At 38.2% G+C, this 72,089-nt stretch overlaps 2 protein-coding genes across 2 annotated transcripts; both read left to right on the top strand.

The window, feature by feature from the left end:
- The first annotated feature begins 29,312 nt into the window (after window positions 1-29,312).
- Window positions 29,313-30,329, top strand: LOC149221647 (disease resistance RPP13-like protein 4). Its single transcript, XM_089387438.1, has 2 exons — window positions 29,313-29,946; window positions 30,082-30,329. The coding sequence occupies exons 1-2, from the start codon at window positions 29,313-29,315 to the stop codon at window positions 30,327-30,329; spliced, it is 882 nt and encodes a 293-aa protein (XP_089243564.1).
- Window positions 30,330-31,965: 1,636 nt separating this feature from the next.
- Window positions 31,966-32,982, top strand: LOC149221648 (putative disease resistance protein At5g43730). Its single transcript, XM_089387439.1, has one exon. It carries the CDS (start codon window positions 31,966-31,968, stop codon window positions 32,980-32,982), a length of 1,017 nt encoding a protein of 338 aa, XP_089243565.1.
- Window positions 32,983-72,089: the final 39,107 nt, after the last annotated feature.

The following is a 72,089-nucleotide window of genomic DNA, read 5'->3' on the forward strand; positions in this document are numbered from 1 at the left end:
GTTATGGGTACTTTCCAAGATCGTCATTGGACTTCATGTTTGAGAAATATGTCGTCATTGATGGTCATAGTGACATCATAAGGCAAGGAAGTTCATAGAGAAAATTCAGTTGATACATCACACAGTACAGGAACAGCTTGAGAAAAGTCAAATCAGCTATAAATCAGCTTGAGAAAAGTTAAATCAGCTATAAATCAGCTTGAGAAAAGTTAAATCAGCTATAAATCAAGGCATCACAAACATTGTGTTGATCACAAATTTCAAGTTGGAGATGAAGTTTGGTTATATATAGCAAAGAGATACATCAAGGGGAAGGTAAAAATCTTAAGCCATGTTATAGACATTTTTGGGCACTGTAACCCCAATTATATATGTCCATAAACCAAGGGCTCCTAAGTCCCTAAAAGTGTTGTTCCAACCCCTAAAAGAACAAGGTCATCTGATTACATCATCTCCCAGAAGTTCTCCATGAAAAACTATTCAGAACTAGTCAAAATTGGACCATCTCACCTGCTCCATGGTCAAAGTGCGATGCATCCCACCTAAATGCACATGGGAGGTGTGATGAATATGGAAAAGCCCTTCTATTGGGTGCGATGGGTGAGAGTGGACAAATGGCAGAGTCAATTTGCGAGGTGGATGATCATGGAATCTTCTAGAAAATTCTCCTGTGACACTTGCCTCTCTGAATTCGCCCAGGGATGAGTAAGAGATCATCAATCTCCAAGTGGAATCAAGAAATATCAGAGTGAGGACACTAATCAAATCTCAAAAGCTAACTCACCTCCCTGCAATCATCTATATATGGATCCCTCATACCAGAGATCCAGAGGCTGGAATTTTGTATCTTGTAAGGAAGTGATGCTGGTTTCTTGGTGTAACATCATAGTGTTAGGTGATCTAAGCTTTTCATGAAGTGAAGAAGGGCTTTCTTGCGGAAAGGATGATGCTGGGTCAGAACAATTGTTTGTAATCCTCTTTTCTTTTCTTGATATTAATAAAGCTATTCAAGTTTTCCTCCACATTCTTGTATGATTGATGATATATGCATTTGTGTGGTTAATATATATCTGGTCCTATATTGTTTGTGATAATAGATATCTGTTCTTTGATAGTGTTATGCTGCTTTGATTCCACAGGTGCTCTTTGAAGCTGGGTAGACGAGGAAGCGAGTGGCAAAGATCTATTAGAAAGGAGAGGAATCAAGCAAGGAACCAAGTGCAAGACAGAGGTTGGTCTCCTTTGTTCCCCTCTTATGTACTTCTCATAAAGGAAAACGAAAGTAGTTTTAGTTTGTTTGTTTCTAAGATAGCTACCAGTATTAGTGAGACTAGCAGCTCTGCATAGACACTAGATTTCCCGATAACAAAATGGCGACTCCACTGGGGAGCGAATAGCTTGTTTGCTTTTCTATACTTGTTTGTTTTATAAACTTACAGATGGAGCCTGAAGTCAAGCCAACTAGCCTTCGAACTGCATTTGCTATGCAAGTGCAAAGTAGATCAATGCTGCTTCAGTCTATCTCCAGGTTTTGTTTATAAACTGAACAATTGATTTGTAAACATCCTAATTTCCCTTGTGGTGGCTCTAGTAACCTCCTTAGATCTACCCCTGTGATTTATTTACTAATTATCACTTTCTCGGCCTAAATCCCTGAACTGTGTTGCAAACTGTGATCAAGAACTGGATCAAAAGTCTCGCACTGTACCATTGCACCCTCTCTTCAAGGATATTAGTATGCATCGCACTTCTCGGGTGCTGTAGGTGGGATGCATACTGGAATCCCTGTGTAACAGGTGCGATGGTCAGAGAAGGCTAATTTTGCCTCCAGACTTTGGTTCTTCTTCACTCTTTTCAGCTCTATTCAGGAGTTTTGTTGTCTGTAATCAGTATACCTCTGTGGAAACCCCCTTCCTTGCCATTATTCCACCTCCATTGTGCAAAGAAATGTAAATTTTTTTTATGTATTGTGAGCCATTTTCAGTTCTCTTTTACAAAGAAGTAGTGTAATTGAACTGTCGTTTCTTGATTTGGAAGTGTCGCAAGTGTTGTTTTTAGTCATAGAAGAGAATCTAATTGTTCTTGATAGTCGATTACACTGTTACTCTTGTATTTGATTTGAATTAGTAGTTTTTCAAGTGTTGAAAACAAGTTTTCAATTCTAAATCGCAAAGTGTCGTCATTGTCTTCATTTTGTCTTGAAATGAAGCTTGTTAATAATGTCACTTTGAAGAGTAATTCAGATTTCAGCTTAGCTTTCTTTTTATCATTCACACATTAATAAGGCTGAAAACAAATACATACATGTGCATTTGCATTTAGACTGTTTGTTGGTTTGATTTAGGACAGTGCATATAGTGTGTGCTCTTTGCTCTATGTTGAAAGAATATCATCTCTCTTTCTTTAGTAGCTAGGATTTTCATTGCAAAAAGAAGATTAAACGATTGTTTATCATCTTAGATTGCATTTTAAGAATTGTATATCTACATCATGCGGTGAACCTGAAAGGCAAATTTCTTAAACAAGATCAACTGTAAAATAAATTTAATGAATCTAAAAACTCTTTGGAACCTAACGCACAACATTTAGAAGTCTAGGCTAGAGATGTATTCTGGCGTCGTAAAGCCTGGTAACTGTTTTTTTCATTGCTGGTTGGGTGATTCCTCCACTTTGAGGCGACAAGTGCCAGTACGGACTTGTGCTCCCACATACCGTCGAGTATATATTAGGAGACCACAATAGGCTATATCATTTATCCATAGGAAGCAGTGTCTGCCACCCTATCGATCGCAATGCACTGAACACAATATTTGGGAAGATTGACTGCCGTACCATAAAAAGTATTCTGCAGTTTTGCGATTGGTTTGGTAATCCCTCTGTCTAGATTTCCAAAGTAGTCTCTTTCATTCCTTTTCAGACTCCTTAAAGTAAAAGGTCCATCTGAGCACTTGTCACTTCAAGCTCATTAAAAATTGAAGGTGACTAAAGTCATCTTTTATTTTTTCTCGACTCTTAAAAATTGAAAAAACAAGTTGTGTCAAAGCGTCTAAAATTTACTTTAATTGGAATAAACATCACCTTTCTTACATTGGTATTAGGTTGAGAAAAATGGATTCCACCAACCAAGGATTTCCCCTTGGAGGAAATCCTAGTCCTTTCTCCTCTTGGGGAGATGTTGGTGCACCCCATATGGCCACATTGTCACTTCTAGGATTGACAATCGGCCTGCCCGTATGGCTCTTCTCGACCTCTGTCGTTCATAACACTGTGATTCCTGAGCAATCAAGTAAGCAACTAGATGATACCAAAGCTACCGCCCAACCTTCTACTTCGTCTGATTCTCCCTCTCCTCCTTCCTCTTCGCTTGATGGAGCTGGTAAAGCGAAAAATCAAGTAACTAAGAAGGAGAAGAAGGGGAAGGAGAAGAAATAGAAGAAGAAGAAGGAGCCAAAGGCAAAAAGGGGCAACCAGGCATCATCTAGTGAAAATCCACACACTGCACTATCAAAGCCTAAATCTCCATGTGTCATTTGCAAAGGAGATCACTATCATAGAGATTTTCCTTGCATCCCTCGGATCTTAAGGGACTGGTCTCCTCGTTTGCACAATCTAGTGTCAACAACCTCTGATGATCATGTTGAAAGTACACCGTCAACTAGTGAAAGTGAAGTGTCGGGATGGAAAAGGAAAAGTAAATCCCCTTGTAAACTGTGTGAAGGTGATCACGCCGTCCACCGTTGTCCCTTCCTAGATGAGGCTAAAAGAGTTTTGGACGACCGTCCGGTTTCACCGTTACGACTTCCTCTTGGATATAATAAACTCTTGCCAAGTCCATCACTAGTTGAAAATCCGACTGACACGCCATTATGGTCGGTCGAAGCATCTATCATTGAAGATAAACCATCTGAATCCACACCAGACGAAAGTCAAAAGGTCAAGGGGGCAGTTGACCCGGTCTTGCCTTCAGAGGGTCCATCTTCAGATGATACAGTCACCGAAGAGAACAAGAGCGACACCATTCAAATTCTCTTCGTAAACACAGACTCTGATGAACATGGGGGTAGTCTACCGATTCATTTACCACAGGAAGGAAGTTCGTTAGAGTCATATCCGGATGTCTATTCGGTCCCACCTCCAAGCAACCTAGTTGTTTCCTTCAATTGGAATCTACTAGGAAGACCCTGTTTACCGGCTAGTGTACCATTTCGAATCATTGCACAAATATATAGAATGGTCATGGCCAGTACCATCCTAGATGAAGGGGCTTTTGTGAGTATCCTTTCCTCAACTACTTGGAAAGCGCTTGGTTCACCACCGCTTGTGCCTGAGATGAGAAATCTAACAGGCTTTGACAAAGGAACCAGTCGACCGTTAGGGATCCTTCCCAATGTGCGGATAACATTGAGAAGGAAAACTGTTCACATGAACGTAATGGTAGTCCAAGGAACCCTAGATTATAATCTACTCCTTGGACGCGACTATATTTATTGCATGGGAGCCATTGTCTCCTCGCTCTTTAGAGTAATGTGTTTTTCGCATGAAGGAAGAGTGATCAAGCTCATAGACTAGCTTTCATTCCCCGGCTCACACATAGAAAATAGTCAAATACCATCCCTGAATGGTCTTTTCACGCAAGGAATGTCTCATCGATCTCCAGTCCGTCCACCTGATGAGCGCGAGTGATCTGGGAGGACACGACTGAAACTCAGGGGTCATGCACTCTGGTCTGCTTCGGCAGGGAAACTTTGGGTATAGGGTAGGTTTCTGCGGAGGATATATGACTGGTCCGACACCCATCCATTTAGGAAAATGGGTTTAGACCGGAATAAGATACCTCTGTTAGAAGGTAGGCCTTTCCCAATAGAACAAATGTTTTGTCTGCAAATTGAGGGGTAACCTGGAAAAGGTAGGCCTTTTCCGATAAAACAAATGTTTTGTCTGCAAATTGATGGGTAACCTGGAAACTCTACTTCACTATACCTGGGGACATGCAAACCTTTTGGAATGCAAGCGAAGAGAGACCATTTATTTTTTAAATTTGTAGGTCCTCTAACCCTTTAAACTCGTAGGATTGGTCGTTTCCTAACTTGCATAAAAAAAGGATGCGGGGCAAAGCTTTATAAGGTTCAAGCTCCATAAAAAATGGCATCTTAGATGAGACATACTTATTATACGACTGGATCGAGCAGTTTTTATGTGGAGTTCAAGCTCGTTAAAAATTAAACACGAGAAATGAGCAAATGTTTCCCCCATATTTTAAGCTCATTCATTAAAAAATGAACCAATTCCCGGTAAATAACCATCGTGAATGCATTATCATCAGCCTTTGAAGCCTTGGTCGTGTTCTCATCATCACCTCCACTCTGTATTGGCTGATTATTCACCTCCACTTGATTGTTTACCCATTTTGAGGAACAACTGTGAAGAGTGATCCTGTTAGCCATCCTTGTGACACTGCTGTGATTGGAAAATTCCAAACCTTACCTTGAATTAGCTGCTACCAAATTTATCACTCGTTCCTCAAAAAACGAGTCTCCTTTAAGCTCTCTTCATCTGACTCATAAAATATGAAAAGATTTCCGAGTAATTGGCCTCTCCAGCTCGTTAAAGTGACCGGAAGTGCTATCCCTCCTTTAGATTTTAATCTTTTTGGACCTGATGGATTATTACACAAAAAGATCGAGTGCTTGTTTTGTTCGGCTCGTTAAAATTACCGAAAACTCATCCCTTTTGTATTATTTTATACTTTTTCAGACTTAAGGGATTATATGATGAAAAAGGATTGTTGGAGTTTTCTTTACGTCCCTTTCAGACTCTCTAAAATTGAAAAGGACTGAGTTATCTTTGTCGTTAAACTCATTAAAACCGAATAGCGACAAACTTGTCCATACAGACAAGAACGAGTTTCACTATCGGTAGGCTCGTTAAAACATAGCGATGGGTTTGCCCGAAGGGAAAATTTTAGAACAAGCATATGTTATCCTCCTCAAGCTTGATAAAAATAAAGAGGTACTGGTCAGCAATGACTGGGGAAAAATTGGGAAGAAAACTTGAAGAAACTTTATTGGGAGCAAGTCGCTCTTGAACATGACACTTTCACTCCGCATCCGAGTCAGGTTGGGTTGTTCCGTTCACTGGTCATATCACCATTGGTCCATCACACCATCCACATTTTGGGTTAACGCTACCAATCCATCATGTTAGTGTCGCTGATATGTTCAAGAGAAGTCGCTCAGTGAATTCACCTGTGTCTCATCCACTGCAATACATTTATGCTCCATTCTTTCATGACTGGCACCCTGAACCTTATATCATCAGATCGTTTTCACCTCCATTAAAATCATTTGCTCCGTTCCATGTCATAGATGTGGGATTCATTAAGGCCCTCCTATGACAGATCGCTTCTTGTCAACATCAGCTCATTATCCAAGAAGTTGACTTAGGGACAACCCTTTCAGTACTTTGAAGCTTGCATGCCTCAATGGCAAGTTTCTCACTTTCGGCGACAGGTTTACATCAATGGCCTTTGACCGAAAGATTTTGCATGGTGTTTGACGCCAAGTCCCTTATTCACACCATGTGAATTGTACTGTGGTACCTTGAGGGTCATCATCATTATCGGTGATTCCTCTCGCACTTGTTAACAGCTTACATCATTGGCTGGTAATCAGGCAATGTCTTTCCATGTTCGACTCCAAAACATCTCTCACATGGATCGAATTTTACTTTGAGTGAATATTGAATGAGATTGAAGACCACGGATCTAGTTTCATCCATCCGGGTTGTGATATATATTTAGGAAAATAAAGACATCAAATGTACATCATTGCTACACAGATAATCATCCAACCTAAGGGATGATGGCTCTACCAGAATCATTAGTCTGCACACAGACGATTGTCTGTCTTATGTACATGAAAATGAATTTATAAAGCTGACATGGGAATGCCCGCCTCAGCTAGATCATGAAAATATTATGAAGATAATGTATTGTATTGTATCTTATTACAGGTCACCTTCCAGCTCGAAAAAAATTCGGATCCTCATGATAAAGCATTTCACCCGACATCAAAAGATTAACGACCTCATGCTTTAGGGGGCAACTGTTATAGACATTTTTGGGCACTGCAACCCCAATCATATATGTCCATACACCAAGGGCTCCTAAGTCCCTAAAAGTGTTGTTCTAGCCCCTAAAAGAACAAGGTCAGCTGATTACATCATCTCCCAGAAGTTCTCCATGAAAAACTACTCAGAACTGGTCAAAATTGGACCATCTCACCTGCTCCATGGTCAAAGTGCGATGCATCCCACCTAAATGCACACGGGAGGTGCGATGCATACTCAAAATCCCTTCTATGGGGTGCGATGGGCGAGAGTGGACAAATGGCAGAGTCATTTTGTGAGGTGGATGATCATGGAATCTTCCAAAAACTTCTCCTGTGACTCTTGACTCTCTAAATTCGCCCAGGGATGAGTAAGAGATCATCAATCTCCAAGTGGAATCAAGAACTATCAGAGAGAGGACACTAATCAAATCTTAGAAGTTGACTCACCTCCCTAAAATCATCTATATATGGATCCCTCATCCCGGAGATCCAGAGGCTTGAATTTTGTATATTGTAAGGAAGTGCTGCTGGTTTCTTGGTGTAACATCATAGTGTTGGGTGATCTAAGCTTTTCATAAGGTGAAGAAGGGCTTTCTTGCTGAGAGGATGACACTAGGTCAGAACAATTGGTTGTAATCCTCTTTGCTTTTCTTGATATTAATAAAGTTATTCAAGTTTTCCTTCACATTCTTGTATGATTGATGATATATGCATTTATGTGGTCAATATATATCTGATCCTATATTGTTTGTGATAATAGATCTTCGTTCTTGGATAGTGTTATGCTGCTTTGATTCCACAGGTGCTCTTTTAAGTTGGGTAGACGAGGAAGCGAGTGGCAAAGATCTATCAGAAAGGAGAGGAATCAAGCAAGGAACCAAGCGCAAGACAGAGGTTGGTATCCTTTGTTCCCCTCCTATCTACTTCTCATAAAGGAAAACGAAAGTAGTTTTAGTTTGTTTGTTTCTAAGATAGCTACCAGTCTTAGTGGGACTAGCAGCTTTGCATAGACACTAGATTTCCAAATAACAAGCCAGACCATTATGGTCCTTTTAAAATTCTGGAAAAGATTGGTAACAATGCATTTAAGTTTGATTTGCCTCCTTATATGCAAATATACTCTGTTGTTAATGTTAAGAATTTGATATTGTTTGAGCCTCCTTTGATTGATGATCAAGGAGAGCATGTTCAGCCACCACCAATAGATGATTTCTCGCCAGAATACCTTGATGAACTTCAGCAACATCTCATACTTGATAGAAGGACTAGGATTTCAAAGAGAGGGAATGGTGAATACCTTAGAGTGGGACTCAAGGGACAAAAGCCTTCTAAAGCCAAATGGTTGCAGATCGAGAAGGTGAGGAAGATGTATCGTCACTTGCTGAACAATTGATTATATCTTTTGGGGTCCAAAAGGCTTCTAGTGGGGAGTAATGACCACGTTCTTATTATTTAGCTCAAAAATCAAAATTCTTAGAATAGCTCGAAACCTGAATGACCATGTTCGTCTCAGAAAAACAATCCTATCACAACTCGTTTCATTGAAAATTGAGTTTGTATGAGGAATTATTAAGTTCTGTCCTCTTCGCTAAACATGCAAAATTTTGCCAAAAAATGGCCAGTCACTGCACAGTCAACAGCTCGTACATTTGAAGTGGCAAGTGACTATGCTGGGTCAATGGATGGTCAACATCTAGTAAGGTTGCAAAAACTGTCGCGTTGTGGTTGGTTATTAGGTTTGCTATGTGGTGTTTTTTCATAGGTTGAAGGTGGTCTAATGAGGAGGGCACAAGTGGAAAGCCTGGAGGCTGCCACGTGTCCCTCCCCAAATGACTAGGCTTAGCATAATGGAACAAAATTTTATGGAGGCACCGGGGTTCGACCCCGTGACCTCCTCTCCAAAAACTCCATGCCATACCACTACACCATCGCATGTCACTTATATAGCACACCACAAATATTTAAAGTTTAATGGTGTGAAGGTTGGCGGTTAGGAGGGCCAGCCCTCCCCATGTGAATGCGTGAACATTATAACAAACAGTTAACAAGCGGTGGCTCCAACAAAAATTAACCCCTGCGGTTATGTAACATGTGAACACATCAAATGGTGCTTACGGTTAGGTGGTGGTTAGTGAACTGGCAGACAGCATGGTAAAATAAAACCATTAACATTTATTATATGGCGTGTGGCCGCTCCGAAAACTACGGATAAACAATTAGTTAATTGTGTGGATTTTTCATTAAAACTGCATTGGTATTAATTAATCTTTAGTTATCCTTAATTAACCCTAGTTTAATTTAGCGGATCTTTTGGCAGTACCACCAAATTTAGAGGTTTCTCCAGCTTTAGTGGGATTAACTGGAGTTCCTCCAATTTTAGAGGAGATTTTCTAGGGAAAGATGGTTTGAGTCATAACTAGAGCATTTTTCAACAAAATTGAGCTGAGGCAAAGGTGTGTCCGACTAATTTTGACATTCTAAACACATTGGAATAGGTTTTGAGAACAATAGAGCTTTGTAAACAACATTTTTTGCCACATTGAGCTAATACAGAGGCCTAAGCCATGGAAGCTGGACCAAGGAGATGTAGCCCAGGAGGGGTGAAATCTGTCGGTTGGATAAATCGTTCTTGCGGACAAGACTGATCTCCCTAGTATCAATAGATATCTAGCGACAAGTAGAACAAGAAAATCTACCTTTCTCTAAATATTGCGATTTATAAATAAAAACTAAGAGGTGTTTTAGACCCTACCTTAAGTCCAACGCTAGTTTGTGGCAGCCACGCTATGATCGTCCAAAAGAGTTTGCATTCAAAAACCTGCTAACACAAACAAGCACACATCAAATAACACCTGCATAGCTAATATAGTAAATCATATTCATCATGGTGATCAAGGAATCCATGAAATAAACCATAAAGATAGCTTATTAAGAAAAATAAACTTGATTGTATTAACTTTGAAAATAAGAAGAACTTTACAAACTTTGGTGGCTTGATGTTGTACAAGCTCCTCGCAGGGTCTAAGCAAGAATCTCCTCTACTTTGACAAGCCTCACACTCTTCACAATGAGATCAAAAAGGTATGTAATCTCTCCTCTCAAGCTCAATTAGGAAGACTAAATTCCAACAACATTTCCCCTCAAAAATAATTAGCTTTCAACCTCCTCAGTAACCAGCCCAATGCCTCTTTTTATAGTGCAAAGGAAGGAGGTTACAGGTCCAACTATGAAGGGATAGAGTCCTCCTTCAAAGGGATAAGCTCCTCACATCAAGGGGTTAGCTCCTTAAGGTATGGGATGCATGAACCTTAAAGGAGCGAATTTGCCACCTTAAGATTCCTTTTAGAAGCTTCTAGAAATGACTCAAAGTGAGTTTTTAAGAATGTACTTGCACCTTTTTGACTTTTATAGGGGTCCACACCCATTACATAGAGACAAAGTGGTCAGGTACGCAGGGGACATGACCAGTAGGTAAGGGACCACAGGTGATGCTAAGAGAAAGTGCGGAACCAGAGTTTTAGAGACTTTTAAGGGATTTCTCTTACTTTTCAAGGGTTGACATGAAGAACTTAGGTTTAAGAGTTGCAAAGGAGGAAAGGATGAGTGGTGATAGACTCACACTGATTGCAGAATGTCATGGTGACAATATTTTGTGCAACAGATTGCCCCCTAAAGTGTGAAGTCTGTAATAGATGAGGATAGCATTTGTCATCTAAGAAGAGTGAAGTACTTTATCATTTCAAGGATCATTCTGTGGACACCTTGGTTAGAACCTGTAAAAACATCCAATAAAAAATATATATATGAGAACATATCATCGCTGAGGTAGGCATTCCCATACTTAGATCAAAACTGACTAGAAAACTAATTAAACTGCTCTGATACAGGAATGATTTTGTAATACATCACAAGTATAGACATATGTAGACATAGTATGGGTGCAGCCATCTGTTTATGAATAGTCCACTGTATAATGAATAACAAAATTCCTTGCAGCCTAGATGGTGGAAACTAGATCTAGGGTCTTGATTTTTGCTTCCCAAACTAGTATGATTCTATCCATGTGAATGAATGTGTCGAAGTCAAAAATGGTAGAAACCACTTGATTACCAGTCAATGATGTGAAGTGTTAACAAAGTGTGAGAGAAACCACCAGTAATGTCAATGGCTCTCAAAGTACTCAGTACAATCCATGAAATGTGAATAGATGAGCTGATTTCGAACATGTCATGGAATCCTTTGATCAAAGGTCAATGATGCAACCTGTTGTCGAAGGCGAGAAACTTGCCATTGAGGCATGCAGATTCCAAGGTACTGACGATTTCTAGATCATCTTTCTAGATAATGAGTTGAAGTCGATAGAAATTGATCCGTCGTAGGGAAGCCCACAACACGAAATCATAGATCAAGTTTGAAGAAATATATTTGGCAAGGACTAACTCAGGGATAGTCAAGATGGATGACAGATATTTTGCAGATGAATGGTTTATTTGAACTAACCTCTTGAACACATAACGACATTGTAGATGGTTTGGTGACAATTGACCCAAAGCTAATACCCAGAAACTAGTTGAAGACTTTAACTGTTAGGCAAAGGATTTCCCAACCCAGGTGAACAAAAAGTGTCATGTTCAAGAGTGGTTGACTGCTTTTCTAAAACACAAAGTGTAACAAACAGGTTCATTTTTCTCTCTTTTTCCCCACCATTTCTGGAAAGTACCTCTTTATTTTTGACAAGCTTGACGAGGATAACATTTGCTTGGTTATAAGCTCATCCTTCGGATGAGTCCAACTTAGTTTAAAATTCGAACCCTAAGAAGGAGTGGTTCGTTCTTGTTTAAAAATTGAACAGGTCCTTTACTGTTGAATTTTAACGAGTCCAGTATAGGAGAAACTCGGTGTTTTTCAATTTTAGGGAGTCAAAAGAAAAACTTAAGAAAACTCCATGGATGTCCTTTTTCGTAAATTTGTGTCTCCCAAGCCCGAAAAAGTATAAAATAATACTTGAGAGAACCGCTTTACCATTACGATCAAGGAGTAATTTTCATAATTAGTGTCTTTGATCCGAAAAAGTAAAAATGCGATCAAAGACATGTCGTTTTATAACCAATATCGAACTTGAAATGACAAAAATCTAGCATTATTTTCATGTTTATGCTATCAAAAAAGAGCTGTAAGTGAACTGTCCTTTTAATTCTGTTTTAACGAGTTTAAAAAGAAAAAACTCGGCAATCTTTTCATATTTTACGAGTTAGAAAAGAGCTTAAAGAGGACTCGTCCTAGAGGAATGAGTGGTATAAGGGTAGTGACTGGTTCCAGCAATGGAGGAACTGCTCAAAACATGTAATGGTTAAGAGTCTGGCTAATAAAACCACTCATAGATGCGGTCCCTCAGGAAGGGTAAACAACCAAGTGAAAGCATATGATCAGCCCAAAGAGATGGCAGCGATGGAATGAAAACAACCAAGGCTCATCTGACAGAATTTGGCAGATAAAGGCGGCAATCACGAGATGTAAAATGGGTATGGGTTCATTTTTACACAAGCTTGAACCATAGAGAACTCTGCTTAGATTCGGTTTCATGTTTACACAAGCTTGAAACAAAAAACTGTGCTTGTTATAAGTTTGCATGCCCCCAGCATAAGGATGCAAATCGAGGTACATGCCCCCCAAGCTTCATTGCATTCAACCAGGTGGATGAAATGAAGGTTTACTTTCAAGATCTTGAAAAGACTTGACTTGAAAAGGGAGTTGTTTCATTTTTTAATGAGGTTGACACAAGAAAAGAACTATCTTCAAAACCCTTGTTTCATTTTTCTAACGAGCTTGACACAAGATAAGGAACTATGCTCTAAAATCCTTGATTCATTTTTTAACGAGCTTGACACAAGACAAAGAAATATGCTCAAGACTCCTTGTTTCATCTTTTAACGAGCTTGACACAAGACAAGGATCTATGCTCAAGACACCCTGTTTCATTTTTTATCGAGGTTGACACAGGAACAAAACTATCCTCGCATCCTAGTTTCATTTTTTAACAAGGTTGAGACAGGAACAAAACTATCCTCACATCTACTCTCTACAATCTACCTATATAACCTACTGATTCATTTTCTTTTTTAATGAGGTTGACACAGGAAAAGAACTGTCCTCATACCTGATTCATTTTTTAATGAGGTTTACTCAGTAACAGGAACTATTCTCTGACCAATTGATTCATTTTTTAACGAGGTTGACACAGGAAAAGAACTATCCTCATAGCTGATTCATTTTTTAACGAGGTTGACTCAGTAACAGGAACTTTCCTCGAACCAACTGATTCATTTTTTAACGAGGTTGAAATAGGAAAAGAACTATCCTCATACCTGGTTCATTTTTTAACGAGGTTGACTCAGTAACAGGAACTTTCCTCGAACTCACTGATTATGGCTTCCAACTGGAAGAAAGACATGTCAATGGACACACCTTGATCATGGCTTCCAAGAGGTCTTTATCAGAAGGAAGAATAGTTCTCTGGAAGGAACACATGTAAAGGGACTCAAAAGGGATAAGGACATCACATTCAAGTAATCCCATAGAGTTTTCCATGTCAATTACCAGATCTAAATCAAAGGAAGATGAGCAAACAGTGAGAAGCTCACTTACATCGGTAACTGAAAACATGGGACCAGTTGCCACATAATTAACCCATGGCAGGGTAGATACCACTTTAGAATCAGGAACATTTAGGGGTGTCATATTATTGGTAGTTGAAACAAGACTATGGAATGAAAGCTGGTCTATAGTCACAATATTTCCATTGTGAGGGAAAGACATCACGCGAAAGAGTGTCAATACGACAGCTTTCATTGCATAAACATAGTCTCGCCTAAGGAGTAAATTAAAATCCAAGGGACCTCGAACTACCATAAGATCAATACAGACAGTTTTACCTTCCAAGGTAATAGAAAACTTAGGAAGGATACCTAAAGGTTCACTAATGGTTCTGTTAAAAGCTTTCATATTTTGCGTAATAAGCACAAGCTGAGGGGAACCCAAAGCTTTCCAAGCAGTTGAGGATAAAATATTAACAGAAGCACCTTCATCTACCTATGTGCGGTATATGTCCCTACCACCAGCCTTGACAATGATTTGGAAATGGATGGAGGAAGGAAGACGAGGTTCTATCAGTCTATTCCAATCAAATGAAAATACCTCAGTACTTGGAGGGGGTTCTATAGAAATAGGTGAAATACCCCCCGACGTACAATAATTTGACGTAACAAGAAGAACCTGAGCGGTATGAAGTTCACTCTCTAAAGGGAGAGTGGGATCAACCGAATGTGAAATGGAATCGACCACTTGATCAACTAATAGATCATCAACCTGAGTGATATGAGTTTCACTCTCCAGTGGAAGAGTGGGATCGACTATACTTGAAATTAGATCAATCACTTCGTTAGTTGACGGTAGGTTGGGAGAAAGTTTACGGTAACTAGTTGGAAATTCTTGCTATGGAATAGTAAGGTTTTCCAACAATTTTGAGGCTTCATCCATGTGAGGGAAAATGTGAGTTTGATGACTCCCATTTCATAACTTACAAAGAAACCTAACTTTATCCTTTTTCCCAGGAACCTGACTATCACTAGTTGATGGATCAATGGAAAGTTGATGAGATTTTTCTGATCATACTTCCAAGACCTTTGGAATACTAGGACAATTGATAAGGAAGTGGTCACCCTTACAAAGCCTGCAAGGGTATTTGGGTTTACGATGCATGTCGGAGGTTTCCTCAACACAACTAACACTTACAGCTATGGTTGGTTGGTTGACTTCTTTCTTATCTTGCTTCTTCTTCTTCTTCTTCGTCCCTTTCTTCTTCTTCTTAGTCACATGGTTACTAGCGTCAAGGCTTTTGCCAAGCGAAGAGGAAGAAATGGAGGAAGAAATATTAGACGAAGAAGGTAAAGGGTCAACAGAAGGTTGGTGATGTTGAGATGGTGAACTCTGTTGAGGTGGAATAATTGGAGTATTTGGGGCCAACAAATTTGAAAATAACCATATCGGTAAACCTATTGTAAATCCAGGTAATGAAAAAGTAGCCATATAAGGAGGACCAACATTTCCAAAGCAAGGAAAAGTGCTAAGATTCTCATTAAGCAGGGTTCCTTGGTTGGTAAATTCTGAAATAGTTGCCATTATATTCAACTTCAGTGAATTTTATTAGCAATTTAAATCTAAAATTAACAATTCACAATTCACACCTATGGTCTCTAAAAGTAAAAACAAACAAATCAACACCTGCTATCAAATATAGGAGTCAAACCACACACAAATAGTAACTTCCCATACTAAAAACACTAGTTGGTGATGAAATCCAACTTAGTTGAAATTTAATACAGAAAGGGAGGTTGGAATAGTTACCCCGACAACCTGCTTAATGAAACAGATTGGCACAAGTTTCTTCACAAAACCATCTCGAGTGAAGAGAACCCCCTAGAGAGTCCAAGTGAGTCTAGTCGATGTTTCTCTAGGTACAGTGGGATCTTCCCTCCACCGTCACCTTAGGAAAGAATCCTATAGATTATGGCCATTAAGGTTACCAACAGAAAAAAATATACCTGGGGGAACAGTCTACGATCTAATACACACGAAAGGGCAGAGTAACAAAGCTCAATCCCCTTGAAGGCTCCTTGACATAATCCAAGATTTACCAACAAGTGACCCCAGGCTCCTCGACAATGGTCAATCCAAGGTTTACCGTTTTTAATACATGTATATCTGCTATTGTTCCGAATGAGGAAGGATTGATTACCTCACTGGTTCAGATATGATCTCATGCTTGACTCCTTTAGGAGGAGCTTCCCAAAGCATACATGCAACAGTTGGAATTTTTCCTACCACAAGATCAACTACTTGTTTGTTTTACTGTCTTGGAGAGTTAACTAAAACCTATTCCAAGACACTAGCCTAAGCTAGATTGGTGGAAAGAGCCCTAAAAATGTAAAAATTACTAGATGAATTTTAATTAAGCTCTGTGTTATTTAGGTTGTTATTACTCAAAAGGGTAAATGGATATGAAACCAATGGTGTTATGACCCGACTGAAAACTGAATGCAATTGAATATGATATTGTAATCTTTTCAATTCGATGAATCCCAACTAAAGTAAGGAGAGAGTTTCCATTCACTTCCAACAATGCAAAAAATTGATCACTAAGAGAAAATATAACAAATTCTCTAATGCACTAATTTCATCCAGAAAAACTAATGCAAATCGATTCCAAAATAGTTTTTATGTTTATTTTTGTGTGTTAAAAACAAGCATAAAAATATGTAAATTCAAATCAAAGAAAGCTGATCTAAATCTACAATTGATTTTTCAGAATGTAAACTATGCACAATTCACTTGAAAAGTATGCAAATGTAATCTATGCACATTTTTCATTCATATTCTGAAAATGAGAATTCTAATTATGCAAATGTGATCTATGCAAGAGAATTCTCAAACACAAGATGATTCTAATGTAATCTAAGAACCAATCAAGTGCAAGTCAAGAAAATTGGGTGAGAGTTCCAAAGATCAAAAAATAAAAACACTCAAAGGCAATTAACACTCATACACAATTTAGCCCTCCCCCCCCGTCGAGTGAGGGGCAAATTTTTTTGCAAAAACAAAAGAAAAAAGATGCAAAATTGTGAAAAGACTGAGACAAACCTCCAAGTAATGACCAAAGGAAATCAAATTAATAATTTCTCAAAAAAGAGACTCATAACACCCAATTAACTTAATGGAGATTGATGAGATGAAGAATTTGCTGAAAGAAACTCATAAACAAGGCTTTTTGATAGAAAAATACAGATCTAGGTAGACTAAAAGCTGTAAATAAAACCTAAACCTAACTGGATGAAAACATTTTAGGTTTCTCAAAAATTTTGACAGGGTCCACAAGCTTCCAGTAGAACCAGATGCGGTATCGCTCTATGTGCTAAAGGAACCATGCGGGGATGTCCGCACTGTCTTGTAAAAATAAAGTGCAGTCCTCTTCAAAATTCTGGAAAAAACAAAAAATACTCCAGATCCTAAAAACTACCCAATTCCAAAAACATCAAGCAAAAACCAGAAAGAAGAAAAAGTTTCTCAAGTCAAAGAAAAAGGAAAGGAAAAAACCAAATTCCATTCCCCAGTGGAGTCACCAATTTGTCGGCCGGATAAATCATTCTTGCGGACAAGACCGATCTCCCTAGTATCAACATATATATAACGACAAGCAGAACAAGAAAATCTACCTTTCTATAAATATTGTGATTTATAAATAAAAACTAAGAGGTGTTTTAGACCCTACCTTAAGTCCAACACTAGTTTGTGGCAGCCACGCTCCGATCGTCCAAAAGAGTTTCCTTTCAAAAACCTGCAAACACAAACAAGCACACATCAAATAACACCTGCATAGCTAATATAATAAATCATATTCATCATGGTGATCAAGGAATCCATGAAATAAACCATAAAAGACAGCTTATTGAGAAAAATAAACTTGATTGTATTAACTTTGAAACTAAGAAGAACTTTACAACCTTTGGTGCCTTGATGTTGTACAAGCTCCTCGCAGGGTCCAAGAAAGAATCTCCTCTACTTTGACAAGCCTCACACTCTTCCCAATGAGATCAAAAAGGTATGTAATCTCTCCTCTCAAGCTCAATTAGGAAGACTAAATTCCAACAACATTTCCCCTAAAAAATAATCAGCTTTCAACCTCCTCAGTAACCAACCCAATGCCTCATTTTATAGTGCAAAGGAAGGAGGTTACAGGTCCAACTATGAAGGGATAGAGTCCTCCTTCAAAGGGATAAGCTCCTCACATCAAGGGGTTAGCTCCTTAAGGTATGGGATGCATGAACCTTAAAGGAGCGAACTTGCCACCTCAAGATTCCTTCTAGAAGCTTCCAGAAATGACTCAAAGTGAGTTTTTAAGAATGTACGTGCGCCTTTTTGACTTTTACAGGGGTCTGCACCCATTACACAGAGACAGAGTGGTCAGGTATGTAAGGGACATGACCAGTAGGTGCGGGATTGCAGGTAAGGCTAAGAGAAAGTGCAGAACCAGAGTTTTAGAGACTTTTAAGGGCTTTCTCTTATTTTTCAAGGGTTGACATGAAGACCTTAGGTTTAAGACTTGCAAAGGAGGAAAGTATGAGTGGTGATAGACTCACACCGATTGCAGAATGTCATGGTGACAATATTTTGTGAAACAAACTCCTTCATCAAAACATTGTGTTAAGTGCTCTTGTTGATGGTTTGATGTACTTTGAATTGTTGTTGTTCAACACTTGTTTTTTATGCTATTTTGTTCATGTATTTCACTTAAAACTTGATAAAAATTTACCTATATATAATCAGAAATACCATAAGAGAACTATGCATAGGAAGTAATGGATAAGCATTTGTTTATAAATCTCTACTTGAAATTAGCGCAACAAAACTAACATTCAATAAAATATCATTGATATGTTGGATGAGATAGAGCAAGAGAAGCAGATTATTAGAGTGAGTTGCAACACTGGACCTGGGGTAAGAGCAGATCACCATACATGTTTGGATGTTGGGCATGCAAGCATGTTTATTAATGTTTGCAATGAGCATTATGATTATGTACATGTCTTTCAGTCTACGGTTGTTGTAGTTACATGTATAATAGATGCTATTTAATTAGTGTGGTTATATGCACATGCAATGTTAGATAGTCATGTATGGTAGTAACTTGTTGTTCTATGAATTATGGCCGTTGCATTTAATATATTGATGTTATGTGTATCGTGCTCATCTGGATCGACCTACACAGATGATTATGGTTATGGTATTTAGGTATGAGATAATATATTTGTGATATTGTGTCACACTAATCTAGACTGACTTGTGCAGATGTGATATCCTCCCTTGAGATACATTGAGGTATGAGTTTGATTGTCTCATCTATTTGGTATTTGAGTGTTTGATCATGTCGTCTATTGGTCTATCTAACATTGTATGTTTATAGATCGGTTGAATGTTTGATTAATTTCATGACATGAGTATGTGTCTATTAGATTGCATGTAGAAATGATCTTGCTTTAAGATGGTTGTACTAACACATATATGCATTGAGACAACTAATATACACTTGAGTGCAAGTGTGTGCTAGTTGTAGTATTATGATTTGGGATTGTGAGTTGGTTGTTTATTATGACATGGATATTAGTTTTGATAAAGGTTGATTTCAAATTAATAGATATGATGTCTTGTTCTTGGAACATGTGATTGACATTTGTGAACAATTGCAGGGAAACATGCTTGGTATTATCATGACAAGGTAGCAGTTGATTTGTTTATATAAATAACAATTGGGTGATGTGATAGTACATAATAAGACTCAATTTCAACAAGGTAAAAGGTAAAATAAAGGAATTGGGCAATACTTCCTGTGGCTATGTTTGGAAACCACAATTCCAACCAAATGAATGCTTTGCATGAATACAAGAAGTCTTCTTAACCCTGATTTTATCTGACATTATGTGGATGTATGCTATATTTATGAGCATGTATTTTACAAGTATAATAGTTGGTTTCCAGTTATGGCTGGATTTATCAAGGAATTGGAGTTCCTTAAGAAATTATATATGCACATGTTCATTTACAAGGCATTGTGCTTGGCACAACTAAATAAGGTAACATATATATTGTTGTGTTTATTTATGCACTAACAGTTGTGTGTCTATAGTGGTATGATGTAGGGGATTGCATGGAAAAAGAGACTTCCATGATATCTTGAAGAAGGACTGGGTTGATATTTCCCTTGGAAAAATTGGGAACCCATGGGGATTGATTCATGGTGTATTTTTAGAGTATTATGATTTCATTTCTTTATGATTTGTTTGCATTTGATTTGCAGTTTTCTTGTGTCTCATGCATGGCCATGCCACTTTGTTTGTGGTGTCGTATTGTTATTGGTTTTCATGGTTTTATTCTTATTTGTTTCTTGTTATTTCATTTTATGTTTTGAGGGCCTTGGGAATTAGTTGGGGAAAGAGGAATTTAATGGAGATCTAGAAGAGATGAATGAAATATATTTGGTAATATAAGACCCAGATGAAGCTCGGTGCATGTATAAGGGAAACTAAAGGCAAGAGTATGACATTCAGTTGGATTGGTGGGGTTCATTAGGGTAAATGGACGATGGCAGGATAGTCATGAGGAAGGTCACATGAAAGGTAAAGTAAATGGATTTGAGGTGTCAAATGCCTTGGCTACGTTGAGAATTGTTGTTGTCAATGTTGTGCACAGATAAAGGGAGTTCTATTAACCTAGACCTTATGGTATCTAGTAATTATGTTGTGATCATGATTATGTTGATGTTTGTATATGTATACATGTATTCTTGTATGTCGTTGTCTAATAGGGTCATTAGAGACCATGTATTTTTTATGCTGGCATGTATATATGTATGAATGCCATTTTTTGACAAGGTCATCAGGGATCATGATTGTTTTATGTTGATGATTATATATGTAAAATTTATGTATGTTATTGTCTAATAGGGTTTCCAAGGATCATTCTTGTGGAAGAATGATTGTTTATGCAAGTGAATGGCATGAAGAGGTTCTTGGTTGATGAGGAATCAAGTGGGAAGAGTATCCTAACAGATTTATGAGGTCAGTATCATGTGGATATGAATTGATATTATGTGTTTATACTATGCCTATGTTTATGCTATGACAAGTAATGATGGGGGATACATCAGCGGAATCAAAGCAGTGTGATCTATGACATGCTGGGACAAGCATGGATAGTGGAAAGACACTAGAAGCAAGGTTTCCTGGTAGAGATAGTGTGGTCTCTGGATGTGCATTACTATTGTTGTGTATATGTTTTACATGTTTTATATGTGGTATATGTTGTATATGTGGTGTTGTGTATGTGTTGTATATGCAATGCTATGTACATATGGTGTTGTGTACATGTTGTATATGTGGTGTTGTGTACATATGGTGTTGTGGGCATTTTGGATATGTGGTGCTATGTACATATGGTGCCATGGGTATGTGGATATGTAGTGTTATATACATGTGGTGTTGTCTACATGTTGTACATGTGGTGTTGTGTACATGTTGTACATGTGGCGATGCGTGCATGTGGTGTTGTGTACACGTTGTGTAGGTGGTGTTGTGTACATTGCGTGTTGTGTACATGTTGTGCAGGTGGTTCTATGTACATTGGGTGATGTTTACACATTGTGTAGGTGGCACTGTGTACATGGGGTATGGTGTACACGTCGTACATGTTGTGTTGTGTATATTTGGTATGGTGTTACAGGTATTGTGTAGTCGTTGTGTCGCGGCATGTGTATTTGTGGTATGGTATTGTGTGTATGTATATGTATTGTGTTGTACACCGAGTGTAGGTGTATGTATTGTGTTGTACACTGGTTGTAGGTGTATGTGTCATGTTGTACATCAGGTATAGGTGTATGTGTTGTGTTGTACACTAAGTATAGCTGTATGTGTGGCATTGCGTGTCGGGATTTAGCATATGCATTTTGTTGTACACTCTATATGTGTATGCATTGTAAGGTGTGATGGGACAAACATGTTGGGATTCTATGGGCTTGGGCCCTTGTTGTTGCTATCAAGGGTTGAAGGGTTGAGGTGGTTTAGTCTTTGGATGCCCTTGTTGATGGTCTTGAGGGTTGAGGCGGTTTAGTCTCAGGATACCCTTGTCGCCATTGAGGGTTGAGGTGGTTTAGTCTCAGGATACCCTTGTTGCTATTGAGGGTTGAGGCAGTTTAGTCTCGGGATACCCTTGTTGTTGATATTGAGGGAGGAGGCAGTTTAGTCTCTGGATTCCTTTGTTGCTTAAAAAGAAGGCACTAGGTTCTTTCCAGGTTTGGTAACTAATTCAGTGTGTGTATAGAAAGGACAAAGAACAAAGGAATAAACAAAATAATCATTTGAAAGATAACTATAAGTATTTTATTTAAATTATGTAGATGATATATGACTCCAATTTATGATGGTTACATGTGATCTATGATTATGATTTATAATGGTTACGTTTTGAGCTAACCAGATGTGATATGTTTATACATGATGATTTGCTCAAAGATATGGTTCCACTTGTTGTGACAGGAAGTAAATGGAATTGCAAGTGTACCATATTGACAAGCCATCAATGATGTATGATTTGAATTTATTTCAATTCCTTTTTAATCTAATGCCATTTATATGCTTGGTATAGGAAAGCATGGAAAATTCCCAATTTGGGTGAATTGAAATTGACTACATGAATGAGCAGTAGTGCCAAAAGGAATTGGAACAGGTAACAACATGTTGGTAAAGAACTTAGAAATAGGGCCATTGTGGGAAACTGGTACCCAATAGTGTCCATTGATTTCCATGAGCATGCTATGATTGGCATCATGGTTTTAAGGTAGGGATGGGCCTTAGTTTTGGACCTTCTGATGTGAGGAAACCTTGCCAAGGGATGGATCGATCGAGAAAGGGGATGTTAGGGAACATGGAAGGTGAGTGACTGCATGGAAAGGGGTTACCAGATTTCCTGAGGACTGTGTAGTAGAGAAGGGAAGGTCAGGGGATGGATAGTTTTGGTCATTAGAATTTTCAAATGGAATCAGATGCACATTGGGAGTGTGCCCTAGAACAATGATCCAGTAACCATTCACTGAGAGGACAAGTGGCACAGGATCATAGCATTGGAAATTGGATATGGGTTTGACCTTGGCAGTGGATTATGGACTTCTTGGGAAGGAGGTGAATCCTGGTATTATTTTGAGGTTAGATGTGTGAATCTCTAGATTCCCTTGTTACTGATACGGGCATTATATCCTTCTATTTTTTGGTTGAGAAAATGTGCATAGATGTATCTGTGTATATTATTGTAAATATTGCATTGAGCTAGATTTATAAAGCTCCATGAACAGTATGATTGTTTGTTGGTTGAGGAAAATGTGCATAAGTATATGTGGTTGTTATTCTAAGTATCATAATGAGTTGTGTGATAAAGCTCTAGTAAACATTAAGATTGTCATGTTTTCAGTAGTTTATCCAGTGTCAATACTTCAACGAGCTAAGTTATAGAGCTCCATAAGTAGTATGTTTTTCTTTTCAGTGGTTTTGCTAGTTGTAGGTGTCATTTAACATCGAGGAAAGTGTTCCCCTTAGGGGGAGTGGTCTATAACGGCCCCGGGTTAAAAGTTCATGCAATAAAGTTAATACATGAAAAATAAGACCAAGGTAATGGGACACATATTCCAAGTTGAAAGTTGGGAAAAACATCCTAGAGGGTGTTCATTTGGTTTATTATGGCTAAGGGAAATTGGCAAAGGAAAAGGCAAAGGATTTGGAAAGGAAAAAAGGCAATATTGGAATTTTATTTATGAAAATAGGGGAAATTAGGAGAAATGGAAGGTGAAAGGTCATAGATTACATGTGAGGAAGAATTGAAGGAAAATGAATAAATTAGAGGAACCACAAATAAAAAGACAGCATCACGTCAGTTGGTAGCCTTTTGTCAGTCAGTTTTGGGATTAGTCTCAAAGAGGAGAAGAGCACCAAGAGGAGAAGGAAAGAAAGAAAGAAAGAAAAGGACAAGGAAAGAAATGATCAAGCAAGGAAGAGTTAGGTCTAGCATCTTTAGCGGAAATACTTGTAGGTAATAGGTTGCAGTTATGATTTCCTAGCTGGGTTTGGCATGCATGGTATATGCATGTGTATTTTTGTTTTATTTGTTGTCGGTGGCATGGATTTTGCTGGGTTTTGATAGTGGTTATAGTCTTACCTTTCCAATTCCAGATAGCCATGGTGTGATGGAATTATTTCTCGGTTGAGCTGTCGACTTCCAGAAGGTTTTGGATCCAGGTGAGGTTGTCTTAGGAAAATCCCAAGGTTGTGGATGGAGATGGTTTTCTCTAGGAAGCCCTCAACAGGAAGGTGGAGACAGGAAAATTTCTCAAGGGATGGTGAAGGAATTCTGAGGCATCCAAGCTCGATTTGGTTTTGTGATCTCGAGACTGGTTTAGGTAAGATCACGATATGGTGAGGGTGGAGGTGGTTTAACCTATGGATTCCATTAGTTGTTCATGGATTGGTTTATCCCATGAGATCCCACATTCATGATTGCAATATGGCACGGGCATGATTGGTTGAAAGAAAGATTTGGTTCAGCCCAATCTATGGTCACGTGGTACGTGGAAGTTCCTGGCTTGGTTGGCTTTTGCATTGGTTAATAAGAGTTAAGTTTCTCTTGTCTTTAATGAGTAATTATACTTGAAATTATTCTATGGCTTTAATAATTGTTCTATCATTGTTATTTATCTGGTTATATGTTGGTTATAAACATGGTTATATGACAGATCTAAGTATGGATCTTATCATAGCTTGATTAATGAATGTCTAGTTAGTGAATGCATGAACTAATTGGTGTTATGATGGCCATTGTGAGAAGGCATTGATCCTTCTTGTTAATCCTCAGATAAGTTTCTGCTCCTTATGATCAAATATGAATTCATGACTTGCAGGTTGCATGTTTTTTACGAAATGTTAGTTTTTTGTTGGGAAGGGTTAGGTTAAGTCCTAGTTCAAGTTTTTTTTTATAAGCTTTGTTTCTATGTCACTCATCATTTCTGAAAATTTCACTATTTTTGGGTAGAGGCCTAAGTCCTAGCCCTAAAAACGTGGCTTAGAATTTGGGGTCGCTGGCATAGAACTAACTGGAAAATTCCATTGTCGCTAGTAGGCAGGGCTATGGTAGCAACTGGAGGCTTACCATTGCTTGCATTCCTATGAAAGGGAGCAGCTGAGGCTCTAATATAGTGAAAAAGAGAGTTGTCTCAGGGGTTGGACACGTGGAGGGGTGGGGTTTCTCCTAGAGCTATTGTAGCACCTAAGGGAAGTCAATAAGGTATTAAGTTGTCGACTCCATTTCTTTAAGTTCATATAGGAGGTTGAGTCTTATCATAGTGACCCTCAGCTCATGTTTACCCTGCGCAAGCTAGTGAAAATGGGTAAATGTGATAGGTGGGGTTACATGGAGGTTAGGCAAAGGCCGAAGCTAAAAAAGGAGGAACACATGCTTTTTTTTTTTGTAAATAGAGGTTCTATTCAATCATCAAATAGAAAGTACATAGATATCAAAATTAAGTTAGTGACACCCTGAAAAAGTTTGTTGACTAATGCTATCACCATATGGCAAAGATATACTGGAAAAACTAAAGGAATAATCCAAAGCTTGATATGCCAAAAACACCAATAGACAAACAAAACCAGAAGAGCACTTGTGACCATGCTTAATCATAAGAAGTAATTGACATTGGGTTTTCAGGCCTAGTCCCTAGAGGGGGAGGAGGACGATATTACACTGAACATGTTTCTCAAAGTGAGCCATCCACATTTCCAGCTTCTTAACCTTTTTAGCTAAAATATTTTGTCCATGCCAAATCACCATTATAATTTCTATGACATGGCATTAAAATAATTGTAGTTGATTTAGCCTAGTGATGAAATCCTTGTGTTCTTCCTTTTTGGCCCTATCATGAACTTCTAGGTGATCCAGAATAATCTGGAGCAAGTCACAACAGGCATCAGAGCGAAACTATCAGGCAACAACTCCTTCATGCCCCTGCCAACGATTTTGACCCCACACACCTGATCCAACCCCACGCACCACACTACCTCTCTTACCACCACCATATGCACATCCACCCTACACTTTGCCGACCTCTACCACCATGGGTTTCTGACGTTGCTCTGATCACACCTCTAGTAACATGACCACCCAGCTTTGGATTCACAACAACTCGACCCTCCTACGCCATCTTCGACTCGTTCTTACATCCTCCTAGACTTGTGGAAGCTCACCCCCCTCCCCTCCCCCCCCCCCCCCACTTAGGCTGGGAACAAGAATTATGTGGCACAGGTCACATGGTGAGTGCCCAAGGAGACACCTTTAAGAGAGGACCAACAACGATCTGATGCACCTCCCAACAAACCTTGAGCCATAGCGGGACAAAATATAGCCCTAAATTATCCAACAAACTACTATTCCTTAGAACTAATTACCACTATGCACCAGCCAGGAGGGTTGTAAGCAAAACCATAAATAAGAAATGTGCAATCTAGACTGATACCTCTTCTTCTCCTTTGCCAGGGGAAGAACTTGGGAATAGAGACATAGACAGAAGGACTTAACACCATAGCACAGGAATGCGAGAAATGAACCCAAGCCACTTACGAGGCAGAACAATGGCCTCTAGACCGCCCTTCCGCCACCGAGCCCAATTGCTACTCACCCAGCAGTGGGTATCATGATTATAGGGTAGGACCACAGAAAGAAGAATACCCAAACAATATCTGAAAAATAAGAGACTCAGACACCATTGCAAACTTAGAGAACACTTAGAGAGAAAGCTAACACGCATCGCAGGAATGGACACTATAGCCGACCAAATTACCATGTAGAATTCCCTTAAACCACTGACGAAAGTGAGGAACAGGGAAACGAGAGAAGAAATTAATGCTTTTGTTGACCATTCACTATGGAGGATGTGATGGTGGCGTTTTCTCCACCATTCCCAGATTACCTGAAGGCCAAAGAAACCGGAAAAACTAACATTGCTCATACCACAAGCTTCCAAACACCTACTACCAAAATAATATAGCATTCTAGGACCCCAATGGTTGCCATAAACTCGCTTGCCTTACCAACACAGATTCCGAAAGAAAATGAATGAGACTTCAAACACAACACTGTTAAGCTCACCTTACACCATAATGGGAAGACATGTTATCTATCCTCCTTCCCATCTATCGTATGTACCATTCATTGCACATGCGTCTAGTGGGTTGATGCAGGAGCATTCAGCCCAAGGAAAATCATTGTAAATAGTAGACATAGGGGGTCATGCATTTTAGGAAATAGTTTTCCTTATCAAATTAAGGAAATATTTAGGCCTTTAAGTGTGATTTAATTAGATAATGGGAGAATATGTAAATGCTCTCAAAAATAAATAAATGAGAACATGAGTGGTAGAAGTCAAATCCAACTCTTAAACAGTTCCATGATTCTAGGAACAAGAGACAACTTTTAGGCATTAAATGTGAAGCTGATAAGAAGACATTTTTATTTTAGAATAGAGGAAAAGATGGAATGGATAAAGTCTCAAGGAGACTTATCTGCCACATATGTATGCATGCAGAGAGCTTGAGGGCTTTTGTTAGAGGGGTGATCGGATCCTCTAATGATCCAATCCAATGCATTCTTATAAATAAGTGAACATGCATGTTCAATAGGAGGAGGCCACTAATGGGAAATTAGGCCTGTGTGTGTGTGCGAGACTGAAGAGTATTGAATGTAATCATTGATTTTTATATTAATATAGGCAGAGTTATTTCCTAACTGTGTTAGAATATTAAAGTATTCCATGTATGAGTTTACTGTGAATTCGTAGGTTCTGCAACAGGTTGCAGGCAAAATTATGAAGGACGCAGAGGGACGGATTGATTCAAAGGAATCACAATGGATTTCGAATCCAAGTGAAGATATAGAGGAAGCTCTAGAGGAATGGTGTAGCAAAGATGCGCTTAAGAGTTAATCTCAGAGAAGCTGATCCATGGAAGGCAGAGTTCTGAAGAACAAGCAGAGAAAAAGAAGCACGATTCAGAAGAATTGAAAGGGGCCATCGAGTCCAATTGGAGGATCAGAGAAGAGATCTGAAGAGAAGGAGTGAAGTTAAACCATAGCGATAATGAGTTGAGTAGTAGAAGAGTGGAAATTATAACCTTTGAAGGAGCCGAACTAAAAGAAGAAACTAAAGAAAACGTGGAAAAACTAAGTATAGAGAGTCGAGTGCAAAAGTGGAGGATGGATGCTCAGCGGCCATTGTATCATTAAGATCAACGGCTGAGATTAAATCACAGTGGCGGAAAGCCTTTTAAAGTCTTCATAGCGAGTCATTGATTTATAGTGATGAGCGATTGCCGATGAAATGAGGACCATCAGATTAAGATCCAGATCGACAATCTAGATCTAATCGCAAATCGCATATCAGAGCCAGCAAAGGATTGGAGATAGTGGATTAAGCAAGGGCCGATCTCCGACAGCGATAAAACGAATAGGAGGTATCGGGATATCGAAATTGGCATATGAAGAAGGCTTGTGATAATACAAAGTGTCAATGGGTAGCAGACCTGACGCATTTATAGATGCGGGTTCAATGGATTTGAAGTCCAATATATATGTTTTGGAGTGTTTTCCTTTGTAAATAGGATAACAAAGAATATAGCATCGATAGCGTATTTCCCAGGTTTGTAGGGAAATCGTATATTGGGAAATGGAAGGCATATATATATATATATATATGTGTGTGTGTGTGTATGGTCATGGAATATAGCCGATAGCGATTATGATGAGGTTTAGCCTTGAAATCTGTGCCGAAGCCGTACGTAAAGTGGAAAAGAGTATATTTGCGTATGTTTCCTTTGTAATGGTATTTATGCATATAGAATGGTTTTATGTGTTAAATATATACTAGCATTTGTACCACATGTTGCAAAGAAAACGTCGTAAGGCAATGATGAGAAACAATAGCATAGAAGAAAGAAGTCAAAAGTTTATGCAATTTTGTTTCTTTATTGATGTTTTTTTTATCATATGTTATGTTTCAGGGAGATTCGAATGGGGATATCTTCAAAGTGAAGGATTTATGAAATATTTTGAAATTTTTTTGCCCGGAACTAGAGAGAACACTAATGTAGAAGTGATGGCAATGTCTATGGTAGACATGGAAGAAATTACAAAGAGATATTCCCAATTGTGAGATAAAAGGGAAAGTTGGTTGTATGGTGAATTTTGGTGCAATGAGCTCTTCTTCTTCAAGTACTTCCCATGGCCCTGTTGTTCCAACAGGCTCTGCAAAGATGAAATTGATCGAAGAGCCCCTTATAGTGGGACAGGATAAAGCATTTTCGATTCTCGAAAAGCTGGTGTTGTTGACAAGGGTGGATCCGAAAAAACTCTTCTTTTGAAGACGCTCTTCAATAGCCAAAAGGTACGCAATAATTCTAAGGATGGTTTATTACTTTGGCTCACTGTTTCCCAAAGTCGCTCTTTTACAAGTCTTAGAAATGCACTCCGTACCCAAATAGCCACACAAAAAATGTAAATTTTGGCGAAAATATGAACGAAGAAGAGGTAAAGCGATGGTTGAATCAGACAGTGCACCAGAGCACCGGGTTTATTCTGTTCTTAGATGATGTATGGGGATGCAATGCTGCAGAATTGTTAGAGGAATTAGGTGTACTGTGCCCTGTAAGGAACCACTCTACCTCCAAAGTCATTGTGAGTTCCAGGGTTCGCGCTGCACTCTTAAAAACAGGTGTCGCAGATGAATACACAATAACAATGGAGGACTTGTCGGCAAATGAGAGTTGGAAGTTGTTTGCTTGTCACAATTTTCCATATAATAATGGAAATCTGCCAGCAAACATAGAAGAGGGAAAAGCCAAGCTTGTGTGTAAAAGGTGCAGAGGGCTTCCCCTCGCTATCAAAGTGGTTGGCAGGGAAATGGCCGGGAGTACTCATCCACAACAGTGGGAATGGGTTGTCCAAAGGCTGCCAAACGTGGACAGTGTGTACAATTGTGTTAGGTTGAGTTATGATGCACTCGGCTATGAGGATGCTGACCTGCAATTGTGCTATTTATATGGAAATCTGCCAGCAAACATAGAAGAGGGAAAAGCCAAGCTTGTGTGTAAAAGGTGCAGAGGGCTTCCCCTCGCTATCAAAGTGGTTGGCAGGGCAATGGCCGGGAGTACTCATCCACAACAGTGAGAATGGGCTGTCCAAAGGCTGCCAAACGTGGACAGTGTGTACAATTATGTTAGGTTGAGTTATGATGCACTCGGCTATGAGGATGCTGACCTGCAATTGTGCTTTTTATGTGTAGCTGCAAACATCTTGGAAGACGCAATCGTTCATGTCCAGTTGGCGATTCAGGTATGGATAGGGGAAGGCTTACTTGCCAAGAAGACGTTGGAACATGAGCATCGACCCGCTTATGATCCATTCGAGCTGGGAAGATATTATCTCAATATTTTAGCAGATCGTTGTTTGATCGAGCCAATGATGAGAGACTTTGATGGGCAAGTACTCTGTTTCAGGGTGCATGACTCCCTGCGTGATATGGCAATCTGAATCGCAGAGGAGGAAGAAAATTTCTACTACCGTGTGGGTAATGGTTTGACAGCTGTGAATGAAAATGAGTGTTTGGGCCGCATTCGGCTTTTGTTGAGCAAGAACAGATTGACTTCTTTCCCCTAATCACATCGTCTACACAAATATGCTCGTTGCTTCTCAGTGGAAATCCATATTTAACAAAGATCCCAACAAGGGTGATCAGGAGTATGATCTCCCTTAAGGTGTTCTCTTTAAGTGGGACGTCATTGAAATCATTGCCAAAGAGTATTGGGTGTTTGGAGCAGCTAATATATTTGGGTTTAAGACACATGCCCATCAATACGTTACCTGCATCTTTTACCAGTCTTGTAAATCTGGAGATCCTTGATCTTTCCTATTCTGCCATCCAAGAATTACCGTCCACCATCCATATGCTGTGATCTTTAAGGAAATTAATCTTGGAGGGATGTAGAGATCTGCAATTTCTACCTCCCTGTATCTCAGGGCTTACCTCTTTGGAGCATTTGGAAACTTATGGTTGCAAGGCTTTTTTGGAAGAAAGATAAAGATACCAGATGGAAAAAAAACAACTTCTATCAACAAATTGGCAAGTTTAACACAACTTAAAACATTACAACTACAAAATAATGAGGAAATTATTAGTGATGGCACACTGGGAAAGATGACTCAAATGAACTCCCTCACATTGTCACTCATAAAGCTGGAAATTCTACCCAACGATATAAGAAACATGTCAAAATTGAGAAGACTGGTATTATTAGAATACTTTCACTTGGTTAAAATGGATTATGATTTTTATGACTTTCAATATTTGGGCTATCTTAAATTTGTTGGTTGTCATTTCTTGGAAGAACTTCCACATCTACATAAAATCAAGGGTTTGAGGCAATTGGAGATCATTGAATGTCCTAGAATAAGTTTGTTTCCAACAAAATTTGGTCGCAAAGGAGCATTTCCTCTTATGGAAACATTTTCTCTTGCTTGGCTACCTACATTAAAGGAGTTGCCTGTAATAGAGAAAGGTGCAATGGCTTCACTTAAAATATTTACTATAATGGCATGTACAACATTAAATATATTACCAGAGAGTTATATGGATCTGAAGACACTTCAGAAAGTAAGAATTTTTGGTTGTCCAATAAGAAATATAGGAACTAGAGAGAACACTAATGTAGAAGTGATGGCAATGTCTATGGTAGACATGGCAGAAATTACAAAGAGATATTCCCAATTGTGGGATAAAAGGGAAAGTTGGTTGTATGGTGAATTTTGGTGCAATGAGCTCTTCTTCTTCAAGTACTACCCATGGCCCTGTTGTTCCAACAGGCTCTGCAAAGATGAAATTCTTCTTCAAGTACTTCCCATGGCCCTGTTGTTCCAACAGGCTCTGCAAAGATGAAATTGATCGAAGAGCCCCTTATAGTGGGACAGGATAAAGCATTTTCGATTCTCGAAAAGTTCCGGAAAAACTCTTCTTTTGAAGACGCTCTTCAATAGCCAAAAGTTACCCAGTAATTCTAAGGATGGTTTATTACTTTGGTTCACTATTTCCCAAAGTCCCTCTTTTAAAAGTCTTAGAAATGCACTCCGTACCCAAATAGCCACACAAAAAAATGTAAATTTGGGCGAAAATATGAACGAAGAAGAGGTAAAGCGATGGTTGAATCAGACAGTGCACCAGAGCACCGAGCTTATTCTGTTCTTAGATGATGTATGGGGATGGAATGCTGCAGAATTGTTAGAGGAATTAGGTGTACTGTGCCCTGTAAGGAACCACTCCACCTCCAAAGTCATTCTCAGTTCCAGGGATCGCATTGCACTCTTAAAAACAAGTGTCGCAGATAAATACACAATAACAATGGAGGATTTGTCGGAAGATGAGAGTTGGATGTTGTTTGCTTGTCACACTTTTCCATATAATAATGGAAATCTGCCAGCAAACATAGAAGAGGGAAAAGCCAAGCTTGTTTGTAAAAGGTGCAGAGGGCTTCCCCTCGCTATCAAAGTGGTTGGCAGGGCAATGGCTGGAAGTACTCATCCACAACAGTGGGAATGGGTTGTCCAAAGGCTGCCAAACGTGGACAGTGTGTACAATTGTGTTAGGTTGAGTTATGATGCACTCGGCTATGATGATGCTGACCTGCAATTGTGCTTTTTATATGGAAATCTGCCAGCAAACATAGAAGAGGGAAAAGCCAAGCTTGTGTGTAAAAGGTGCAGAGGGCTTCCCCTCGCTATCAAAGTGGTTGGCAGGGCAATGGCCAGGAGTACTCATCCACAACAGTGGGAATGGGCTGTCCAAAGGCTGCCAAACGTGGACAGTGTGTACAATTGTGTTAGGTTGAGTTATGATGCACTCAGCTATGAGGATGCTGACCTGCAATTGTGCTTTTTATGTGTAGCTGCAAACATCTTGGAAGACGCTGTCGTTCATTTCCAGTTGGCGATTCAGGTATGGATAGGGGAAGGCTTACTTGCCAAGAAGACGTTGGAACATGAGCATCGACCCGCTTATGATCCATTCAAGCTGGGAAGATATTATCTCAACATTTTAGCAGATCGTTGTTTGATCGAGCCAATGATGAGAGACTTTGATGGGCAAGCACTCTGTTTTAGGGTGCATGACTCCCTGTGTGATATGGCAATCTGAATCGCAGAGGAGGAAGAAAATTTCTACTGCTGTGTGGGTAAGGGTTTGACAGCTGTGAATGAAAATGAGTGTTTGGGCCGCATTCGGCTTAATCACATCGTCTACACAAATATGCTCATTGCTTCTCAGTGGAAATCCATATTTAACAAAGATCCCAACAAGGGTGTCAGGAGTATGATATCCCTTAAGGCGTTCTCTTTAAGTGGAACGTCATTGAAATCATTGCCAAAGAGTTTTGGGTGTTTGAAGCAGCTAATATATTTGGGTTTAAGACACATACCCATCAATAGGTTACTTGCATCTTTTACGAGTCTTGTAAATCTGGAGATCCTTGATCTTTCCTATTCTGCCATCCAAGAATTACCGTCTGCCATGGAAAATTTTAGGGGCTAATGTTCGCCCAGTGGGCTAATTTTCCATGATTTTTCCACAAAAAAGATTCGCCAATTTCCAATTTTATAAAAGACGATTCGCCCAAATTTTAGAATATAAAATTATTTTACCTTAAAAATCGCCAACATTATAGAGAGGCTATATATAAAATAATTATAAATTTGATTAATTTTACAAATATATCAATAAACATTTATAATTTGCATATTAGGGATTAGTGAGATTCGCCAATGTTTTAAACTTCAAGAAAATTTTCCATCCTTAAAATTTTCCTTGCCGTCTGCCATCCATATGCTGAGATCTTTAAGGAAATTAAGCTTGAAGGGATGTAGAGATCTGCAATTTCTACCTCCCAGTATCTCAGGGCTTACCTCTTTGGAGCATTTGGAAACTTATGTTTGCAAGGTTCTTTGGAAGAAAGATAAGGATACCAGATGGAAAAAAAAGCTTCTATCAACAATTTGGCAAGTTTAACACAACTTAAAACATTACAACTACAAAATAATGGGGAAATTATTAGTGAGGGCACACTGGGAAAGATGACTCAAATGAACTCCCTCACATTGAAGCTGGAAATTCTACCCAACGATATAAGAAACATGTCAAAATTGAGAAGACTGGTATTATTAGAATACTTTCACTTGGTTAAAATGGATTATATTTTTTATGACTTTCAATATTTGGGCTATCTTAAATTTGTTGGTTGTCATTTCTTGGAAGAACTTCCACATCTACATAAACTCAAGACTGGTAAAATTTTGTTACTGGATGGCATATAATAGACTCAGGTGGCCAACAGACTTGGTTTCCCATTTGGGCAAGTTGAGGCCACCAAATTTTTGTACATGGAACAACTTGTTTTATAAATAGAAAGGCCAGACTTGGTTTCCCATTTGGGCAAGTTGAGGCCACCAAATTTTTGTACATGGAACAACTTGTTTTATAAATAGAAAAAGAAGGAACTCCCGTAGCTTACAAAAAAAATATACACTTTCTACAAGTTAAATATTAAATTGATGTAGATGATATATTCGATCGATAGACATACATATTTAAACTAAATGGTGGATGGGGTGGATGGGGATGTGTTGATTTTTTTCTAATTTAATGGATGACTAGGATTGTTGCGGGGTGAATATCCATGGAATATCCTTTGTCTAAGTGTAGGATCAACGGTTGTGGGAGAAAGAGAGAAGAAGTGATAAAGGGAAAAGGAAAGGAAAAAAATAATTTTAAATAATTAATTTGAACAGACACCATAGTGGAATTCTTAAATGAAAAAACTAAAAAAACTAAAAATAAAATAACTGTCTTGAATTATGAAAAGGAGGGCTTATCCAAAAATTGGAATTCTTCTAGTCAAGAAAGAGGGAAATAGTTAAAAATTATTTATATTCCAAGAATGGGTATAACAAATAGGAAAACTCATGAACCTGGCTGGGGGTTTATTCCTCATTTTTTCTTCTCGAAGAAAAGAGAAGAAAAAAGAAGTGAAAAAGAGGAGTTTCTTTCAAGAATAAAGATATACTTAGATGGCGAAAAATGCCGAGGGGCGTGAACCAAAGAAATGAACAAATAAAAACAAATGTTGGTTACCTAATATCCTTGCAAGGCTACTGTCTAAGATAAATACAATAGCTGCCTAAAACTAGTGGGAGATAAATCTAATGTGCCTTGTGGTGGAAAATATCTCTGCTTAAGGGTAAATATATAGAAACTTGTAGTTTGCAAGGAGTTTCTACTCATATCGCTGGAAGAATTTCTTCCAAGCTCAGGGGAAGTGAGTGACGATTATTGTCTGGCTAATGGTCGGGAGGCTCGAATAGACCCTTTATCTTTTAGTGTTTTCAGATATGTTCTTACCTTTAAATATAAAGATAAAAGAGATCTTTATTTTGTTATAAAATTTTGTATACATATGAAATCCTTGCATAGGGAATGAAATAAAGAGAGACAAATTGTGTACAGCAATAGAGTTAATAATCTTATAGAAATTTTCTTCAGCGCAAGATATATATAAACAAAAAAGGCAGTTAAACCTGGTAAGATATGTTAGTGTAATATCTCTTACCGATATGCGGGGTATGGACCAAACTTAACAAGAAGCAGGTATATATTCGATGTGCAAGGGAACCTGTAGGTTCCAATTTATCAGAACACAAATTTATATGTATGTTTTGTTGAAATAAAATTGCATGTGTATGTATGTTTCGTTGAAATAAAATTGCATGTGTTTCTTTATTGTTTAGAAAGAAAAAAATGGTATTTGGGACTAATGCAGGCAGCTTGTTATATATATACATGTCTATTATTTGTAAGAAGTACTTAAGTTTGAAAAAAAAACAAAAACAATAGCGTGTTGGTTGTGGAGTGGATACTTTCTCAATTTTAGGAACAGTAGCAAAAGAAAAATAAAAAAATATGTAAAGGTGGGTTATCAAGGACTCTTTTCACCCAGGTTAGCCCCAGGACTACTGAGTCGAGTGACTCTGAGCCCAGGGGCAGTCCTATCCTACAGAAAATTGTATATATATATATATGGAGAAATGAGGAGAAAACGAAGTTGCATGTAAAATATTTTCACCATAGGAGGGTTTGTAAATACAAAACCTGACAATTGTTATTACCACTGAAAAATGAGCAACTACAAGACCTACCTAGCTATTCTAATCATGAGGCGAAAAGAATTATAATAATGGAATTAGAATAGACGTATACAAAAGAGAGTAATAGAAGACACTCTCATTATTGCATGTTTAACATTTATCATGTTATGCAATGGAGCCAATACAATTAGCATTTCTAAAACAAGGTTTAGCAAAAAGACAGTTCTACCAAAGAATAACTCCATTTCAAAATAACACTATATATCTGTAGCTAGAAGATTTATGGTAGCTTAAAACAAAATAAAATTTCTAGAACCCATGCGTATATATATAAATACATGAGAAACATTCTACAATCCTTAATTAAAAAACAAAATTATGCATAGTGTTTAAGTTCAAGGTCGGGAAGGTCGTAATTTAAATTACAAAAAATTCCAGGTAGGGGTTCCAACCCTGAGGGTTTATGAATCCCGTCAAACCAGAAAACTGGACACGGCCTCTATTTACAATTAAATAATCTTTATTCAACCCATAATTTGAGAATCTAAATTCTCGGAGGAAAAACTTGGATGAGACAGAAAAGAAAATTTCAGAGTGGATCTCATCGATTTCATACACCTGAGAGTAACGACTAGAAACCCCAAAGTAAATTTTACGACTAGAATTCACAGCGTAAATTTTACCACTTACCAAGAAACCCCAAAGTTAGGGAGTACTTCCCCGTAGTCACAAATTCATGAGAGTGTGATCCGGTTAGTATCCAACTTCACTACCTGATTAGAATTGTATATAAACTCTGACAGCAATGAAAATAGTTCATTAAGAAAAACAACCGGAAAGGAGGTTGAATTTTACAAAAGCATGCCCGTTATAAGCTCGAGTTGTGTACGCAGTAATGTGCAGTCGTCTAATCACCATGGGAAGGCTCCACTACTATGTAGAACCCTGGGATGGGTGCAACCATAACGAAATGCACCAACTGAGGGAAACCCTTCTTTCCCCATGATAGAGAAGGAGGAATGAGACGATGCGGCTACGACAGGGATATCAATATTACTGTTCGCCTGAGCCGATAATTCCCCAAATTGTTGGTGTTGGTGTTGAAATTGCAGCCATTCCGGTTGCTGCAGGTTTTGACCTGCAAGAACAGAATCCATTGCAAATATGGTCAAGCTGCCATTGTTGCCCCGGTTCAGGCCATCCTCCTCCTCTTCTTCCTCTTCATCTTCCCGCTGTCCAAGGCCCGTCTGTGCAAGAAAATTCTCCACCGCCGCGGCCTGAGTAGTCTGAAAATTAGGCCTGTGAATGTCTCTCCAGACTTGATCAAGACTTCCCCCGGCTGCAACGCTCACCTGGCGCTGCATGGCACAAGGTGGGGAGCTGACGGTAGAAGATGCTTCTATCGTCTAACATAGATAATCGATGGTTCATAATCGTCCACGGTAGCAGCTGGGGGTGTTCATTCCAGAGGGAACGCCTTACGGCGTAATTAGCCAAAGGTTGAGAGGACTATATATATATATATATATATATATATATATATATATATATATATATATATATATGTCTAACGATGTAGGGATATGAAAAAAAGGCTTTGTTAAGTCTGATATGAAGGTTATAAGAGCGGATAGAGTTCCGATAGGAGATAATGGCAAGGTGATTGGGTTCCGATTCAAAGGAACTGGTGGTGAAGGGTCTTAACCATATATAAACATGAATTTTGACTCTTTTGTGAGTTTGTTGCCTAGGACAGTTTTGTTATGCACTCTTATGAAATCTGTGGGTATGGGTGCGGGTGTAGCCTTGCACCATTAGTGGTATCAGAGCAGAATTGAGGTCAAAGTAGAATTACTATCAGAGCAAAAATAAAGCGGGGAAGATTTCCGCAAAAAGCAATTTGCACATACGAAAAGGTAATGTGCTGAATGATAAAGACTACAATGGGAGATTGTAGCAGTTCCAGTAGAGGCTTGGAGTAAGTAGGAACATATGATTCCCTGAAGGAAAGAGAAAGAAAGATTGCTTAGCACAAGTTTTGAAGGAAAGAGGACTTGGAGACAGAAAAAGGACAATCCATTCAAAGGATAGCTGGAATGGTGAAACAAGATCATGCTGAGATCTTGGAAGTGAGGTAATGTGTTTTGTTTTAAATTAAGAATGTGTGTTTTTTATACTAATGCACAGGTGACAGCAAGAGAAGCTGTGAGAAGAATAGGTGAGTTCTTAAAGACAGAGTAAGGAGAATACTCTAAAGGAGAAGTGGCAGTGAACCTGAAGAATCCAACAAGAGATTGGATAGAGAGAACAACTGAAGTGTTCCAAAGAGAAAGTGAGAGATTGCAGAAGCCTAGAAGGAGCAAAAGTGTTGCTCAAGAAGAGGTTCTAGATAGAGGACCCGTGCTTACCAAAATACTGAGTGAGGAGAGCTTAGTGAGGTAAGATTACAGCCAAGAGGACTAGCTATTGCAGAGGTTTGTTGCAAAAGAGCTCATGAAGAAATAAGAGAAGAATATGACTACTGATAGTTGTAGTAGAGGTTCAGAGAGAAGCCACATCAGAATATATGAGAAGAAGGATGCCAAGGCAAATGGCAAGAGGATGAGTCAAGAGGAAATTGACAAAGAGGTTTCTGAATTAAAAGAATAACTCAATGCATTAAGGAGAATGCTTGAGGAAAGCCAGAGACTAGGTTGGGTCTTGAGGAAGAAGACAGTATAATGGCATGAGATGCAGAGAAGGTTGTAGCAGAAGAAAGTGAAGTGGTTGAAGGGAAAACTCAAGGAAGTTGAGTTAGAAATGGAACAATCCATTTGTGAACCAAAACAAGGAGAATTTATGGGAGATAACAAAGATGAAGACTTGAAGACTGAAACTTCAAGTAAGGTTGAAGGGTCACATGGTTATAAATTTGACAATTTGTGTATGTTTGCAGGTGAAGGACAATTGGCTGATATTGTCATGAAGAAGGAAAAATACCAGCAGAATCAAAATTCTATTCTAGAAGAAGATGAGGTTGATAGATCTCATATACAGCTGGTGGAAGATGTCAAGCAAATAAGTGAAGGGCTTAAGGAGATTGAAGAAGAGACCATCGAAGAATTTCTAAATCATATGAATGATTTAGAACAACAAGGAGATATGATGGCTCAACCATCAAGTGAGACCATAGGGTCTTATATTTTAAAACTGATAGTTTGTGTATGATGGCAGATATTGCAAGAGAAAAACAATCATTTGAAGATATCTTTAGAGGAGATAAACAGAAAGGGACTGAAGGCAAATTTGAGGAAGAGACTACGTTAGCTAAAAACATAGTAAAGGATCATCAATTCACTATGATGATAGGCACAGTAGAGATAGCCATGGAAACTGTTGAGATAGATAGTAGGGAAGAAGGACATCTTCTGAAGGATGTAAAGAAGGAGGAACCCTATGCAAAGGATTTAACCTTGGGAAAAGGAACACTAACAAAGGAGTGTTTTGAAGAGGATGGATAGTCTTTTGAAGATATCGAAAGTCTGGAGGAATACTCTAGGAGAATAGAGTATGATGGAGAAGACCTCTTGAATGAGGGAAGTAGTGATTTGCTATAGCAGAAATACCTTGAGATTACAAGGATCAAAGGAAGACAGTGTTTTAATACTGTAACATAGCATGTAAAGGATGAATCTAGAAGAAGAGAGCATTATGATGAAGTGCTCACTAAGTGTGAAGAAGAGATTAAATTGTTGGAGAAACTGGTGAGAGAACCTGACGGTAGAACAAAAGCTGGAGTTACAATTTCAGAAGAAGAAGATGTGCCTTAAGTAGGCATGGAGACAGGAAGATGCAACAATTTGTTTGCAGGTTCATTAAACAGCATGAATGAGTATGAGTATGTGATCAAAGAGATTGAGCGGAGATTGTTTGAAGATGGTAAAGAGGCAGTAGGAATCAAACAATTTCAAAGTAAAGATAACTAGCAGTAGGTTAAAGGAGGAGGAGTTCACTACAGTGGACAAGAGCAAGAAGGCATCATTAGAACAAATGGTGTGGAAGAGAGACTAATGGAAATTCTCATGAATTCTACTGATAATTCGAATCAAAATACTGATATGCTAAAAGAGGAAGAGGAAATAGAGCAACAAATTGAAATGTTTCCAAAGAAAGAAGAGGCACCAAGGCCTCATGTTTTTAATTTTAACAAGTGTTTTGTGAATGCAGGTTTTGTTGCAATTGTTGGAGGAGATTTGGCATAGGTGAGCGGCCAAGTAAAGATGAAAGATGAAGACTTCATGGAAGAATTCAATCCATGGAACAAAGATGTTAAATTGCTGGAGAAAATGCTGAATAGTCATGATTCAATCATGAAAGAGGGTAAGGATGATAGGGAGGCAGCAAAAATGGTAGCAAGTAAAGCAAGAGCAAGTAAACCAAAGAATGAAGCAAGTAAAAGAAAATTCAGCATAGAAGAAAACAACAGTAACTTGAAACAAAGAGAAGAAGATAGAAGTAAGAAGCAGAATATGGAACAACCCAAAGATATGCTAGACATAGAAATTGAAGTAATATGGCAGCAGATGATGAAGCAATTCAAATGGAGGAAAATTGTAACAACAGTAAGAAAGATCAATCAAAAGTTGAACATGATTGACAAGAATAAGAAAATGGAGCAAAAGACAATAGAAGTGCAGCGACAACAAAGGAATAAAGCATCTGGATAGTTACAGAACAACATGTGGGATCTAGGAAGACCAAGACCAGAAGACACATGATCAGGAGATCATGAATATTTTCTATTTTGGTAGTCTGAAGTAGGAGCATTCAGCCTAAGGAAAATCATTGTAAATAGTAGACATAAGGGGTCATGCATTTTAGGAAATAGTTTTCCTGAGTATCAAGTTAAGGAAATATTTAGGGCTTTAAGTGTGATTTAATTAGATAATGGGAGAATATGTAAATGCTCTCAAAAATAAATAAATGAGAACATGAGTGGTAGAAGTCAAATCCAACTCTTAAACAGTTCCATGATTCTAGGTACAAGAGAGATCTTTTAGGCGTTAAATGGGAAGTTGATAAGAAGACTTTTCTGTTTTAAAACAAAGGAAGAGATGGAATGGATAAAGTCTCAAGGAGACTTATCTACCACATATGTATGCATGCAGAGAGCTTGAGGGCTTTTGTTAGAGGGGTGATCAGATCCTCCAATGATCCAATCCAATGCATTCTTATAAATAAGTGAACCTGCGCATTCAATAGGAGGAGGCCACTAATAGGAAATCAAGCCTTTATGTGTGTGTGTGTGTGTATGAGAGAAAAGAGTATCGAATGTAATCTTTGGTTTTTATATTAATATAAGCAGAGTTATTTCCTGACCGTGTCAGAATATTAAAGTATTCCATCTATGAGTTTACTGTGAATTCGTAGGTTCTGCAACATGTTGCAGGCAGAATTCTGAAGAATGCAGAGGGACGGATTGATTCAAAGGAATCACAATGGATTTCGAATCCAAGTGAAGAGACAAAGGAAGCTATGGAGGAATGGCGTAGCAAGGATGCACTTAAGAGTTAAGCTCAGAGAAGCTAATCCGTGGAAGGTGGAGTTCTGAAGAACAAGAAGAGAAAGAGAAGCACGATTCAAGAGAATTGAAAGGGGCCATTGAGTCCAATTAGAGCATTAGAGTGGAGCTCTGAAGAGAAGAAGTGAAGTTAAGTCCTAGTGATAATGAGTTGAGCAGTAGAAGAGTGGAAAGTAGAACCTTTGAAGGAGCCGAACTACAAAGAAGAAACTGAAGAAAACACGGAAAAACTAAGTATAGAGAGTCGAGTGGAAAAGTGAAGGATGGATGCTCAGCAACCATTGGATCATTAAGATCAATGGCTGAGATTAAATCGCAATGGTGGAAAGCCTTTTAAAGTCTTCGGAGTGAGTCATTGAGTTATAGCGATGAGTGATTGTCGATGAAATGGGGACCATCACATCAAGATCCAGATCGACGGTCCAGATCTAATCGCAAATTGCATATCAGATCTGGCAAAGGACTGGCGACAATGGATTAAGCAAGGGCCGATCACCAATAGCGATAAAGTGAATTGGAGGTATCAGGATATCAGAATTGGCATATGGAGAAGACTTGTGATAATACAAAGGGCCAATGGGTAGTGGACCCGACGCATTTATAGACACAGGTTCAATGGATTTGAAGTCTAACATATATGTTTTGGGGTGTTTTCCTTTGTAAACAGGATAGTGAAGAATAAAGTGCCGATAGTGTATTTCCTGGGTTTGTAGGGAAATTGTATATCGGGAAATGGAAGGCATATATATATGTATGGCCATGGAATATAGCTGATAGCGATTGCGATGAGATTTAGCCTCGAAATCTATGTCGTACGTAAAGCGGAAAAGAGTATATTTGTTTAAGTTTCCTTTGTAAAGGTATTTACGCATATAGAATGGTTTTATGTGTTAAATATATATTAGCCAAAGGTTGAGAGTACTAATTATATAAATATGTCTAACGGTGGAGGGATATGAAGAAAAGGCTTCATTAAGTCTCATATGAATGTTATAAGAGCGGATAGAGTTCTGATAGGAGATAATGGTGGGGTGATTGGGTTCCAATTCAAAGGAACTGGTGGTGAAGGGCCTTAACCATATATAAACATGATGTTTGACTCCTTTGTGAGTCTATTTCCTGGGACAGTTGTGTTAGACACTCTTATGAAATCTGTAGGTATGGGTGCGGGTGTAGCCCCACACCACGGGTCTTGATGTTCGTCACCCCCATCAGGGAAGGAACACATGCTTTTGAGAATGCATGCATGTACCTAAATTTTTTGTATTTGCATGCTCTCATTGCACAAAAAAATGAGTAGCATCCACCCATCAAAAGAAAATTTATAGTGTAAAAGGTGAGTTGTAAATATACCTTTTCACAAATAACTAACTTTTAGTTTTTTATTATTTAAACCTCAAAATTCCTCTAATTGAAAGTCACTTCATTAATAGTATCATTAAAACAAAATACATAATCCACTTGAGGTATTTCTTGAAAAATGTTATTTTCAAGTAATTCTTCTACTTGGAGATTCTTATTTCATGACAATTGCTTTTAAAGCTTCTTGAAAATATATAAATACAAAAAATAAATTTATATTGAAACATTTAATATAGAAAAATTTTATGGAGATGAGTGTTTTCTTTTATTTTATTTTTAATATTTAGAGTGAAAATTTCATATATTTTTACCTAATTTAATTAAAATGATATGAGATTTGAAATATTTAAGATTATATTTCAAATTAATTTTTATTATAAAGTAGAATTAAGTGTTTTATTTTCAAATGTATTTATATTTAATAGGAACATTTTATCTATCTTTATATAATTTAATTATAATTTAGAATTTAAAATATTTATATTTATATTTCAAATTGATTTTTCTTATTTAATATGATTTTTTTAATCAAATATATAAATCTAAAAGGCCATCAATGATCAACTTTAATAGTTGAACTAAGACCTTGATTGAGTTAATGCTCTCGTAGCCTTGGTTGTACAAAATTTTGGAGCCCTTGGTGGGTTGAGTTACTAGTCCCGTAGCCTTGGTTGGACAAACGCTCTGGAGCTCAGTAAAAGTTGTGGGTTGAGTTACTAGACCTGTATCCTTTGTTGGACAAGTGCGCTAGATCCCGGTAAAATTTGTGGGTTAAGGTACTAGTCATGGGAGCCAGGTTGGAACAAATGCTCTAAAGCCCTGGAAAGTTGGGATAGAGACCAATTTGATGTTGCTTTTTGATGTCCGACCGTGAGATGGAATCACTATTTGATAAGTTGAGGTGGATGGCCTCTAGAAGCCCTGGATGAATTTTGATTGATGTGTTCTATGAGATCCTACATTCATGCTTGGAATATGGCACAGGGGTGAATGGTTGAAGAGAGATTTGGCTCAACCATTCTACGGTCAAGTGGAATGTGGAAGTCTCATCCCGAGTTTGGATTTTGCATCATTAATGAAAGGTGATATCTCTTGGTATTTATATGAGTATTATGATGGATTATATGTGGTGTATATGGCTATGATTTTATTGATATTGCTATCCCTATTATGTTGGTTATGTGTATATCTTATGACAACATCTATGTATGGCTCTCATCATGTTTTTACTTGTATGTGAATGGATAATGTGTCTATTACCTAATAGATGAATATGGAGAGAATGACATTAGGAATCAATGGTTCATAACGATTCTCAGATAAGAATGAGATCCCTACACTTAATTCTGTTGTTTACACTTGTAGGTTACATGTTCACAATATGTTTGATGAAATGCCTGTCATGGCTAGTAGGGGACTGGCTAAGGTCTTGGTCATCTCAATGATTTTTCATCATCGATTGCTTGTAATTTTCTTGATTCTAAGCATTCATTCCATTATGGGTAGTGGCCTGGGCTTTGGGCCTAGAAAATTGGCTTAAACCTTGGGTCACTGGCACAAAACTGGCAATTTTGGTCCATAGTCATTGGCAAGCAAGCCTATGGGAGTGACTTTGGGTTTCTGGTCGCTCCCTTGCCCATAACATGAGAGTGACTATGGCCTAAGAGGTCTAGAACGCCTGTAGGATCCAGGGACAGACTGTCTGAGTGACTAACTTGTCTTCTGAGGGTTATGTTGATGATGTTGGATGACTGTGTGTGATCTTACGTTGATTCCATTTTATTAAGGTTGCCTAGGAGGTTGAATCATATCATAGTGGCCTCTCGTCACATGTTTACCCCGGCTAGATGATTGTTTTGGTAGATGTGGGAGGAGGGTGTTACAGAGTGGTATCAGAGTGTGGTTGCACTCTCCTTAGGATGTGTGTTGATCATGCTTTCATGTTGGTTTCATATGTGTTCCTTATGCATGTAGTCCATGTGCTTGTTGCATTTTCATGGTGTTGATCATGGTTGTAGTGATGTCTCCATGTGAAGGTTGAAGGTGTTGTCATGGAGTATGTCTTCATGTATGTATGGTTGATTATGTGTTGTTATGCATGTTAGTGTTCACATGTTATCAAATGCACATGAGATGTTTGTTGTTGTCATGCATGAGGTCATGGTTTGTGTAGTTGATATGGTCATGCATTGATGACTAGAACTCTAGTAAGAATGGTGTGTATATGGTTTTGAACTCATGTTATACATCTATATGTAGTTGTTATGCATGTATAGCCTTAGTCATAGTTATGTATGAATAGTAGACCAAACCTGCCTTGTGAAGTCATTATATGCAATTTAGGTCATCATGGTGATATTGGTTGTTATGATGCTAATGTGTTGGTTGGGATAAAACATGAGATGTAGATCATCATAATGCGGTTGCAACATTGAACTTTGGGATAAGAATAGATCGTCATATAGGTTTTCATGTTGGACATGCAGGTAAGTTAAGGATTATTATATGCATTAGGGTTATATACATTATGTTCATGTACATGTATTTTGATGTTATGGTTACATACATAATAGATGATAGTTGATTAGTGTAGTTATAGGCACACGTGTCAGATAATCATGAATGATAGTAACCTATGGTTGCATGCATTTCAGTTATTGTTTTATGTTGGATAACTTGATGATAATGTTATATGTTATATGGTGTTGTTGAGTATGTTATAAGTTAACTTCTTGTTGTTATATGATAGTAACTTGATGATTAGGGTTATTTCATTGAGATCTTGATGTTGTAATTTGGATTGGTCATATGTGTGATGGTTATCTTCATTGCATTGAAGATCTTGATGTCATATGTATCATGTTAAATTAGATTGGCCTATGCAGATGGTTAGGGTTACGACATTCAGGTATGAGTCGACTTATTGTGTTGCATTATGTGTTACTAATATAGATTTATTGTACATATGTGATTGCTATACATAAATGATAAATGCTTATGAGTTTATGATGTGAACATGTTAGTTAGTTAATGTTATGGATATCATGATCTTATTTATGTTTGAGTTGACATGTTGTAAAGTTATATCTTGCTAACTAGATTGATTGTGCAGATAAGATAGCCTCCCCTGAGATAGACTATGGAATGAGTTTTCTTATGTAGTATACTTGGTGCTTCATTCTTGATTATGTACTCTATTTGATGTTGAGTGTTTGGTGTCTATCATGTCATCTAGTTGATTCATTTAACATGGTATGTTTGCAAGTTGGTTGAACATTTGATGAATTTCATAATATGAGTATGTGTTCCAATGATCTTGTTTTAAGGTGATTGTACTAACACATATGTGTTGAGACAGTTGATATGTACTTGAATGTAGTTGACAGTTGTAGCATTATGTTTAATGACTATGAGTTGAATATGGATTATGACATGATTACTAGTCTTGGTAAAGGTTATTCCAAATTGATAGATATTATTGTCTCAATATTTGGAACATGTGGTTGACCTGTGTGAGTAGTTGCAGAAAACATGCTCGATATTAGCATGACAAGGTAACACTTGATGTTTTTATATAACTAACAATTGGGTGATGTGACAGTACATAGTAAGCCTCGATTACAACCAAGTAAAAAGGTAAAAGCAAGGTATTGGACAAGAATTCCTTTGGCTATGTTTAGAAACCCTAATTCCAAATGAATGAGTTCCTTTCATACAGGAAGCCTTCTTAACCTTGATTTTGTCTGAGATTATGTGGATACATGCTATATAATTGATGAACATGTACTTGACAAGTATATTAGCTAGTCTTTAGTTACATGTGGATTTTTCAAAGGATTGGAATCCCTCGAGAGATGGCATGGATGTGTTCAGTTGCAAGAAATCTGCGTGGCACAACAAGGTAAGGTAACCAATGTATTGTTATGTTTATTTATGCACTGGCAGTTATGTATTGATTGCAGTATGATGTAGGGGATTACATTGCGAAGAGATTGCCATGAAATCTTGAAGAAGGCTTGGGTTCAACTTTCCTTGGGAACCATGGGGATTGAGTCATGGTGTTTGTTGCTAGTCTTGTGGGTTTGGTCTTTTGGTTCTTTGTTGTGCTTGATTGTGGTTTGGCCATGCCACTTGGGTTGTGGTGTCGTTATTGGTTTCATGATTTCCTTCTTGGTTTTTTCTTGTCTTGCCTTCTATGTTTTAAGTGTCTTGGGAATTGGTTGGGGAAGAGGTAAGTTGATGGAGCTTAGGGAGAGATGTGTGGCACCCAACAGGTAATGTAAGGACTCATATGAAGCTTGTGCATGAGTAAGTGCGACAGAAAGTAAGGCTATGATAGTCAATTGGACTAGTTGGATCCATTGTGGTAAACAAATGGTGGCAGTATAGACATGAGAAAGGTAACCAAAAAAGGTAAAGTAAATGGATCTAAGATGTTAGATGGCTTGACTAAGTTGGGAATGATGGTTCTCAATGTTGTCTTAACCTTGACTTTGATATCAAGTAATTATGTTATGATCATGATTATGATGATGTTTATACATGTAGGTGTGTATGTATGGCATGTTTGATAGGGCCATCATGGATCATGATTATTAATGCTAACATTTATATATACACATGTATGTATGCATGTCATTGTCTAACAAGATGATGATTGTTTTATGCTAATGATTATATATGTATGTATGTACCTATGTATCTATGTCACTATCTGACAATGTTTCCAGGGATCATTCGTGTGGAGGACTGATTTCTTATGTAGGTGAATGACATGAAGAGATTCCTGATTCATGAGGAATCAAGTGGGAAGAGTAGCCTGACACATCCATGAGGTCAGTATCATCTGGTGATGAGTTTATATTAGGTGATTGTATGATGTCTATGATATGGACAAGCTATACCGAGGGATACATCAATGCAATGAAATCAATGTGGTTTGTGGCATGCTAGGATAAGCATGGATAGGACACTAGAAGGAAGGTTCCTTGGTAGAGACAATGTGATTTTTGATGTGAGGTATTACTACTGTGCATATGTTGTACATGTTGCATCTGGGATGATTGTGCACATGCATTGTTGTGCATATGTAGTGTGTGTACATGTTTTTTTATGCAATATTATGTACAGGGTGTTAGTGAAAATAGTGTTGTATGAATGTTGCATATTCAGTGTTGGGTATATATGGTGCTATGTATATGTTGGATATATTTGTTGTGTACGTATTGTACTAACATTTGCATGATGGATATGCAATATTGTATGCATATGGTGCTTTGCATGTGTTGGATATGCATTGATGTGTATAGATGATGTTATGTACATGTTGGATATGTAGTGTCATGTACATGTGGTGCTGCGTACATGTTGTAGATGTGGTGCTATGTACATATGGTGTGGTGTGCATGATCATACAAGTGGTGTTGTGTGCATATGGTGTCATGTACATGTTGTACAAGGGGTGTTGTGTGCAGGTGGTGTTGTGTACATGTTGTGCATGTGGTGTACATGTGATGTCATGTGCATGTCGTGCATGCGGTACTATGTACATGTGGTATTGTGTACACATTGTACAAGTGGTGTTGTGTACATGTGGCGTTGTGTATACATTATGCATGTGGCACTGTGCACATGTGATGATGTGCACACATTGTGCAGGTGGTGCGGTGTACAAGTGGTACTATATATATGTTGTACATATGGTACTAGTGCACGTGTGGTATTGTGTGCATGTCATACATGCAATGTTGAGGACATGTGGTACTAGGTATGTTCATTGTGTAGGTGCATGTATTGTGTGGTGTTGTACATCGGGATAGAAGTATTATGTTGTGTTATACACTAGGTGTAGGTGTATGTATTGTGTTATGCACTGGATGTAGGCATATGTATTTTATTGTATACACTTGGTGTAGGTGTATGTGTTGTATGTCAGGTGTAGGTGCATGTGTTGCATGGAGTTGTATGTCATGTGTGGTTGTATGTGTGTGATGCACACTATGTATAAGTGCACCTGGTTGAGGAGAAGGCACTGGGTGTTTATCGGGTGTCGAAATCAATCTGGTGTGTGTGTGCAATAAGAACAAAGGAGGAAGTAAGGATCGATGAAGGATAAGTATCAATATTTTTATTTCAGTTTTATTATGCATGTGATTTATGGTTCTACTTTATGATGGTTACATGTGATTTATGATCTTGATATATGATGGTCATGTTTTGAGCTAACCTGATGTGATATGTTTATACATGGTGATTTGGTAAAATATGATAGTTTGACTTATTTTGACGGGAAGTAAACAAGATTGCAAGTGTACCTTATTGACGAGCTACCAATGAAGTATGATTTGAGTTTATTTCAATTGCTTTTGAATATAATGGAAGTTATGTGTTTGGTACAAGAAGCATGAAAATGCTAGGTTGGTTTGTTAAAATCATCTGCAATAATCAACAACAACAGAGAAAGAAATTGGAACATGCAACAGTATGTTGGTAAAGCACTTTACGAATAGGGCCATTGTGGGACACTAATACCCAATTGTGCCCATTGATTTCTAGGAGCATGCTATGACTGGTATGATGGTTTTGAGGTAGGTATATTCCTTGGTTTTTGTATCTTTTGATGGGAGGAAGCCTTGCCAAGGGATGGACTACCTGGGATGGGGGTGCCAACGAAACTTGGAAGGTGAGTAATTGCACAGAAGGGGTTGACCAGATTGCCTAAGGGATTGTATAGAAGAGAAGGGAAGACCGAGGATGGATTTAATTTGGTCATTAGCATTACAAGATGGAATCAAATGCACATTGGGAGTGTGCCCTAGAACAATGGGTCAATAACTATTCACTAAGAGGACAAGTGGCATTGGATTGTAGTGTTGGATATTGGATACAGATTTGACTTTTGACTTTGACAATGGATTATGGACTTCTAGGAAAGAGGTGAATCCTGGTATTACTTTGAGGGTGGAGGTGTGAGCCTCTAGATTCCCTTGTTGTTGATACAGGCATCATGTATTTTTATTTTCTAGTTGAGAAAATGTGCATATGTGTGTGTGTGTGTGTGTATTATTGTAAATATTGTATCGAGATAGTTTATAAAGCTCCATAGACAATATGGTTATTTGTTGGTTGAAGCAAATGTGTATGTGTATATGTGGTTATTGTAAATATCATAATAAGATGTGTTATAAAGCTCCTGTAAAATGATATGTTTGTCATGTTTCAGTAGTGGTCATTGTAAATACTACAACGAGCTTTGTTATAAAGATCCATAGGCGGTGTGTTTTTTAGCAGCCTTTTTGGTTATAGGTGTCATTGAACACCTACAACGGTGTTCCCCCAAGAGGGAGGGTTTTGTAACAGCCCTAGTGAAAATTCGATGTAAAAATATATAAGGCCATGGTGATGGGACACATATTCCAATATGAATGGTGGGGGAAACATCCTAATGGGTGTTGATTCGGTTATTATGGATAACGAGATTGGCAAAGGCAATGGCTAAGGCATTAAAGAGGCAAAAAGGTATTTTGGCACATTTATTTATGAAAATAATGGAAATTGGGAGAAAAGGAAGGTGAAAGGTCATAGGTTGCATGTGAGGAGTAAAATGAAGGAAAATAATGCAAAATGAAGAAAATAGAGGCCTCATTAATAAAAAGGCTTCCGAGGATCAGTGGAGGGACTTGATTAGTTCAATTTTGGAGCTCTCTCTTTATTCTTCTTTCTTATACTCTTGGATACTTAGAGTTTTCTTGGAGCACTCTTGGAGGGTGTGGCATACTTGGATTTTTGGAGTAGGAAGGCAAAGGAAGAGCATGAAAGTGCAAGAGGGCATCGATATTAGCAACTACAGTGGGTTCTACTTACAGGTATCAAGTTTCATATATGATTTATTCACTAGTTTTGGCATGCATGGCACATGAATGTGGTTTCTTGGTCATGATCTGTGACTGGCATGGAGGATTTCCGGGATTGGCAGTGGATTTTCCTAGCCTTGCCATTCTCTAGATAGCCATGGTGTTATGGGTTATTTTCTTTTTTTTGCCAGTTGTTTCTCATGTTTCCTTACTAGTCCTATAGCCTTGGTTGGACATACACTCTGGAGATCAGTAAAAGTTATGGGTTTAATTACTAGTCCTGGGAGCCGGGTTGGAACAAACACTCTAAAGGCCTAGAAGGCTAGGATAGAGGCAGATTTGATGTTGGTTTTGTGATGTCCAATTGTGAGGTGGAACCACTATTTAATGTGTTGAGGTGGATGACCTCTAGAAGCCCTCGAAGAGTTTTGATTGATGTGTTCAATGAGATCCCATATTCATGCTTGGAATATGGAATAAGGGTGAATGACTGAAGAGAGATTTGGCTCAGCCATTCTACGCAGGTGGAACATGGAAGTCCCATCCCGGGCTTGGATTTTTCATCATTAATGAAAGGCGATATCTCTTAGTATTTATATGAGTATTATGATGGATTATCTGTGTTATATATGGCTGTGATGTTATTGATATTTATGTCCTTCTTATGTTGGTTATATGCGTATTTTATGACAACAACTATGTATGGATCTCATTAGGTTTTTACTTGTATGTGAAAGGATAATGTGTTTATAACCTAATAGATGAATATGCAATGAATGACATGAGGAACCAATGGTTCATAGCGATTCTTAGATAAGTATGAGATCCCTACACTTAATTCTATTGTTTACACCTGTAGGTTACATCTTCACGATATGTTTGATGAAATGCCTGTCATGGCTAGTAAGGTTCTCGCTAAGGTCTTGAACATCTCATTGCTTTTGCACCATTGTTTCCCTATAATTTTCCTGGTTATATGCATTCTGGACAGTGGCATGGGCTATGGGCTTGGAAAATTGGCTTAAACCTCAGGGTCGCTGACATAGAACTGGAAATTTTGGTCAACAGTCACCGACAGAAAAGCCTATGAGAGAGACTTTGGGTTTCTGGTCACTCCCTTGTTGATAGAATGAGAGAGACTATGGCCTAAGAGGTCCATAACAACAATAGGACCTAGGGACAGGTTGTGTGAGTGGTTGACTTGTCTTCTGAGGGTTCTATTGATGATGTTGGATGACTGTGTGTGATGTTTTGTCGATTGTTAGGATATTTTGACACATAGGAAATAGTTAAGTATAACTTGGTCTAGTGTATAGTTAAGTAAAGTGTGTTTCTATACTATGTACTTTTGTAACTTACAATCCGACATTCACAATATGTTCTAGACATGAAGTGATCTGATGGTTCATTCTCTCCTCGATATTATCGACACTTGATCCGTGGCTTAACACCCGATTGGTCCATAATCTCTATTTAAAGAGCATGGAGGGTCATTGGTAGGGTGAGCATTCAATAGAGAAGATTATGTAAATTTTCATTCTTTTATTAATAAATTACTTGAAGTGGACACGTTGGCTCAGGTCGTGGATTGTTTCCCTCTTTGAAAGTTTTAACCATATCAAGAATATTGGTGTATTGGTATGTGATCTATTGTGAGTGGTGTCCTTTGGTGTTCTATCTGAGGAAATTACCCTATAAAATCCTACATGGGGCTGCGGTCATACCAGCATTAATGCACCAGATCCTAGAAAATCCAGTATCTAAAAGAAAGCTATCCATTTTGGCATACCAAGCCTGAGGGGCTTGCTTGAGACCATAAAGGTATTTCTTAAGCCAACATACAAGGCTGGAGTCTACTTGTATAAATCCAGGAGGTTGTTTGATATAGATTTCTTCATGCAAGTCCCCATGCAAAAAGGCAGATTTAACATCCATATGATGGACTTCCCATTTGAAAGAGGCAGTAAGGGAAAGAACAAGGCGAATAGGGTTCATTTTGGAAATAGGGGAGAAGGTTTTAGTATAGTCAATGCCTTCAGCTTGTGAAAAACCCTTAGCAACAAGATGAGCTTTATGTTTCTCATATGGAATATGGACCCATGCTTCACTTCATAAAACATGAAAGTGACTGACATCTTCACAAAATATCTCACAAAGACGAAGTTTACTAAACTTCAATTTATGGTTGGAGTTTAGGAAGTTGTCACTAAGAGGGGATAGGCTCTAATGTCTCCTTCCTTATCCTATTATGTCAAATTTGTACATCCTTTAATCCTATACCAAGTTTTTCTTAAGGGGGATGTTAGGATATTCCGACACATAGGAAATAGTTAAGTATAACTTGGTCTAGTGTAGAGTTAGGTAAAGTGTGTTTCTTTACTATGTACTTTTGTAACTTACAATTCGATGGTCACGATATGTTCTAGACATGAAGTGATCTGACAGTTCATTCTCTCCTTAGTCTTACTAACACTTGATCCATGGCTTAACACCCAATTGGTCCATGATATCTATTTAAAGAGAACGGAGGGTCATTTGTAAGGTGGCCGTTCATGAGAGAATCTTATGTAAATTTTCTTTCTTTTATTCATAAATTTCCTAAAGTGGCCGCATGGGCTTAGGCTATGGAATGTTTCCCTCTTTAAGCTTTTTAACCACGTCAACAATATTGGTGTATTGATCTGTGATATGTTGTTTGCGATGTCCTTTGGTGTTCTATCTGAGGAACTTACCCTGTAAATTCCTACATCAATTCCATTTCCTTAAGGTTACCTAGGAGGTCGATTAATTTCATAGTGGCCTCTTGTCACATGTTTATCCCGGTTGGCTAGTTTATTGGGTAGATGTGGGAGGAGGGTGTTACAGCAACCTCAAAGACAGAAGATAAAAGCATAAGAGATATTACACTAAATATGCTACTCAACCACTATTATCGATGATATTGTTGTGTTACCTCTTCTCTTGTCATATCACTATCAAGATACTGCGTAAATGCCATAACTGTCACTACTAACTCTTTTCCACGTGCACAATCCAATGTGCCATAACTCTGCCCTATTCCTAGCCTCAAGCTATCTCAACTTCTGCCTCATAAAACATAGAATCATAAAATTCCAAGTCAATTCCTTCTATGAAATGTAAGCTTTAGCTCAACAATTTGTTCAAAGAATTCCATTGTAAAAACCCTAATTTCATTAACATATATGAAAACCCTAGAAACTCTGCTCAACAAACCCTAGCAGCAGTTCCAACCATATCAACCATCAACAACTCAGATCAAGGTCAACATCATACATCAAGCCCAATACAATCATATGTTTTTCTCAATCCCAGGCTTATCTCCATATTCATGAAATGACCAATAAGATTGATATACTTTGTATACAATTCATAATGTTTGTACCATATTGTATCATAGGAACGATTTTGATAGTTGAAGTTTTATGCAATACTGCTCAAAACCTTCAAGACTCAATTAAATGAAGAGATGAGGCCATAGAAAAAGAAGAGCCCCAAACTTAGAGTCATTGATTGTGCCTTCTATCCATCTAACCTTCAAACTTTTCCTTGAGATATGTCCTAAATCAAACCTTTAGTTTGTGAGAAAAAACAAGCCCTTTAGTATTTCTTGAATATACCTTTGAGAGTGACTTATATGTTTATAAAATTAACCTTTCCATCAAAGCTGCACTTCCTTTGCCATTGGTGCTTCAGATGAATACTCCTTTAAATCTAAGCCTGACTAGATCTTGTATCTTCCCTTCTTTAGTAGCCTTAACTTAGTTCCTTGATAATTCCACTTCATATTTCAATCAATGAAAACAATACCAGAATTGGTCTTTGCATCTTCAATGGCTCACAGAGGCAAGGTCTTCAATTTTCCCTTGAAAAGACTCAAATCTGCTCTCAACTCAACAATTTAGTCAAGTCTTTATCAGTGGCACTAACTAGGCCTTATCAACTACCCTTTTATTTAACCACAACAAATTTTAAACAATGCTTGCTTAAGCCTTCAAAATGGGAATCCAAACAGACCATGAAATCTTCTTCAAACTTAGTCTTTATGTAGCCTCAAAAAATAACCTTAGGAGAAATATTTGTCTAGTGAAACCTCCACAAGATGAAGACACAATTAAGCTCAAAGAATCTTCAAAAACATGGCATGAATGATCCTCAGACAAACATCTAATAAGGCATTAGAGATTTATGAAATAAGTCTCGGTCTAGCCTTAGAAAGGCCTAAAACAATGTGGAAATAACCTCATAATGTCTTCCTTAGAGGTTTGAGAAACATGTCACCGAGAGGTCAAAACTAGTCCTTAAATCTATCACAAAAGAGAGGCTAAGATGAGCCTCAAACTTGGTTCAAGTTAGCCCACATAAATCTTCCAAAAAAATGCGAAATTGATCCACAGATACGGACTCAGGAAGGTCAAATTATGGCATTGTGATTCTACCGTAGAGGGCTATAAATTCCTCAGAAATGATTACAGTCTTGCCTTAAAACATCCAGTGAAAAAACAACAACAAATGTATAAACATTTGTGCCTAAAAATTATTAAGAACTTAACCTTCTCCTTAGATAATCATTCTTCCTTGGCATCAAAGGAGATATTCTTGAGATATATGTGTAAAATGATTCTTGATGGAGGAGAACCAAGCTCATATTTATAGTAGAAAGATGGGTCCATAAGAGGAGCCAACTAGCCCTAGAGCCAACCTTATTCAAGCCTTAAAAAATAAATTTATTTGAAGTTTGACTTAATATTCAAGAAAAAAATATTTTCAAATAACAATTAAAAATACTTGACATTATCCTCCTTTTGAAGCTGATTTGGGCTAGGTTGTTCCTCATTTGGAGGGTTGAGGCACCTTGACCATATTAAGGGGTTCCAACTTTGACACTGCATATCTCCTCAACCATGTGAATTTATGTGGTGTTCCACATATATTTATAAACAATATGATGAGTACAATCAGCTGATTATGGTTTCGTTAGAAAATTCACTGACCTTCCCAATCAATTTCTTCATCAAACATGGGGCATCATGACCACACCACTCGGGTTGGGCTCGCTTCTCTTCTTCCAAGTCTTATTTTCCATTGGAGATTCTATTTAATGCAATACACATATGAATATTAAGACCATTCAAAGACCGATGTTGGCATCAATGACAACACCATTCAACAATCTCCCCCTTTGTCATTGATGGCAACACACATACTCCCCCTGCGATTACAACTCCCCCTATCTCCTTACTTATGATCCTCCTATCCTAATTTATCTCCCCATTTGACACAAATAGCTTCACTTAATGAACCTATGACATATCACGTGTGTTCATGGCATACTAAACAATACCCTTAATTTGACTACATTTTGGAAAATACCTCTAAAAGTCACATTATTTTACCCCCTCCCAGTATGAACCCAATACACCTTTCCAATTTAAAATACCCTTAATTTCACTATATATTGTAGGTATCCATTTTTCCATGCCCATTCTTTATACCCCTTTATATTTTTTCATTAACTTTGAGCTCCATTTTTATACGTGTCAATATAAAAACCCTTTACCCCCCTATTATATGCTCAATATATATTGTCATTTTTTCCTCGAGATATATCCCCCAAGATGAACCCATGTGATATGGTATTGATCCCCTAGTGAAGCCCCTGTGATTTGATATCAATGGAAAAGGGTAACTTCCCCTAACGAAGTATCTTTCTTTTTCTTCCTGCAATATGCCTTTATTTGCTTGTCAACTTCTCTCCCCATGTCTTGTTGTGCCTCTCACATTCTGATTCCACCTATCAATATGCTTCAACAAGCCCTTCTACAATCCTTCCTAATATCAATCTTGAAGAGACACAAACCATTCCATGAATTTTCTTATCAAATTTGATGCTCAACTAAACACAATGTTGACAAATTTCCTCTGACGATTTGAATCTTCAAACTGTTGCAAAACATATTCCTACTTGAATTCAATAAAAAACTATTGAGTTGTAAATGAATAAATCAACATATCTAACATGAGACATTCTTCATATCTATCATCTAACCACTACCATTCCAAATAAAATTTATTGAAGGATAGATCTTGAAATTTGCAATTGTTGCTATATAGACTTCCCCTCTTCAACATTCACAAAACGAGGAGTCTCCAAGCTAGATTATATAGAATGATGTCTGGAGCTTATTTGCTACAATATAATTATGAAGATGGACATCTTCCTTGGTTCATCATGGTCTTGCGAATTTACAAATCCTGAGAGCATGACCTCTAATATTTCTTCATTCACTTGTTCTTCTTTCTTTTGTTTTCTCCTCCATACCTTCTTGTACATGATAATTGAGTTCTCCTTCATGGAAGATTCCATAATATATTTTTAATCACGAGATATATGTCCATAGTTATGGAATTTGAGGTGCCATTCTATACGATTCTTGAAATATGGAGCAACTGGCATATACTTTCTCTTGATACTTTCTTGTGATTCTGCAAACTTGCTTCTATGATTTTGATAATGATCTTGATATCCATCCTTGCCATAAGCTTTGTAATTCCTATCCTTATTGCCAGAGTTAGTACATGAAAACTAATAACCATTAAAACTACTATAGTACCTATATGAAATGGCTTGCCTTAATTTTTTTGAACTTCCAAGCACATACAATAACCATTAAACATACTACAGTACCTAGATGAAATGGATTTCCTTAATGTTGTTGATATTCTAACACATTATTCCTTGGAGGAAGATTTATTCCTTGGAGGAAGATTGATCCTTTGTTGTTCCTTGTCCTTCATAAATTGAACATAATTCTTGGAGCAACATTTTCAACCTTATTTTTTCTTTCACCTGGCCTTTGAAATATTATTCTTTCAGGATTATCTTTAAGCTTTCTTTGTGGGGCCTTGTATCATGTGTCTTCATTGCATGGAGCTTCACCTACTTATTTTTCCTTCATATTTAAGAGAGAAATTTCTTGATCCTTTTCATTAGTTATGTGATTCTTATTTTCAACATCCTACATTTGCAAAACAAGATCCTATTTCTTTTAAGTAACTTCTGCCCCATACTTCAAAATAGTTTCCTTCAGCTGGCTTGTTAGTATTTTGTTTCTGATCCGAATTAGATCAATAAAAATTCTCAAAGTGCTATGACTATATCAAAATCATGATAGAGCTCAAAACTTGTGAACAAATAGCTATCAGGAAGGACCTCTGGACAGTGGCAGTTTGTAGCCAATAAGGAACGACGAGGACCTCGGTCAAAGCGCACTGACTGAGGTCCATGGAGACCACGAAGGACACAAACTAGCAGTTAGGAAGTGTGGATCAGAAAATGGAGGTCATTTCTGATGTGTGATTAGTGCATCGCTTGGAAAAACCCCTCGAGATGGAAAATCCCTGAAGCGCTCGGTCTCACGAGAATCTGGGAAATTGGAGGGAAAGCGTTAAAGCAAAAGGTGAGCCCTAAGCTCCAAAAATGGCGGAATATCGGAGGCATATTGGGTAGTAAGTGGATTTGGTAGGTGTTATAGACATTTTTGTGCCCTGCAACCCCAAGCATGAAATGTCCATAAACCAAGGGCTCCTAAGTCCCTAAAAGTGTTGTTCTAACCCCTAAAGGAACAAGGTCAACAGATTACAGCTTCTCCCAGAAGTTCTCCATGAGAAACTACTCAGAATTGGTCAAAACAAGATCATTGCAGCTGCTCCACTGGCTAGGTGCGTTGCATCTCACCTAAATACAGTGTGAGGGTGCGTTGCATTTCAAAAGTCCCTTCTGTGGGGTGCGATGGGCGAGAAATGACAAATGGCAGTGTCATTTCGCGAGGTGGAGAGGCAATGCAAGCTTCCAGAATCTTCTCCTGTGACACTTGCCTCACTGAATTCGACCAAAGATGAGTAAGAGGCCCTCAGTCTCCAAGTGGAAGCAAGAACTGTCAGAGATAAGACACTAATCAAACCACAAGCTGACTCATCCCCCTTACAGATATCTATATATGGATCCCTCATCCCAGAGATCCAGAGGCTGGAATTTTGCATATTGTAAGGAATTATTGTTGGTTTCTAGAGACAAACATCAGATTGTTGGGTGATCTAAGCTTTGTTTGAGGTGAAGAGGGGCTTATTTGCTGGAAGGTTGATGCTGGGTCGGAACCACTGGTTGTAACTCCTCCTGGATATTTTCTTGTTTATCAATAAAAACTATTTGAGTTTTCCTCCATGCTTTTGTATCATTGATGCTTGTTACATTTGTATGGTCAATTTACATCTGATCCTAAATTGTTTATGATTATAGATCCATGTCTTTGTATAGTGCTATGCTTCTATGATCTCACAGGTACTTTGTGAAGCTGGGCGTGCAAGGGAGCAGGTAGCAGGGGACTATCAAAGAAGAGAGGGATCAAATCGAAGGATTAGCGCAAGACAGAGGTTGGTCTTTCTATTCCTCTCTATCTATAATTCATAAAGGTTGAAAAAAAGTAGTTTTTCTCTGTTTGTTTCTAAGGCAGCTGTCACACCTTAGTGGGATAGAGCAGTTCTAAATAGACACTTTTCCCTGTAACAAAATGGTGACTCCACTGGGGAACTAATTAGTTTGTTTGTTTATCATTCTTTGTTGTTTGTTTCATAAACTTACAAGTAGCATTCGAACTGCATTTTCCATAACAAATGCAAAGTAGACAACTGCTACTTCAATCCATCTACTGGATCTGTTTATGATTTAAACAACTGATTCACAAACTATCTGATTGCCCTTGTGATAGCTCTTAGATCCTCCTTAGATCTACCCCTGATTGTTGCATTACTGATTGCTTTTTACTCGGCCAAAACCCAAAAATTGAACTGCAAACTGTGACCCAGAACCCGAACAGAGTCTCGTTTCTAGCCCAGCGTAGGTACTGTTCAGAGATTCTGAATTTCAGCGCACTTCCCGAGTGGGCAACCTGCGCTGCATTTCAGATTCTCTGTGTTACAGGTGCGCTGATCAGACTAGCTCTGTGCAACTGTGGCTTCTGTGGATCATTCTTTCCAGTTCTATTCCTGAATTTTGCTGCCTGTGATCAGTATATGTCTGTTTGAAACCCTTTTTCCTTACTGTTATTCCGCCTCCTTTGTACAAAATAACTGTAGATGTTTTTGCGTGTTTGTTGAGTCATTTACAGTTCTCCTTTGCAAAAGTAGCATAGTCGTACTGTCGTCCTTTGATTTGAATCTGTCGCAAGTGTCGATTTCGATTGTAGGAAAAAGTTTGATTGCTTTTGATGGTCGATTATCTAGTTACTATTACTTTTGGTCTAAATTTGTAATTTTCTAGGGTCAAGAACAAGTATTCATTTCAAAATCGTAAGGTGTTGTAATCATCTCAATTTTTGATTCCGAAAAGAAGCTTGTTTATATTTGTCGCTTGAAAAGAAATTCAGATTTATGCATCAACTTTCTTTTTAGCATCCATGTACTAAGAAAGTCGAAAACAAATACATGCATGTGCATTTGCATATAGACAGTCTATTTGGCTTGATTTAGGAAAGTGCATTTACAGTGTGCTCTTTGCTCTTTGTGAAAACATTCTGTTTTTCTTTTCCCTAGTAGCTAGGATTTTCATTGCATAAAAGAGATAAAAAGTTTGTTTATCATCTTTAGATTGCATTTTAGGAATTACATCTACATCTCGTGGTGAACCCGAAAGGCAAACTTCATAAACAAGATCAACTTAAAATAAATTCAATGAATCTAACAACGCTTTGGAACTTAACGCACAACATTTAGAGGTCTAGGCTAGAGACGTATTCCAGCGTTGTAAAGTCTGGTAACTGTTGTTCTCACTGATGGTTGGGTGATTCCTCCACTTTGAGACAATAAGTGCCAGTACGGACTTGTGCTCCCACGTACCGTCGAGTATATTTTGGGAGACCCCAATAGGCTTAATCCTTTATCCATAGGAAGTCGTGTCTGTCGCCCTATCAATCGTAATGCACTAAACACAGCATTCGGGAAGATTGACTGTCGTACTGTAAAAAGTATTTTGCAATTTTGCGATTGGTTTGGTACTCCCTCTACTTAGACTTCCAGAGTAGTTCCTTTCGTTCCTTTTCAAACTCCTTAACGGAAAAGGTCCATCTGAGCACTTGTCACTTCAGGCTCATTAAAAATCGAAGGAGACTAGAGTCATCTTTTGTTTTTTCTCGACTCTTAAAAACTGAAAAAACAAGTTGTGTCAAAGCGTCTAAAATTTATTTTAAACAGAATATTCATTACCCTTTCCTAGGTTGATCTTGGGTTGAGAAAATGGAATCCACCAACCAAGGGATCCCCCTTGGAGGAAATCCTAGTCCCTTCTCCTCTTGGGGAGATGTTTGTGCGCCCCATATGGCCACATTGTCGCTTCCAGGACTGACAATTGGTTTACCTGTATGGCTCTTCTCAACCTCTGTCATTCAGAACACCACAATTCCTGAACAATCGAATCAGCAATTAGACGAGTCCAGAGTTACCCACCAACCTTCTACTTCCTCTAATTCTTCCTCTCCTCCTTCCTCTTCGCTTGATGGGGTTGGTAAAGCCAAAAGTCAAGTACCTAAGGAGAAGAAGGAAAAGAAGAAGAAAGAGAAAAAGAAGAAGGAGCCAAAAGCGAATGGGGGAAAACGAGTGTCGTCTAGTGAAAATCCACACACTACACCGACCAGGCCTAAATCACCATGTGTCATTTGCAAAGGAGACCACTATCACAGAGATTGTCCTTGCATCCCTCGGATCTTAAGGGACTGGTCTCCTTGTTTGCACAACCCGGTGTCGTCAACCTCTAATGATCATGTTGAAAACACACCGTCAACTAGTGAAAGTGAAACCCCAGGACAAAAAGGAAAATATAGATTTCCTTGTAAACTGTGCGAAGGCGATCATGCCGTCCACCGTTGTCCCTTCTTAGATGAAGCTAAAAGAGTTTTGGATGATCGTTTGGTTTCACCGTTACGACTTCCTCCTGGATATAAAAAACTCTTGCCGAGTCCGTCACTAGTTGAAAATCCGGCTGGCCCACTCAGGTGGTCGGCCGAAGCATCTATCATTGAAGATAAACCATCTGAACCCATACCAGACGAAATTCAAAAGGTCGAGGCGGAAGTTGACCCGGTCTTGCCTTCATAGGGTCCATCTTCAGATGATACAGTCACTGAAGAGAACAAGGATGACACCGTCCAAATTCTTTTCATAAGCACAGACTCTAACGAACATGGGGGCAATTTACCCCTTCCTTTACCGCAGGAAGGAAGTTCGTCAACGTCGTACCCAGCCGTCTATTCGGTCCCACCTCCAAGCAACCTAGTTGTCTCCTTCGACTGGAATCAACTAGGCAGACCCCGTTTACCAGCTAGTATACCATTTCGAATTATTGTTCAAATATATAGAATGGTTATGGTTGGTACCATCATAGATGAAGGGGCTTCTGTGAGTATCCTTTCCTCAACTACATGGAAAGCGCTTGGTTCGCCATCGCTTTTTCGTGAGATGAGAAATATAACAAGCTTTGATAAAGGAACCAGTCGACAGTTAGGGATCCTTCCCGATGTGCCCATAACATTGAGAGGGAAAACCGTTCACATCAACGTAATGGTAGTTCAAGGACCCCTGGATTACAATCTACTCCTTGGATGAGACTATATTTATTGCATGGGAGCAACTGTCTCCTCACTCTTTAGAGTAATGTGTTTTCCGCATGAAGGAAGAGTGGTCAAGCTCGTGGATCAGCTTTCATTTCCCGGATCATACAGAGCAAATAGTCATATACCATCCCTGAATGGTCTTTTCATGCAAGAAATGTCTCAATCTCCAGTCCGTCCACCCGATGAGCGCGAGTGATTTGGGGGGACATGACTGAAACCCAGGGGGCATGCATCCTGGTCTGCTTCGGCAGGAAAACTTCGGGTATAGGGTAGGTTTCCACGAGAGAATATGACCTTCGTACTCTCATCCGTGATTGGAAGGGGGAGTTGGACTGGAACAAGATTCTCTTGTCAAAGTTATGTGAGTTGGAGAGCACCGCCGCTCACCTTTGTTTATCTCGGTAGGCATTGCCAAAGAAATGTTTTGTTTACGCCGTAAATAGAACAATCTTTGGTAACCTCTAAGAGGTAGGCCTCTCTCAGTAAAACAAATGTTTTAACGGAATAAAGAAGAGGTAACCTTGAAACTCTGTTTTATACCTGGGGGCATGCAAACCTTTTGGAGTGCAAGCAAAGAGTGATCATTTATCTGTTTTTTGGATTGGTCATTTCCTAACTTGCATAAAGAAAGGATGTGGGGAAAAACTCTAAAAATTTCCGTTTTTATATGAGACACTCTTATCACACGACTGGATTAATTGAGCAGTGTTACCGCAAGGTTCAAGCTCGTTAAAAAATAAACCCGTATCGAGCAGTTTTAGCACATAGTTCAATCTCGTTAAACAATAAACATAAGACATGAGCAAATGTTTCCCCCTGCGTTTAAGCTCGTTAAAAAATGAACTATTCCCTGGTAAATAACCATCGTGAATGTAGTACTTCAGCCGTTAAAGCCTCGGTCGTGTTTGCACCGTCACCTCCACTTTTTCATTGGCCAATCATTCACCTCCATTTGATTGTTTACCCATTTTGAGGAATAGCTGCGAACAGTGATTTCACTAGCCATCCTTGTGACACTGCCGTGATTGGAAAATTCCAAACCTTACCTGGAATCATCTACTACCCGTTTTATCACTCATTCCTCAAAAGATGAGTCTCCTTTAAGCTCTTTTCAACTGACTCGTAAAATATGAAAAGATTACCGAGCCATTGGCCTCTCCAACTCGTTAAAGGGATAGGAAGTGTTATCCCTCCTCTAGATTTTAATCTTTTTGGACCTGAGGGATTATTACACAAAACTATCGAGCGCTTGTTTTGTTCAGCTCGTTAAAAGTATGGAAAATTCATCCCTTCTGTATTGTTTTATACTTTTTCAGACTTAAGGGATTAGATGACGAAAAAGGAATTTTGGAGTTACCTTTACGTTCCTTTTCAGACTCTCTAAAATTGAAAAGGACCGAGTTATCTTTGTCGTTAAACTCGTTAAAAAGATTAATAGCGACAAACTTGTATGTAGACGAGAACGAGTTTCACTATCGCTAGGATCGTTAAAACATAGAGATGGGTTTGCCCGAAGGGAAAATTATAGAACAAGCATATGTTATCCTCCTCAAGCTTGATAAAAATAAAGAGGTACTGGTCAGCAATGACTGGGGAAAAATTGGGAAGAAAACTCAAAGAAACTTTTTTGGTAGCAAGTCGCTCTTGAACATTACACTTCCACTCCGTGTCCGAGTCGGGTTGGGTTGTTTCATTCACCAGTCACATCACCATGGTCATGCCATACCATCCACATTTGGGGATAATGCTACCAATCCATCACATCAATGTCGCCGATATGTTCAAGAGAAGTCATTCAGTGAATTCACCTGTGTCTCACCCACTACCATACATTATACTCCATTCTTTCATGACCGCCACCCTGAACCTTATATCACCAGATCGTTTTCACCTCCATTAAAATCATTTGCTCCGTTCCGTGTCATTGATGTGGGATTCATTAAGGCCCTCCTGTGATGGATCACTTCTTGTCGACATCAGCTCATTATCCAAGAAGTTGATCTAGGAACACCCCATTCAATACTTTGAAGCTTGCATGCCTCAATGGCAAGTTTCTCACTTCCGACGACAGGTTTACATCAATGGCCTTCGACCGAAAGATTTTTCGTGGTGTTCGATGCCAAGTCCTTTATTCACACCACGTGAATTGTACTGTAGTACCTTGAGGGTCATTATCATTATCGGTGATTCCTCTCGCACTTGTTAACAGTTTACATCATTCACTGGTAATCAAGAGATGTCTTTCCATGTTCGACTTTAGAACATTTATCACATGGATCGACTTGTACTTCGAGTGAAGATCGGACGAGATTGAAGACCCCGGATCTAGTTTCATCCATTTGGGTTGCGATATATATTCAGGGAAATAAAGACATTAAATGTACATCATTGCAGCACAGATAATCATCCTATCAAAAGGATGATGGGTCTACAAGAATCATCAGTCTACACTCAGATGATTGTCTGTCCTATGTACATGAAAATGAATTTATAAAGCTGAGCATGGGAATGCCCGCCTCAGCTAGATCATGAAAATATTATGAAGATAATGTATTGTATCTTATTACAGGTCTCCTCCCAGCATTGAAAGAACTTCGGACCCTCATAATAAAGCATTTCACCCGACACCAAAAGGTTAATGACCTCATACATTAGGGGGCAACGATTATAGACATTTTTGTGCCCTGCAACCCCAAGCATGAAATGTCCATAAACCAAGGGCTCCTAAGTCCCTAAAAGTGTTGTTCTAACCCCTAAACGAACAAGGTCAACAGATTACAGCTTCTCCCAAAAGTTCTCCATGAGAAACTACTCAGAATTGGTCAAAACAAGATCATTGCAGCTGCTCCACTGGCTAGGTGCGTTGCATCTCACCTCAATACACTGTGAGGGTGCGTTGCATTTCAAAAGTCCCTTCTGTGGGGTGCGATGGGTGAGAAATGACAAAGGGCAGTGTCATTCCGCGAGGTGGAGAGGCAATGGAAGCTTCCAGAATATTCTCCTGTGACACTTGCCTCACTGAATTCGACCAAATATGAGTAAGAGGCCCTCAGTCTCCAAGTGGAAGAAAGAACTGTCAGAGAGAAGACACTAATAAAACCACAAGCTGACTCATCCCCCTTACAGATATCTAGATATGGATCCCTCATCCCAGAGATCCAGAGGCTGGAATTTTTCATATTGTAAGGAATTGTTGTTGGTTTCTAGAGAAAAACATCAGATTGTTGGGTGATCTAAGCTTTGTTTGAGGTGAAGAGGGGCTTCTTTGCTGGGAGGTTGATGCTGGGTCAGAACCACTGGTTGTAACTCCTCCTGGATCTTTTCTTGTTTATCAATAAAAACTATTTGAGTTTTCCTCCATGCTTTTGTATCATTGATGCTTGTTACATTTGTATGGTCAATTTACATCTGATCCTAAATTGTTTATGATTAAAGATCCATGTCTTTGTATAGTGCTATGCTTCTGTGATCTCACAGGTACTTTGTGAAGCTGGGCGTGCAAGGGAGCAGGTAGCAGGGGACTATCAAAGAAGAGAGGGATCGAATCGAAGGATTAGCGCAAGGCAGAGGTTGGTCTTTCTGTTCCTCTCTATCTATAATTCATAAAGGTTGAACAAAAGTAGTTTTTCTCTGTTTGTTTCTAAGGCAGCTGTCACACCTTAGTGGGATAGAGCAGTTCTAAATAGACACTTTTCCCTGTAACAAAATGGCGACTCCACTGGGGAACTAATTAGTTTGTTTGTTATCATTCTTTGTTATTTGTTTCATAAACTTACAAGTAGCATTCGAACTGCATTTTCCATAACAAATGCAAAGTAGACAACTGCTACTTCAATCCATCTACTGGATCTGTTTATGATTTAAACAACTCATTCACAAACTATCTGATTTCCCTTGTGATAGCTCTTAGATCCTCCTTAGATCTACCCCTGATTGTTGCATTATTGATTGCTTTTTACTCGGCCAAAACCCAAAAACTGAACTACAAACTGTGACCTGGAACCCGAACAGTCTCGTTTCTGGCCTAGCGCAGGTACTATTCAGAGATTCTGAATTTCAACACACTTCCCGAGTGAGCAACCTGCGCTGCATTTCAGATTCTCTGTGTTACAGGTGTGCTGATCAGACTAGCTCTGTGCAACTGTGGCTTCTGTGGATCATTCTTTCCAGTTCTATTCCTAAATTTTGCTGCCTATGATCAGTATATGTCTGTTTGAAACCCTTTTTCCTTACTGTTATTCTGCCTCCTTTGTACAAAAGAAATGTAGATGTTTTTGTGTGTTTGTTGAGTCATTTACAGTTCTCCTTTGCAAAAGTAGCATAGTCGTACTGTCGTCCTTTGATTTGAATCTGTCGCAAGTGTCGATTTTGATCATAGGAAAAAGTTTGATTGCTGTTGATGGTCGATTATTCAGTTACTATTTCTTTTGGTCTGAATTTGTAATTTTCTAGTGTCAAGAACAAGAATTCATTTCAAAATCGTAAGGTGTTGTAATCATCTCAATTTTTGATTCTGAAAAGAAGCTTGTTTATATTTGTCGCTTGAAAAGAAATTCAGATTTGTGCATCAACTTTCTTTTTAGCATCCATGTACTAAGAAAGTCGAAAACAAATACATGCATGTGCATTTGCATATAGACAGTCTGTTTGGCTTGATTTAGGAAAGTGCATTTACAGTGTTCTCTTTGCTCTTTGTGAAAAGATTATGTCTTTCTTTTCCCTAGTAGCTAGGATTTTCATTGCATAAAAGAGATAAAAAGTTTGTTTATCATCTTTAAATTTCATTTTAGGAATTACATCTACATCTTGTGGTGAACCCGAAAGGAAAACTTCATAAACAAGATCAACTTAAAATAAATTCAATGAATCTAACAATGCTTTGGAACTTAACGCACAACATTTAGAGGTCTAGGCTAGAGACGTATTCCGGTGTTGTAAAGCCTGGTAACTGTTGTTCTCACTGATGGTTGGGTGATTCCTCCACTTTGAGATGATAAGTGCCAGTACGGACTTGTGCTCTCACGTACCGTCGATAGCAGCAGGCGATCCGAATGGGTGGAAGAGGAAGCAAATAGTCATGAGACAAGGTGGCTTTAAGCCATGAATAGACAGAGAGAGAGACAGGACAACGTAAAGCAAAAGCGAGTGAGCATTGTAAGAAAGAAAGGAGATAGTGGGACAGAGAGACAAAATAGAGAATAAGAAGGAAGCAGAAAATAGAGAGCTGAGCTAACCTACAAAGTAAGGTAGCGTCGAGCAGACAAAAGGCTTGAGAGGTTCGAGCAATCCATGAGAGGATATTTGTCGGGAACTAGTACCAAATTGGACTCATCCCATTCAAGACCAGTTGAGGTCGAGACCTAGTAAGGAAGAGTCTGTGCACTCTAGTGGCTTGGGGAATCCAAGAACCACCTTGCTAAGCATCATCTGTTTCAGGAGACTCAAATTGAGCTCCTCAATGTAAAAACTCTGCTTTAAAGACACAATAAGAAAAGGCCACCACTAAAAGCTGGATTGGAGACGTAGCCCAGGAGGATTGGGTGAACTCTTTATTAATTTGTTGTGTTCTTGTATTTGCTTATTATGTTTCTCTTACTATTTTCCATTTCCCAGTGTCTGTGTATTTTGCAATCTGATCGATCCATTACATAAGATAACATAGACACAAACCAACACATGAGTCTGTAATACCTTCATTCATTAATTAATTAACTGAGATCACTCAGGAGTGATTTTCAGATCGATTTCTCTTTTATATTTCCTCAAATTGAAGTATTAGGAGGGAAACTTCTTCTGTTTCATTGTCAAAATCCTAGATATGTTCCTTTTGCCATTCATTTTCCTTTCTAATCTTGTTTATTTCTACTAGATTTGCATCAAGTTCCTTTTACTTTTAAATAACTTCTACTTCAAGTATTTTATTTTTCTTCGTACTTTTTTTAAAATCACTTAAGTCATTGGTTAGTTCTCTCTCCATGTCCACTTTTTCTTCATCACTAGGATATTTTCTCAAGTATTCTCATCATCTTCATATTTACTTGTCTTATTCTTTAAGCAAACATTTTGAAGCTTCTCCCAAAGATGTTTGGCTAATAAGCATTGACCTAAATTGGATTTCACATAATCTGGCAAAGCACTTAGAATGACAATCATTTCCTTTGTATGTACCTCCTTGAAAAATTAGTAGATGTGTTTTTATAAATAATTGAATACCATACTTCATATCCAAGAGCTCCCAAATAGGCTTCCATTCTTCCTTACCAAAATTCATAGATTGTTTCATCAAACGGAGGAATTAGACCAACTTTTTTCTCTTCGTCAGTTGTAATAGGTGTTGAAACTAGTCCAATATCAAAGACTTCCTTTGATCATTTGGATGTATGCTTCCTCGAATTTCCAATTTCTAATCTCCTAAGATCTTCCTTCCAACTGTTAGGTTGCAACTGAAGGAACCTTCCCTTATACTAATTATTGCAATATTCAATAATAATGGGGGGGGATCAATATTGAAAACCTTTTAATAATTTTGATTATATCATGTAAACATTAAATAGTTAACAACACCATTCAACAATACAACATAAAAAATAATACACAACAGATTTTTAGGTTGAAACCCTTATGGGAGAAAAAACTAAACACTTTTAATATAAGTCTTAAAGATTACATCAACGGGAAGCTCCAACTTCCAAGATTCTCTAGAAAAAATTGGAAGGAAGCTCCAACCCCTTGATTTATCTACTCCCACTAAAAGGATGTGCCATCACCCTAGTTTACCAACTCCAACTAAAAGGAGGATCCAACCTCGTGGTTTTATCAACTCCAATTGAAAGGATGCTTGAACACCCCAATTTAGTAGCTCTAACTAGAAGAAGGCTCCAGCCCCAGGATTTTATCAGCTCCAACTAAAAGGATGCTCCAACACCCTGCAAGCTCCAACTTGCCCTAGCACCACTCTACTACCCTGAAGTGTTCTCAAGATCTAACCTGAAGGACACTTCAAACTCCACCTTGCACCACCATGCAACCCTTAAGATAGAAGACAAAATAATAAGATAGATTACATTGAATACATTGCTTAGCCACTTCTATCCATAATATTGATGTACTTCTTTTTCTCTTGCCATATCAATGTCACAATACTGCATAAATTCCACCATTGTCACTGCTAACTCCTGTCCATGTGAAAATTCCAATGTGCCACAAGTATATCATGTTCCCATCCTTAAGCTGCCTCAACTTCTTCCTTAGAAACAAAAAATCATAAAATTCTAAGTCAATTCCTTCTTTACAATGTAAGCTTTAGCTCAACAATTTTCTCAACACATTTCATTGTCAAAACCCTAATGCCATCAACATATATAAAAATCCTAGGAGCTCTGCTCAACAAACCCTAACAACAGTTCCAACCATATCAATTAGCAACTCATATCAAGTTCAACATCATACATCAAGCTCAAGGAAATAAAACATTTCTATCAACCCCTACCTCATATCTATAGTCACATAGGTATTAATAATTGCAAGCTTGACATAATTTGTATACAATTTACTAGGTTTATACCATATCATATCATAGGAACCATTCCAACAGTTGAAGATGTATGCAATACTACTCACAAACTTCAAGACTTAATTAGATGAGAAGATCATGCCATAGAAAAAGAAGAGCCTCAAACTTACAGTCATTGATTATTCCTTCTTCTCAAACTAGCCTTCAAACATCACCTAGAGATATACCCTTAATTAAAAGTTTAGTTTGTGACCAAAAACCAACCCTTGAGAAAGGCTTGAACAAACCTTTGACGGTGACTCAATTTTTTATCAAATTAACCCTGTTGTCAAAGATGCACTTCCTCTGCCACTGATGCTTTAGATGGACACTTCTTTAAATTGAAGACTAGCCAAATCTTGTAAATTCTCTTCTTTAGTAGCCTTAATTCAGTTCCTTGTGAGCTCCACTTCATATTTCAATAACTAAAAACAATATCAAAATTGGTCTTTGTATATTGAATCACCCATAGAGGTAAGGTCATCAATTTTCCCTTGAAAAACCTTAGATATTCTCTCAAGTTAGTGGTTTAGTTAAGCCTTTGTGAGTAGCCCTAACTAAGCCCTATAAACTGACTTTATATTCAGCCACAATATATTTTAAGTAGTTATTTCTTCATCCTTCAAAAAGGGAATCCAAACATAAATTGAAATATTCTTCAAACTCAACCTTCACATAGCCTTAGAAAATAACTATAGGAGAAAGACATGTCTAGGGAAAGCTCCACAAGATGATGAGATAATTAAGCTCATAAAACCTTCAAAAAATTGGCATGAACAATCCTCAGACAAACCTTTTATCAAGACTTAGAGGGGTCTAAAATATACCTCGAACTAGCCTTAGAAAGCCCTAAATAAGTGCAGAAATAAACTTAGAAGTTCTTGCTTGGAGGGCCAAGGAACATGCCATAGAGAGGTCAAAGCTAGTCCTTGAATTTGTCACATAAGAGAGGCCAAGATGAGCCTCAAGATTGGTGTGAGTTAGCTTCCAAAACAACGTGAAATTCATCCATCTATCTATCCTCAGGAATGTCAAATATTGCCACTATGATTTTTCCTTAAGGGCCATAAAGGCCTTAGAAACCATTATAATCCTACCTTATAATATCAAACAAAAAACCAACAACAAAAGGATACTTGTTCTTCCCTGGACTCATAGAAAAATGCTTAAGATAGACATGTAAAATGATTATTGATGGATGAGAACCGAGCTCATATTTATAGTAGAAAGAGGGGTTGACTAGCACTAGAGTTGACCTTATTATAACATAAAAAAAATTAATTTATTTGAAGGTCGGCTTGATCTCCAAGAAAAAAATCAGATAACAATTAAAAATCCTTGACATGATGCTCCTTTTAAAGCCGATTTGGGCTAGGTTATTCCTAAATTGGAGGGTTGATAAGACCCACACAATTTAATCATTTTTTCATGAATATAAATGCTAATATTTGACAGTTCAAGAATTTTCCTCTAGCATCTCATTTTGGGGCACCTCAACCACATTATGGGGCTCCAACTTGGACAAATAATATCTCCTCAACCGTGAGGAATTATGTGGCATGCCACTTACTGTTAGAAACAATATGATGAATACAAACAGATGATGATAATCTCATTAGCAAATTCACTGACCTTCTCAATCATTTCCTCCATCAAATATAGGGCATCATGAATACACCATAGGGGTTGGGATTCCTTCTTTTTCTTTGAAGGATTCTTGTCCATGGAGCTTCCAATTAATGAAATCCATAGACAAATATTAAGAGTGTTCAAATACCAATGTTAGCGTCAATAACAACATTATTCAATAATTTTATAAACTTTAAAATATTTAAGTTTATATTTCAAATTGATTTTTAATATCTTTTCCTTAACCTAATAGGAAATTTAAATTTCCCAAAATTTTTATATAATAATGCCATAATTGATTTAACCAATTTAAAATTGTTAAAAAAATATACAAACTAATACAATTTCAATTCAAATGAATTTAATTATCAACATTCTTTTTGTATAGTAGAAAATATACCATGAATGTATTCATAGTAAAGGTATGAAGTTTCAACACTCCATGAATTGTCAAAGTGACGATAAAATTTA

This window comes from Pinus tabuliformis, chromosome Q, assembly GCF_031772625.1.
Source record: "Pinus tabuliformis cultivar Carrire ecotype Pingquan chromosome Q, CPIR1, whole genome shotgun sequence".
Lineage (NCBI taxonomy): Eukaryota > Viridiplantae > Streptophyta > Pinopsida > Pinales > Pinaceae > Pinus > Pinus tabuliformis.

Coding starts and splice junctions, on each gene's coding strand:
- LOC149221648 (XM_089387439.1), top strand. CDS start 31,966: ATGAACGAAGAAGAGGTAAAGCGATGGTTGAATCAGACAGTGCACCAG.
- LOC149221647 (XM_089387438.1), top strand. CDS start 29,313: ATGAACGAAGAAGAGGTAAAGCGATGGTTGAATCAGACAGTGCACCAG. Junction 29,947..30,081: donor TGGCAGGGCAATGGCCGGGA/GTACTCATCCAC, acceptor TTTTATGTGTAG/CTGCAAACATCTTGGAAGAC.